Here is a 60,948-nt window from a genome sequence, read left to right as displayed (position 1 = left end):
CCAAGATCCTGTGGGACTTCCAGATACAGACGGACAAAATGGTAATGGCGAACCAACCGGACATTGTGGTGGTGGACAAAGAGCAGAGGAAAGCCGTTGTCGTCGACATAACAATACCAAGCGACTTCAACATCAGGAAAAAGGAACACGAGAAAGAGAGATAAGAGAAATACCAGGGGCTCAGAGAAGAGCTGGAGAAAACCTGGAGGGTGAAGGCATCAGTGGTGCCCATAGTCGTTGGGGCACTCGGGGCAGTGGCCCCCAAACTGGAGGAGTGGCTCCAGCAGATCCCAGGAAATACATCAGACATCTCGGTCCAGAAAAGTGCAGTTCTAGAAACAGCAAAGATACTGCGCAGAACCCTCAAGCTCCCAGGCCTCTGGTAACACAATGTAACTCCAAATCAGTCAAATTTCTGGGATATCAGACTGTCCAGTAAGGAAGCCACGCTTATTGTGAGTCAATTTCACTTGGTGTTGTGGAAATTAAACAGACAACAGTTGGAAATGAGAGGCAATTAGCAAGATCACTCCAAAAGAGGAATGGTTTTGCAGGTGGTGACCACAGACCATTTCCCTGTCTTCATCCTTTGTACCGTATTTTTGGAACACTTTTGCATTTGTCCAGTGTTCTCACCACTAGAGGTATCATGAGGAGGCATCTACAACCCACAGAAGTTGTTCAGGGAGTGATGCTCATCCAAAATGGCACGTCCACTCGTGCTGTGGCAAGAAGGTTTGCTGTGTCTCCCAGCGCAGTGTCCAGAGCATGGAGGAGATACCAGGAGACAGGCCAGTACACCAGGAGACCTGGGGGGGGGGCCGACCGAGGTCAACAACCCAGCAGCAGGACCGCTATCTGCTCATTTGTGCACGGAGAAACAGGAGAAGCACTGCCCGAGCCCTACAAAATGACCTCCAGAGGGCCACAAATGTGCATGTTGGTCCTCAAACGGTCAGACTCCATGAGGGTGGTATGAGGGCCCGACGTCCACAAGTTGGGCCGGTGCTTACTGCCCAACACCGTGCAGCCCGATTGGCATTTGCCCGAGAACACAGCGATTGGCAGATTGGCCAATGGTGCCCTGTGCTCTTCACGGATGAGAGCAGGTTCACCCTGAGCACATGTGACAGACGTGACAGAGTCTGGAGACGCCCTGGAGAACGTTCTGCTGCTGCAACATCATCCAGCATGACCGGTTTGGTGGTGGGTCAGTGATGGTCTGGGGAGGCATTTCATTGGAGGGCTGCACAGCCCTCCATGTGCGAGCCAGAGGTTCCCTGACTGGCATTGGGGACCGGGATGAGATCCTCAGACCTATTGTAAGACCATATGCTGGTGCTGTGGGCCCTGGGTTCCTTCTGATGCCTGATAATGCCAGGCCACATGTGGCAAGAGTGTGTCAGCTGTTCCTGCATGATGAAGGTATTGATGTTATGGACTGGCCTGCCCGTTCCCCAGACTTAAATCCAATAGAGCACATCTGGGACATCATGTCTCGGTCCATCCATCAACGCCACGTCGCACCACAGACTGTCTAGGAGCTGACTGATGCTCTAATCCAGGTCTGGGAGGAGATCCCTCAGGAGGACATCCGTGGTCTCATCAGGAGCATGCCCAGGCGTTGTAGGGAGTGCATTCAGGCACGTGGAGGCCACACACACTACTGAGGATGATACAGACTCGTTTGGAGGAATTTCTACAGAATTTGGATCAACCAGTGACCTGATTTGTCACTTTGTTTTTGACTATAATTTTGGATCCAGACCTCCAGGGGCTGAGAATTTGATTTCCATTTATCATTCTTATGTTATTTTGTTCTCAACACATTGCCCTACACTATGAATAAAGATTTTCATCCAAAAAATCGAATTGATTGACATCTAGGATGTGTTTTTTGAGTGTGCCCTAAGTTTTTGTGAGCAGTGTATATACACAGTATATGAAAATGATGTGAAATGAATCATAAATTTAAAAATGTGAACATTGTGCCCTACCTATACAGCAACATGACAGGAACAAACCATCCTCCCTGTGCACATACTGTTCTGCAGTGTCCAGTACACCAAAAGACCTTTGAATGGGATTAAAACACACAGCCAATTTTAACTTTGGAGCCTTTGCAATGTAATGAAGTAGAAAGATATATTTATCTTTTACAGTAAATGTAGTAGTAAGCAGTAGAAGAAAGTTCTAAACAATGATACAAATCATGTAAATCAAGTAAAGTACAAATTCCCAAACAGTCTACTTAAATACAGTACTTAAGCAAATCTGCATTGTTACTTTGATACTCACTTTTTCCAACCTCCAAAAACAAATCATCTGATTCTTTTCTCTATAGGCTCACTGTAGGCCATCAACAAACTCCTATATGTGTCATTGTCAATATGTCTGTGACTGAATGTGTGTAAATGTGTAGATTCACCACAACATGACTCACGACTCGGAGCCACAACAGAGGGCGAGCGGTAAAAAAACGAGACACGGTTTTGAAAAGGAAGCAGCGCTGAAAGAGCAAACACACACATACACAAGCACATCACAGCCGCACACAGCGCCTCCCCTCCTCTATTCACTTAGATTTGCATTACCCTGACAGCATTTGACTTCTAACACACAGTTCATATTATTTCTCAAAACAATAACAAACCAGTTTCACAGACACTTAAAGATCAAGCATACATTTACATGGCATTGCACAACATTCCAGAGAGTCCATCCATTAAAACGAAGGTGAACAGGAATACTATGGTAGAACTGACCTGTTACTGTCAAAATGCAGATGTTATTATTATTAGGGTTATTATCTCTACTATGACTGGGTTTATCCACAAATGAACTGAGGTGAAATCATTTTTATCATCGCATTAACAGGTGGTGACAAAATTCAATCAAAGGCTCAATTATTGTCAGTTGAAAGAACTTGTATTAACTCGTATACTATTATGGCAGGATCACAAACAATAAGCGATAATAATTTGAGCGCTTGAAGCATTGTTGAGATTGGCCACAGATTCTTTGTGTCCAACTTAACCTCTCTCTCGAGTTCTCGACTGATGTGCAACGAGTTCAAATGTACTGCTCTTATCTGTCCAGCAGATGGCCCCATTTACTCATCAATTAAACTGCATAGAATCAGGAACTTGGGATTTGGATTTTTTTTTTTACAGTCAAAGTTGTAGATATATTAATGCGTTAGACCAGCAGATCAATTTGAATGGATTGAAATCCTTTATTTATGTATTATTATGTTTTATTTTTAATTTATGATATTTTATAATGAAATGCATGGGGCGTAAAACCATCCATCAAATGTTATTCCTGGTTATCTTAAGTAAATGGAGCTTGCCATGAGTTTTGCAAGGTCTTTGTGGTTAGCCTTCAGTACACTCATAGCTACAGCTGAGGAGTGGGGTAATTGGCTGTTAGAAGGCTCTTATTAGGGGAGAGAAAGTCTGACCCTGTGCAATCCATGGTGCTAAGTGCCTATTAACCCCTATGTGCGTGACAGCTACAGTGCGCATTCGAAACACTACGTGGCGATGGTACACTTTGTGCATGTAATTAAACTTCATGTACCTAATTATTCTCTATTTGTGAGGCTTTTACTGAGTCGCTTCTTACAGTCACATCTTATTTACAAACAGCTGCGGAGAGACTTCAAGTGTATTTTTTGTTTATAGGAAAATTCTAAGTAATAATTACAGTTTTACATCAGTGAAGTGTCATATGTATGGAACAAAGGGGGGGGGGGGGGGGGGGGGGTGACAAAATAGGAAAATGTAGGATTCCATATTCAGTGAATAGAACAATGATAACTTATGGCCCATTGATTCATTATTAAATTCATGGTCGCAGTGACAGGTTTACCACTTCTAAAAATAAAAAACAAAACAAAAAATCTAGTTAAAACTTAATCTAATTGTGTTAACAAGTGAAATTGGTAAATCAATAAAATAAAAAGTCATATGTACTTTACGCAAACCACAAGCACTATATGTGCAAATAAATAGACTCTACAATGCTGCAATGGAAACACTAGGATGGACTAACCATGTCTAGTCTGTTACTTATACATAATTGATGTCATATCTTCCAGAGCAATTATAGTTGTATAGAATGATTGCTCGGGGCACTACACTTCAACTATGGCCTTTAAGTGTCCAGTATTGTGAATAACAATACATAGTTATCCCCCACAGAGAAAGCAGAGTGTCCTATTAAGAGCCTTTTAAAGCTCCGGGGGGAATGTAATGGGGTTCTCAAAGGAGTCGGACTCAGCTCTTTACCCCACGTCAGGATATCCAGACAACTAAATCTAAAGCATGTGATTCTCATGCCTTTTATGGTTATTGCAATGATAAAATGACCTCATTTTACCCAGACAGGCAATGCCAGTTCCTTAGAATTCAGTCACAGTGTGGGTTTAATCCAATGTGTCATCTGCTTTTTTCCCCAGTTTATTGAGTTTGTATAAAGGGTGACAAATTGTTCAGGGAAAGACTAATCACGGCTCTTCTCTTTCACAATACACACACATATAATGCATCATGGTCATGAAGAAACTGCAAAAAGTCAGAAAGTGTGAGGAGAATGTTTAAAGGAAAGCATTTGTCATAGGAATGGTGCACAGCGGTCGAATACTAAAGACAGTAGTTTCATTTACACTTATCCAAAGTCTTGATGCATTGTCGAAAAGGATTTATGAAACATCTTTGTATCTAGCATCTAAAATGCAGAGCACTGGCTGTAAACTATTGGAGGAGAGTCTACAGTAGAAAAGTTTAACAACATGAACTATTATTCTTCATATATCCACATTTTTTAATGATGTGCACAATATGTATAATGACTTGATATTCATATAATGACTATCATACAGGCTACTACTTATTTTATTGAACATAAACATTTTAAACAAAGGTCTAGACTGCAATGTTGTAATTTCGGTGCTATCAAAACTAAATAATTTCTGTTGCATGATAGTATTTACCCTGCTATAGACTGTCGAGTCTGCTGCTGCTGTTGACCCCCGTGTCCCTCTGACTTGGTACGGGCCAAAATAATGCCGTAGTCCACTATCCCTCTCTATCCCTCTCCCCTGCTGCACTGCCCCCAACACTACTCCAGCCAAGGGAGAGAGAGCCACAACAACAGAGCGCACGACGTGTCAGTGTGTGTGTGTATGTGTGTGAGTGCATGTGTGCAAGACGCCAGGCAGCCGAGATGACAGTGTGAAGCAAACCTCGAAAGAACTGCATAAAAACACACTGGGGACGAGTGGAGGAGAACACTTCGCAGCCAAAAAGATCACAGAAGATATCCCGAAGATGAATGGCTTATGTATATGCATGAATGCTTTACAAGTCTAAATGGCCATCCACTGCAGGCACCACCAGCATCCCATCCTGATGCTTTGACCAGGACAGGACAGAGGAGACCACAACAAGAAGCTGCTTTAAAAAAACATAGTACAAGGATCATGTCGTCTACGGGATCAGCCAACCACAACAAGCGCTTGGCGTGTAAGTAACAAAGTAGCTCACATGGGATGCGGTCTATAGCATGGAAGTGATAAATTGCACTGCATTTTAGCACAGGCAGTCAAATAGCGCGTTGAAAGTAGTCACCGCTGGGGAATCGGCGTACGATTTACAAGAAAATGACATTATTTCGCCTGATTTAACTTTTATATAACAAACTGAGTCATGTCTGTCTGCATGCAATCCAGTGTAAATCCGGCAGTTACATAATAGCTTGGCTGATGTTGAAAGCTGCTCCCTAAGTGGATTAATTAACCTAAAACTGTAAGAAAAAATTACCCACATTAGACAGAATTCCCTTGTCATTCATGAAATTGCACCGGGCAGCCTAGACCCTTTACTGAATCAGCACTGATAAGGCGCAACAAAGCGGAAGCAAGTAATCACATTGGAGGGATAAGTACTAGTTCTTAGCCAATGCAAGGTCTTTACATAGAAACTGTTAAGACGAGCAAAGTGCTACCTGCTAACTGTGTTTTCCTCCTCAGGACATCGCACACTGCAAACAAAATGTGTTCTAAGTACGAAACTGAATTATACTAGTATGTGCTGTGCTTTGATGAAATAAGGAGCAGAGCTGAGGTCATTCCTGCATTTAGCCCTGAGTGCAGAGGCCCTAACAGTTTGGAAATGGGAATCATGGGCTGGGAATACGCTAATCTCATCACGTAAAGGGGGTGGACGGCTCAGGTTTATATCATATAGATATTTTAGCACTGCCTTGATGCACAACGAGAGGACACCACCAGCCTAAAGTCTAAACCAGGACCAACACATACACAACAAAATTGATAAAACTCTCTCTAAAATAAACTGGAATTGCCGGAGTACTACCTGAGTATCACAGTCGAGAAGCACTGTAATAGCCAACTATGGATCTCTCAATCAAATTTTGACTATAAAAGGCACTCTAAATTAGAAAAAGCCAGCGACAAACCTCTAGAAAATTAAAACAAAGCTAGAGTTATAAAAGCTCCACCCATCCCGGATCCAATTACATCAGTCACAGTTAATTTTACCTTGGGGTTACTTCATTTGTGCTTTATAAATTAATATAAGTTTGCAATTTGTCTGATTTATAAGTGATTTACACCCAGTCCTGATTTGATCTTGATACGGGCCTAGTTGTACTTGGAAGGCCACATCATTTATGAGGCTATACTTAGTGCGTAAAGTTTGAGAATCACCAGAAGCGATCTATAGAATATTGTAAAAAATGTATAGATCTTACTACAAAAGATAAGAACCAAAAACTAACCAGGAGATTAGGAATAACCAGCAGATTATTACAGGGACTCTATAATAACCTAGAGTCCAGTGTTATTTTTGCGATGCTTGTCTCTACAGTACAGTGAGACGGGTGGGGGGGTGTCTGTAGTGTTGCAGTGATCTTACTCATAAATGATTTACACTTGATGGACTGTTGTGGCGACGCGGGCCAGGGGAGCGGCGGGCCCGTATAGCCTCTGTAAATAATACTGGCCGGGGCTTCCACATGATGAGCTGTAAACCGCTGAGAGGGTGCCAATCCCGAGGGGAATTACGATTTTGCTGTGAGGAGAAGAAAGACAGATGAGTTGTCAGGCGCAAGCGGGCCGTGCAAAACAACTGCTTCACCAGCGCCTTTTTTTTTTTTTTAAACCCCACAGCTACTCACTTTCCCTACAAAACGGAAAGACGATCATGGGACTTCTGTGCACTGACCACAAGAGGATTGAACATGACGCCATGTGACTGTTCAGCTCAATAGAGGCATTTTTTTTCTCCCAATCTACTAAAGCGGTTCCCAGCCAGAGCCCTTGATGTATGACTGCAGCACTGCTATAACACAGGGGAGGTTATCATAGACGTAGGCAAGTCTAATGGTGCATGCACTCCGCTGAATTATTATGTCACGGAAGGGGATATTGACAAGGTAGGGGAGAGATGGTGTGAGGTCTAGAGGCGAGAGGGTGATTTGTGGTGTAAAGATGGCTGTAAACATTAGCAGTGTGCGGCTTAAAGAGTGGAGGAGGGATAGAGTCAGGTGCAATAACAACCCAGTCATGTGCTGTTCAGGTGTTAGTCCTGAGCCACGCCGCCACAGTGGGCCCACTACCTTTGATCCTCTGAAAAGGTGCAGCGCCTCCTGGGTTTGTCCCTGTTTAAGAGCGTGGTGTCCTGCACTGATCAACTCCTTTACCTCCTGTGCAGCTCCCTCCGCTCCACAACAGTCTTTCACCATCTTCCGGGAAGAGCTTTATCTGTTACCACCTCATTTGTCCCTTCCTTGTTTCCTATAGCGCTGTGACGCCTCCACTGTACTACAGCTATAGGGGGTTCTTGGTGCATATTCAGTGTTTCAGAAGAAGACATTTGTAGGTCTCAAATTAGCTCATAAGCTAGCTATTCACTTTAAAAAAAAACTGCTTTCTTCAGGACCATTATGAACTCTTTGCAGTAAACAATCCGCCGAACACCACAAAACACGGCAGAGACACAGAAAAGTATCCAGTAAAACAATGTGGAGCACAGAAAAGACAAATGCAGTACATAGCGACATTTACACGTTGCCATGACGCCTAGTCCTGTATAGTACAGGCCTTTACAAATGACGCATTTGTAGAAAGTGTAGCAGATGAAAGCAGTGATTGCAGTGAGATGCTGCACTTCTACTCCAAGACAGAGCAGTCCAAATACAAGGCTTTAAAGTGGCATGTATTGGGTGGTATTTTTTTGAGCTCCCGGGTGCTTGCATGGACATTCAAAAGCTCAAAATAGTGTAAATGCACACAGAATAAGGCTTAGCGGAGAAAAAATGGTCAAAATTGCAAGCAACACAGCTCCTTAGTGTGAGGTGTGAGGGCTATGGAAGGTTGCATAAGACAGTGAGGGAAACTGATTAGATCGGAAACGTTAAGCTGAGGTGAAAATTGGAAATTGTTTTCATTACATAACAGGGTAAAATGTTACAAAATGTGATAGATGTTATTTAGAAACAAAACTATGGATTGGTAGACCTTGGAAAAGACACAATTAGAGAATCTGTTTTTGGTTTGATTTTAAGTGACCTTTTATGAGCAAGGACCGTGTGTGCTTATAATAAGTTTAAATGTTCTGATTAGGGTCAAATGTGCGCAGTGATCCATTAAATGTCGACTCGGCTGGAGCTTTTTGCAGTTAGAAGTGCTGTTGTCACTGTGTTACACAAGTGTACCAGACAGGACTCAAAATACATCGGGGCATTTTAAATCCTCTACTCGCTGAGGTTGTAACGAGGATTTAGTTTTGACAAGTTATATGTTTTGATGTATTGTTTTGACACACGTTGTTTGGTATGCAATAGAATACATTCACCTCACGGTAATTTTATAATAAAAATAATTACAATAATAATAGCTTGAACTTGCACAATAGTTCAGTTAAGCGAGTTGATACAAGGTTTTCAAAATGCTATATTATAGTCATTATTCATTCACTCCACACTTGGTTACTGCCTGGGGGACTGAAGCAGGGATCACTCAGACACTACATTCACACAGGAAAAGAGGGTGAAATGTCTTGCCCAAGGTCTAAACCACTGGCCTTCCGAATATAAGGCAACCCACTCCACCATCTGTATTACCACCACCATTGTATTCTATCCTGTCGGCCCATTTGAGCAACAGAATAGAAAACACCCATTTTAAAGAGAGAATAACAAATTACTTGTTTTGTTACCTTTTTGTGGAAATCGCAGATGCAAAGTAGGTAAACTGCATCTCTGGCAAAGCCTGGGGAGAAAAAGCAAAAAATGTCTCTAAACCTTAAATGGTAGTTGAGAAAATAATGCTGCAGTGTAAGTTAAGAACTGTTCCAACCTCAGTGTCATGGATTCGAGTCCCCGACAATTTGCTGAACGTCTTTCCTTGCTCCTCTTCCCCTTTCACCTTGATCTGTTCTGTCTGGTAGAGCTCCAGGGCCAAATCCTAGAAAAAAACAACCAACAAAATGTTACTTAAGCTAAGTGATTCTTTATAAACTACAAGTAGAAAGGCTACAGGTAGATATTACTGTCTGCTGACTCCAATATTCATCTTGTCTCACAGCAAAAAAGACCCAGGTTTGATTCTGTGTGGGGTTTGCATGTTATCCCTGTGTCTGTGTCGGTTTCCCATAGCACAAAAAGCATTGACAGTAGGTTCCCCTCTGCCGCAAATCTCAATGCAACTTTCCTGATTTCAGGTGGTCAAAAGGTAACCTAGTCCCAGTTCAATTTACACTGTGCAAGCCAAACAATGACTAAATATGTGCCAGCAGTGAAGACATAGAGTACAGTGTGTATAAGTATTCTGTATGCAATAAGTATTCTGTAAGTATTCTGTATTCTGTATGACTAAGTGCGTGGGTAGAATGAGTCCAGTGGCCCTTCTGAAGAGAGTTTGACTTTTAGAGAACAAAGCAGAGAAATGGAGTTAAACAAAGATGGAGAAAGAGAGGCCTGAGGCGGCAGACAGAAATGTTTATTTAAGCGCGGTGTTTTTTTCTTTTCTTTCAAAGACTCTTTGAAAGTGCCTGCAGTCTTCTATGTTTACAAGATTTGGTTCACAATTTATTTGTTTTTCATTTCTTGGGTGCAACTGTGGCCCATACCACTACATGGTTCACACGAGAAAAAATGTATCAATATAAAACCTACTCACCGTGTTAAATTGGCGACCCAATATGGTTAACCTCGAAGAACCCTGTTGGGGGAGTTCCTTGGTGATTAATATTTCACTTTGTGTAAAGCAGAAGACAGTAAAAAATAAAGAGAATATAGAAAACATTATGGCACACTGATTTAGGGGCACAAGGTTATGAAAATTGTAATTGAGACTGGCAGCACTGCATAGTTTCAAGACTCTAAGGTATACTACTTTTTTATTTTTTACATTTACATTTAAAAAATTTAAAATACAAAATGCAGCAATTAAAAAAACAACTTGATATGTAAAACATGGCAGAGACGAGAAGCAAGGAAATCGTGTGAAATATGTGCTGGACTGGATTATGTTTGTTTAAGGCACTTCAGCACAAATGCAAGACAAATTTCCCTATCCGATCCTAATTACTAAAATATTACATTTATTATGCAGCATAATGAAGAAAAACTCTGGCCCTCAGGCGATTGCTCGGTTCACCAGCCAAATGCTGATGAGAAAAATATGAATTCAGATTTAAAACATGGTTTTCAGTTGTACAAACCCATATTTGAAAATAAGAATAGCAGAAACATGACCATAATGTTTTAAGTCAACCCCACACAGAGCAGTGACATGAGCGAGTGTGTCAGCTCAGAACACCCAGTGGCAGCGGCAGCGGGAGAGGCACAGTTACACAACCACAGAGGTTTGCTGGAGGTGAGCACAAGGACGATGCTCACTTCTCATGCACTATAGGCTTCATCTACATTGTAATGGTAATAAAACACAAATGTCTGGTATAGACTTTAAACCAAGCTAATAATAAATTCATATCATATAATTTGGATGAAAAGCATTAAATAGGCCCTGTTTCAAAACATTGGCACATGGGCTTTGGACTGGTCTAGATTATAAAAACTGTATCATCTGCCACATAGAAACCCACAAAGCACAAACAGAACAGAACAAATTATTTATTCTTTACAGATATCTCTATATGGCAGAGGTAAGCTATGTAAAAAGTCAAGAAAGCAAACATGGTACCATAATAATAATGCAACTATATGGCTTTACCAGCATTTGGGATGTTAATGTAAAGCTCTGACTTGCTATCCAGATATTTATTTTGCTTCCTAAAAATGTACAGTCTTTACACTGTCATCTGTGTGATGTATCTAAACATAGAAATGTGCTTTTGTTTTTATATGACAATTGTTAGATCTCACATTCAGTAACACAAATTGTTAACTTTGAGTACTACTTGATGTTGGTTCTGCTTCAGATGCAATCATACACACAACCACTAGAGGGTAGAACAGCAAAGAAAATCCAAGGAAAACCAGTCTAAAGAGAAAAATCGTGAACCTTGGATAACATCAATTTAAAACAATTACATCTGATAAATAACGCCTAAGTAATGATGAATTACACATGCTGATTTTGGGACAGAAACTTGGCCTTGAAAACATGAGCTGGAACACTCAGGCTGGTAACGGTGAATACAGCACAGGCCCCTGCAGCAAATCGTGAAGGGACCTGTTCTAAAGAAATGTGGTGTCATGGGAATCCTTGAGAGCGTTTCCCGCTGACAGTTTGAACATCAATATCTCTAGATCCATTCTGGTGAATCACAATGTCACTCCTTGCTTGTTCCGTTTGGTCTTACAGCAGAAACTGACAACTCACAACGTCACCTGGACAACAACTCGCGGCAACAGCTGAAGCTCAAAGACAGACAGCGCTTCTTTGAGGAGGTCTACCAGCACGATGTGGACAACTACCTGCCGTCCACTCATCTGCAGATCGACTGTAGAAAACGTAAGGAAAATATCACAGTTCCCTCCTGTAAATTGGCACACAAAAAACAACCTCAAGACACCTACAGCTCTCCAGCCGTGAGTCATGGGGATTTTCGGGGCCACCGGAGCCATCCTCATGACAGTGAATTGACTTAATTACTTTTTGACACATAAAACAAAAATCTGGACCAAGAAAGGGGGGAATAAGTTGTGTTACAATGTGAAAACAGCCCTGCAATTTAGTCACATATGATAAATACTGAAGCACAAACATTCACTAACCCAGAACTTAAACTAAACTGCACGTCTCTAGAAAACAATCATGTAATAGCTCATGCCATTAAAATCCATTTTTATAAGAAAATGTCATTCACGGGTAGGAAGTGCAAAGTGCAGTTATAGCAGTTCAGTAGTTTGTTGACTATGATTTCTTGTGCGTCTCAGTGGAGCAGTGCGGCTGTAACTAACAATACAATTTATAATTACACGCTGGAATATTCTGGAATATACTCTTCCTTGATCAATGGTTTTTTTTTTAAATGCTGAAAAAATAAGGAGAAAAATAGGAAAGCATGATCTAAATGAAGAGAAAGCAAGAGCATATTTTATTTGACTCTAAGGGGGTGTATTGTGGTATACACGTTCATCAGAATACTTTGACTTCATAAAAAACTGTTATTTCTCAAGATATTTTCAATATTATTGTCATTTTTTAACCTCTTACCAAGTGCATTTTCGGCTTTACCCAAATCTAAAAGCTTCTCGACTGGAGTTTACAGCCTATAGGCCAATGTAACGCCTCATTTGAAAGCTAAGACCTACATAAGCGTTTTGTTTCTTTTTTGTCGCTTTTTCCATCTCTTTTGTCCATTGCTTTATTTTGTCCTGTATTCATCACATTAGTGTCGCTCTTGTGCCACTTTTTTGTTTTCATTGTCGTTTTCATCGCTATTATGGTGTGTTTTTCATGAAGCTTTTGCAATTCCAAACTGTAGAAAATGTGCTCAGTTCAGGTTTGGGGTTAAGAAGTTAAACAAGAAAAACTTAAATCGTTTCTTCTTGGCCCATATTTCTGTAGCCAGAGGAGTGCACTTCAGTGACTTACATGGCATGTCACCCCTGGCGCAGTGATTCATATGTGACTGTGTCTGTAGCGCCCATGGGCAGCATCTCGTCCATGGAGGTGAACGTAGACGTCCTGGAGCAGATGGACCTGATGGACATTTCGGATCAAGAGGCTTTAGACGTGTTCCTCAACTCCAGCTCTGGACCAGAGGAGGAACCATTGACGCCGTCACTTCCAGGTTCGTCTGATCAGGCTCTCAGTCATCCAGGTCATACTAGACTCAATCCAGGCCAATTTTTGCACTATATTTTATTTATTTTATGCAGTACTAAGTAACTTGTGTACCTTAATAAATCCTTTCCGTAGGCCCTCTGGGGGTAATACAAGTATTAATGTGATGATTAGAGGGTCTTTCATCTCCCCTGGTGTCTCTAGCCAGAAAACCGCAACTTTGCTGCCACCGGATCGGAGTCACCAATACACACCAATGGAATCATGAAGAAGAAGCTAACAGGCTAACGGGCAAAGCTAACTGCGGGCTAGCACCTAAAGCTTGCACAGCTTAAACAATATTTACAGCCAAGTTTGAGTAAAAAAAAAATCTCCATTGTGCAACTGGATGTACAATATGCTATAACATGCTACGATACCTGTAGTGGCGCTCATGGCCTCAGGGGCATGCGTTGCTTAGTACTGCTTTAAGTTTTTGAACACGAACCTGTCCCCAATCACTTCTTCTTCTTAAAGCTAGTGCACACCTAGTATAGAAATGCTATTCACTCAAACAGTTATAGTTCTTGTCGGTTAAAAATTTAAGATTTAAAGGTTTAAACCATGATTAATATGTGGACCAAATCCTGTAATGAACAATGATCAAAGGAGAAAGCCTTTGTGACTTTTCTGTGAAGAGATTTATTCCAAAACTCCCGTGCCACACCCATTGCGTTACAATCAAGTGCTGTGGAATCATTGACTGACGATCAGTATGCAGGCATTTTACTACTGCATTTTACAACAGTATTTTACTAGTTAATTACTACTTCATTTTACTACTGACTAACTGTCCAACTGCCAAAACATGAACTGCAAGTGGTATACAAAAATCGCAAGCCTTTGAAGCAGTGCTATAAAATATATAGGTTGGGTTGTCTAAACTCTTAACACCCACCTTAACCAAGTGCATTTTCTCCGGGTCAGCTTTACCCCAATCTCAAAGGTGTAACATCTAATTTCCAAGCTAAGACCAACAAAACTCATCTTCCTCGCATTGTTGCTGCGTTGTCGTCAGTTTTGCGTTTTCATCACATATTATGTCACTTTTTTTGTTATGTTTTTATCACTTTTTCACCTTTCCTTTTCGTCACTCCTTTGTTGCAAACTAGAATTCGATTCAGGTGGGGGTTAAGGGGTTAAGGAAGCAGCAATTTTAGATTTCATCAATTTTGATAAGAGATCATTTTAATTTATGCCTTAGTAATGCATTTAAGTTAAGCTTAGACATGGTTTACACCCAGTTTAGTCCAATTCAGGTGTGATCTTGATCTTGGCCTGATAGTACAAATATTTTATGATGAGGTACTTAGTTTCACAACCACTGCAGTAGAACATTAGGTGGGGAATTTAAAGCCGCATTATATGAGGTAGCAGAATTTAAACTAAGTAACTCGTCGCTTTAATCGTTTATATGCATGAATTATTTAAACAATTTGGGCCCGTACAGTTTACAGATGGCTGTCTGCTCTTGCCTTATAATGAGATACTTAGATGTTTTTCAAAAACTAGTGAAACCTAAAGGAGTTCTCACGCATCAGTGAATCACACCAGTTTGGTATGCGACATTTCAACTCTTATCAGCCAATGTTTTTAAAACTTGACACACCCATTTCTGTGGTGCTTCTATGATATTTTTTAAGGCCGTGTTTAATTAAAAATATAGTACTCTTGAGATATTACTTTGCTTCCACACAGAAGCAGAGGAGGAAGAGGAGGAAGACGAAGAGGCTGAGGTGGTGTACAGAGAGGGAGTCCCACTAAGGCGCCAGAGTGAGGCCCAGAGCAGGTCTAAAATCCGGATAATGTCCACGTCGTCTGGGTCCAGCGACACAAGCGGGGCAGACGCAGACACGCCAGTCATCCAATCAGACGATGAGGAGGTGCACGCGGACACACTGCTGCTGACCACTGTGCCCCAAACCAGGGACGAAGAGAGTGAGGAGGAGGAGGAGGGGCAGAGAAGCACTCCTGTCTGACGGAAGTTTATGAATATGATCCTGTTATTTGTATTATGCAAATCCCAGCATGAAACTGGCTGTGACACTTCAATATTCTATCATTTTAACCGAAAAAACGATATATCTATATTTTATTATGTCAATGACTGGTCGAGCCAGTTGTGAAGGTTGTGTTTATGAACCATCGTTTGAACTTATATCAAGTTCATGAGTCATGGTATTCTGTGCAAACATGCTCTGGCAAAGTGCTTGTCACTTAACTGCCGGAGGGCATAGCCACTCCTTTTTGTGTCTTTATAGCACAGTGCCAAATTGAAAGGCCAGGTTGAGCCATTTGGATGGTCATAAACTTTAATGGTTTCCTAAATTAACTATTGAAACACATTACAGAAACAAAATTTGTTGTCACGCACACCATAAAAAACAACAACTTTATATCAAAAAGCATCAACTGCAAATGTTTCGTTTTTCAACACCTGCTGGTAAAACAAATATGAAAAAGTAAATATTTCAACAGTAAATTCAATATTTACGGCAGATAATGCAATTCCTCTATCCAAATTTGTCATTCGGTAAGAAAGGGGTACACAGTAAGATATGTCCTCCTCTTATATCCACTCCAAAGAGTCTCAAAAAGAACATTGTGTTTGTATAGCAGCAGCTGTATGCACTGAGGTTGCTGAAGGTTACACTTTTGTATGACGCCTGAGAAGAAAAACACGAAGAGCTTGTCTCAACAAAATAAAAGCTGGTTGTGAGTGACTGTAAATGTGCTAAATAAATAAAGATTCTAAGTTTTGACTTAAAGGAAAAGGTAAACCAAGCAGTGGGTCTAACACGGCTGTAAAGACAACTGGGAATGATATTTTTTTAGCAAGACATCACTCACTGGCATTGTGTATTTGAACTTTGCAGGCGACCTATAGCCAAAAGGTGTCTCCGTAAAGCGACACACAAAATACTGCAGTTGACCTTTGCATAAATCCGACCAAATCCCCAATAAGCCATATGGCCTTGTGACTGCGAGATATGCCTGAGGGAATGTTGAACGTCACAGCAGTCAAACTATATAGCATTTTTTTGAGACTGAATTATGTCTGGCTTGGAACAGCAGTCATTGCAAAACCTGACAGGTACATGCAGTATGTACACATATCACGTTCCATGTTTAGGAGAAGACATTTTGTGACACCTGTCTGTTGTGTGCATGAGGCTTGTCAATGGAAGTGTGTGTGCGCGCGTGTGTCTGTAAAGCATGCAAAACCCTATGAACTCACCCCTGGATTACAAAGGTATTGTGCTGTTCTGTGCTGAATGTCAATGTGTACCTGTTGGACTTCTTTATGTCAAAGTGAAATGAAAAGTGAAATAATGAAGGATTATCTTAAATGCTGTAATTAATATAATAAATATCAGTTTGGAGGTTTGGCTTTGGGAGTTATATTAATACTGTTAATACACTGGACATGCTGCAACAGGGACGGTTTTCAATGACCTTCTAGTGATGCTTAAATAAAATAGTCAAAATCTCTTTTTGTTCAATTCTGTTTTTTAAACTGGTCAAAGATTATCTCAAAAAGTGAGACAAGCAATGGGATGTGGTGGGATATGGGGTAGTACAACAGTAGTACAAAAGCAGGGCTCAAGATTGCACCCATTTTGGGCAAAATTACGACCAATATTATCATGGGAGTGACTAAATATTTGCCACTGGTGCACCTTCCCTTTACCTTCAAGGATTTACATTTACATTACAACCCTTCTCCATCGTAAAACTACTAAGAATATTGTTAAAGACACTAGACGTGGCCATTTTATGCTCACTACTGCCATCTTAGGTCTTACGCGTAACTGCAGCTTCTATATTAAACTTGTGCATGACGGCAATTTGGACAGTGCAGGATTTTAGAGGCAGTTCGGGTGAATAGGTCTGGGCTCATTCTCCACAATATATAATAGGACATGGGTGAAACATGTAGGGGGAGGAAAATACTTAGCTTCAACTTTTTAAAACTCTGTATAGTTCCTTTAGTCCTTTAGTTATGAATAATGATGTTTATAGAAGATGAATTGAAGTGCATAATTTGACAATCGGCACTGCTTTTAGGGTATTTTCGAGGCAAAGTGAGCAACCAAACCAAAATGTTAATTTAGAGTCCTGCAAGACCTCACCAACTCTTATTACTGTAAACACTGATCAGAATCAGAAACGCCAAGCAGAAATTACTCAGATGAGCATTTTAAGACCTCGACAGTTAAGAAAAGAGACTCGCTCCTCTCACTGCTGCTGCGTTCTCCTCCACAGTCAACATAGTTATAAGTCTTGGCTGTAAATCCTGTTTGTATTGAACTTAAAGACAATTCTAAAGCAGTGCACCTGAATTATGTCCTGGTGTGCCTAAATGAAGATACTTAGGCCTACCGGAACATCCAAAAAAAAAAGTTTGTCTGGAGACCTGAGAAGCATTGTATTTTCTACTTTAACTCCAAAGCATACACAACATATTATAACCCAGATAGTTAGGACAAGTAATATTGAACAATTATGCAAGTAGACTGAATATATTGTAGGGGAATCATTTCTTAGATTGTATCAAGATTCAAGTACACTGTATCATTGTGAAATCTTCTCTCTTTGAAACCTAGATTTCACTGTGATTGGTCAAATGGATGTGTCACTCACTCAGAGCTACTATAATTGTGTTTGCACATGTTCAGGCTTCTTGCTCGAGCAGTTTCACACGTGCAGAATTTGAGCGGCTTGAAGGGTTGCATTGATGTGTGACAGTGTGAGATATTTGCATATTAGACGGCTGCAAACAAGCCCAGTCTACATCTCTCTTCACAGAAATTATGATTCACATTTGAAGTGAACTATTTAGTGTAATTAACCACTATGTCTGGAGCAAAAACAACGAGATGTTCTTATTAAGGAAAAACTTGCTTATCTTTACATCAGAATACTCACATATCTACATAGGGTTTGGGCACAGTGTGTTATAGACCTGTGAGAATACGCCTTTCTTTTTCATTCGGGGTAATAAATTTAATTGACAGGTTTGATCAGAGGAGGCCCGAGGCACAAAGGAGAGGCTCTCTGCGGAAACAAGTTGGTATAGCCAACTGTTTTGTAGTATTGCCCATACATTGTCAAACTGCAAGCACAAGCACGCTAACAAAGCTCCACTCAATATTTCACTTCTCTATTGATCAAATCAGGGTTGCTTTACGCATTGTGGTTTGAGAGTGTACGCAAAACTCACAGCAGCACTCCAGCAGTAGTAACATCTCACGTGAGGCTCCTCGTGAGATCAATTACACTACAGCATACCATACTACCCAGCATGCTCGCAGGGTTAAGGTTTTCCCTTCAAAGGTATGTATTGAAAACATTCAACCCACAGCTGTGCTATGTGCTTTGTGTTGTAATACATAATGCAACTTTATCACAATGATGATATGCTGAAACTGATTGGGGTAAATATCTAAAGCAAAGTCGAGAGAGTTTTAATTGGCATCGCACTGCACCAAAGCACTATTATCTGCTTCACATCACTAAAAACGGTACAGTAAACTAGAACTCTTAGTGGTGGTCATTACTACTTTTGAACCAATAAGATTACTTTTGGCGTCTTTTCAATGTCAATACTGATCATATGTATGGCAATAAACATAAAATTTGGTGGCACAGTGGTACAGAGGCTAGTACTTGTGCCTCACAGCTAGAGCCCTAGTTTACCACTACAGAGTATGGCATGAATGAATAATGGCTTACAGTGTAGCGCTTTGAGAAACTTGGTAACACAGGCTTGTAAAGCACAATACAAGTATAAGCCATTATTACTATTAATAATACAAGTTATTTAATAACAATGTGTAAATAAAAATGATATAACCTTAAGTATTATGGTAATATTTAAATGACATAAAATACGTACAGTATTTTAAAGGCATTATACCTGATTCTATTTCTAGAAAACAAATTTGTTTTGTTGTCCTTTAGTGTATTGTAAACTCAAACAGTGGGAACAACACTGTGCATCTAGTTAGAAAACATTTTTTATCAAGTTTATGAACTTTTGGACTATTGGACTATTTTTCTAGCATTTTTGTGAAAGTGACCCTGCAAGTGTGAAATGTGCCTGTAAATTGTCCCTATGACGAATTTTGATGCTACAAATATGTTAAAGTCAGGAATGACTATGGACCACCACTAACATTTTAATTTAGTGGCTTCCTCTTTTGTTGTTTGTAATTTAAAGACAAACCCACTATACTGTAGATATGTAGATTTAATGTATGGCTAAGGTCACTGGAATTGCTTTTAAATTGCTGCCTTGCCTTTATTTTACATATGCGAGCATGGATGGATCCTGTGATGATACCCTAATGAGTAATGATGTGTTGATATATCTTTATTACTGATCTGCTGATCACTCAATACTTTTTGTGTCAAAGTGTGATACTGATGTTGAAACACAGTTCAGAAGCTCGCAAATGAGACATTTTGTGAACCAGATAAGGTGTAATTTATACATTCAGAAAATAACTTTAGGCTGATGAGCATTAAGTGAAAAGAAACTGGACTGGCCTTAATATTTTGCTAACCTTCCTTCTTGCAGCGGGTGATCTGCAACTAAAATGATTTGAAAAACATTTTTAAGATCCGAATTATGCTGCGTGATGCTGTAAAACGTGACTGTCCAATTGTACACCATTCTTATATAATACGTAGTTCTTCCACTCTGCATGTGAAAACCTTATTCTACCATTTTTCTATGCTGTAGACCAGCCAAATGGAGGCAAGTGATCATAAATAAGACATGGTAACCTGACACACAGCGCTTGCAGAGCTGTTTACCTGCATTCTGTCATATGAACACTTTACAACACATTTTCTATCTCCCTTTGAGCCTATTCACAATTGAGGTATCAGATCACACACATATGTGCACATGGGAACAAAACGTTCTTTGTCTCATCATGTGACCAACCAGTAACCTGCAGGCGTTGTGGGCTGTCTCTGTGCAGTCATTCCAGGTAGAGCTAACGTCCTGTGAAACACACCCACAGTGGATTCAAGCAACATGAGGATCGCTGCGCTGCTTCTGCTGGTAGGGTCCCCTTACAACTCATATTGAAAATGCTTTGTTGTACATTTGCGGGTTATTATGCTTTAACGTGTGGCACCAGGAAAGCATGCAGAGAAGAAGAAGATGATCTTTATTTATATAGCGCCTTTCACAGACATAGTCACAAAGCGCTTTACATCTCGGTGGTAGTAAACTACGTTTGTAGCTTCAGTTTCCCCTGGGGGAGACTGTCAGAAGCGCTCTCGCGACTACACACGTCTGCGCCAACGGACCCTCTGACAACCACCATACATTCACTCACACACATCATTCATCCTGGCCTATTGTGCATGTTTTTAGTGGTAGGGGAAACCGGAGTGCCGGAGGAAACCTACCCAGACACGGGGAGAACATGCAAACTCCACACAGAAACTCCCCCCCATCCAGGTGGGGATCGAACCCAGACCTTCTAGCTGTGAAGCGAGAGCACTAACCGCTGCGCTACCTTGCCGAGAACAAACTTTCTCTAAGGACAAACTTTGTATGCGTTTGAAAGCCTTCGGCTCGCAACTGAGCTGGCTGAACGAGTTCCTGTTGGCTTTTATTCTAGAACGTATGCGGGAATTAAAACCAAAGGATGCAGCATGTGATATAAGTATAGGAGGGGCAAGCATTTTGAAAGAAATCTGCAATGTTCAGAAATAATAATTAGGTCAACAAACTTGCCATGGTGTTGAAATTCTTTCAACGGATGCCTGTCGGTCGCATCCGTTATATTTAGATATTTTAGCACAAAAAAATTTCACCTAACTATGCTGGCAGAGAGGACATTTAACTTTGTTCAGGTCGAAACATTTTCAATGACAGGTAAAAAAAAAAAAGCCTATCATAAACTTCAGACCTGCCCTCCACATTAGTGCTAAACTACAGGATCTTTAGAAAGGCTCGAGTCACAAGGACACAACCTTTTTAGATTATGGTGAAAAAAAAAAAAGGGGAGATAAGTATAACAAAATATGATGAAAAAGTTAATTAGTTTTACATTGTTCTTTTCACTGTAGCAAAGCTCAGCACAATAGACCGCAAGTATTTCTAAACCCAGCATCACTATATTAACAATACTAGCAATACTATTTAATCCTAAAATAGAATTAATTTTGTATCGTTTCATTGATTTGTTTTTGTCTAGGCTGCGTCGGCAGCGCTGGCATGTGTGGACACAGGGTTGAGGCGCAGCAAACGGGTAAATACAAATGCGATACTGAAAATACTGAGATACAAAATGAAGTTAGAACACTAAACATGCAAATGTCAACAGGAAGAGCTTCTCGTGAGAGCCAAAAGACGATGGGTTTTATCTACAATCGAAATCACAGAAGAAGACAAAGGCCCATTTCCTATAGAAATATCCCAGGTAAATGGTACCGTAGTTAGTCCTTTCACAGCCCATATAGGAAAAAAGGACATGTGCAAAAATGTGTGATTGAACATGGTGACCTAGAATACATTTTTATTTCCTAAAGGATATATAGTGTGGGACCACTTGTGTAGCTATACACTAAAACTACAACTAGTTCAAAATTGAGGGTTGACAAAAACAAACATAACTATTATTAATCATCATCACTGAACAAAAAAAAAACTAAAATTGTGACAAAGAGAAGACATTTAGCGTTTGCCAAGAACACAGTAGGCTTCATTACATTTTGCCAATTTCTGATTCCTCTAATAGCCTCATTTCTTACTGTTTTTGTACAAATAGATGTACAATGACAAGCAGGGGACTGTCAACAACCACAGGTTTGAGATCAGTGGCGCTGGAGTGACAGAGGAGCCACTGGGGGTGTTCTCCATTGACGAAAACAATGGAAAGGTCTTCGCTCATAAACCTGTCGACAGAGAAGTAAAAAGCTGCTTCCATGTAAGTTCCACTCATATAAAACTACTTTGACAACCTTCCTTAAACTTAAAATTTCAACGGGCCATTTGCAGATCAAGTTTGACATTTTGAACAAGGACACTGGACAGAAAATTGACAAGGAACTCTCCTTTGATGTGGAAATCAAGGATATAAATGATAATGCACCTACATTTTTAAGGACAATGATAGTGGAGAAGATCCCAGAAAGTGCTCCAGAAGGTATACAGTATGGTCTACGTAGTGCTGACTTGAGAGCACTGAAACACTAAGACGCTTCTCCACATTTCAGGTTACATACCGGTGCGCCTAAATTCAGTGGATCCCGATCAACCGAAATCCATAAACTCATCAATGTCAATCAGCATGGAGTCGCAAAACCCCAAAGAGCCCAAGTTTGAAGTGGAACAGACTGACGAGAGAACGGCTCAGCTGAAATACAGCGGGTGCCTTGACTTTGACGTAAGCCTTTGTGGTGGATTGGGTTAGGGTGGCTAAATTGGAGAAATCTTTAAAGCTCTAACCTGTTTGAAATGCATTTTTCAGAAAGTAAAAAGGTATGATATCATTGCAAAGGTGTCCGATCACGGAAAACCGCCCCTTTCTTCCTCTGCACAAATAACCCTTTTCATCATGGACAAAAACACTCATCTACCGACCTTTAAGAAAAATCAGGTAGGCTATATCAAGTGCATACGCCCCATATAATTCAAATATTGGCAAAAAAAACATGTATATTTGTGTATTTTCAGTATTATGCAGAAGTCGATGAAATGGTCCTCAAAAAGGGGCTTGTAAGGGTCCAAGTTGACGATAAGGACACGCCTGGTTCTCCTGGGTGGCAGGCTGAATATTATTTTGTCAGCGGAAATGACGATGGGGTCTACGAAATTGAAACGGATCCCAAAACAAATGAGGGCATCCTTTCAATTGTAAAGGTGACGAATATAAAATAGTTTGCAACAGAAAAGTATGATATCCGGCACTCATTGTTAGTTCTTAATTAAGGGACAAAGATAAATTTGTTAAAATAAAACATGTTCTACAAATTTTACCATTACAGTTAAATGCAAATTCATTTTCAGAATTATGACTAAACGTTAAGATATAATAAGATACGGCGCCTGCATCTTTACAGAACTGGCCCGGGAAGACCACATAGAAATATTTTTCAATGTAACACTTCCTGTTTTTCAGCGTAAGGACCTTGAACGAACAGCTAACATCTCGGTAACAATAGGAGTGAAGAATAAGGAGGAATTGTTTCACTGTAAGCATATACCTGGCCCAGTTCCCAAACCCAACACAGCCGAAATCATCATTAAAACCATTGATTTGAATGATCCGCCCAAATTTGAGAAAGATAGAGCTAATGTGTACCAAAAGGAAGAGGAGCAACCGGGACGAGTCCTGTATATACCTACAGTTACTGACGTTGACTCAGAAGTTTCCAAAATAAAGTGAGTTGGCATAAAAATATTAATTAATTAGTCAATATTTTTGGCTGGATTTGGTCTTACAAATTGCTTCAAAATGTTATCAGGTTTGTTCTATTGGATGATCCTGCGGAGTGGATGCAAATAGATCCAAATACAGGAGCAGTAAGTACCAATAAGAAGATGGACCGAGAGTCGCCCTTTGTTGATGACAATAATGTGTATAAAGTCCTTGTTGGCGCGTATGACGACGGTAAAGAGGCCTAAATGCATTACTTTGTCACAGCCAAAATTGACACACCAATGACCATATCTGTTGTTTTTATGTAGGAGAGCCTCCAGCCACGGGAACTGGCACGCTCTTAGTTCACCTCAAGGATATCAACGACCACAAGCCCATACTGCTCAACAACAGTGCGATATTCTGCCACAATATGGAAAGAGTTCCCGTGAGGGTCCAAGATCTGGATGCCAACCCCTTCAGTGGACCCTTTGCCTTTTCATTTGATCCGAAAGACAAAAAACTAAAAGACTACTGGAAACTGGATCCCAATTTTGGTATGCGCTTCTGTCTTAGCCAGATCAATCATGTTAAAGGAAAAATGTAAAAATCTTGTTTTGGCATCATCAGGTGAGGAAAGTGGACTAATGATGAATGTACCTCTTGCTTTTGGCAATTACTCGGTGCCACTAATAATTATGGACCAACAAAACGAGATTAACAGAGAGACATTCTCTGTAGTGGTGTGCGAGTGTGGAAAAACAGGGGCCTGCCTCACACAGCCACTGTCAGTGAACGTTGGGGGAGCAGTCATTGGACTAATAATTGGATCTCTTCTACTGTTTTTACGTAAGTAAAGAGTACATAAGCCACAATACTGTATCGTAATATCCCTGAGGTTTTATTTTTAACACAGCTAAAAAAAAAGGAAAATAATGCTTTTTTTTTTTAAATAATAGGTGACTTTATGCGCAAAAGTCCTATATTAGTCATGTCTTATCAAATAGACATCCAATTTAGTCTTGTTTTTGTCCTAATAGCTTTTATTTTAAAATATAGTTTTTTATTAAATATTTCAACATTGTTTTCAAGAAAGCTATCAAATATAGATTTTTTTTGCTCACAACTTTCAGCCTTATTTCTCATCTGACTCTATAATGACTTTTCTTTCAGTACTGCTCTTAGGCTTTTTTTGCCATTGTGGAAAGACATTCCAGCCAATCCCTGAGCCCACTATTGATGAGGGACATCAGACTCTCATTATGTACAATCAAGAAGGAGGCAGCTCCGAGTGCAAGGTGAGTAAAGAAACTCTGCAGCACCACATATGCAAATCACAAAAACGAGAGCGTCACCAATTCACACAAGACTTCATGACTTCCTGCTCTGTTCCAGGCTGAACCCGCCATGTTTTTGACGACAACAACAACTACTATGACAACAAACAACATCACTGCAGTAGATGGTCAGAAGATGACTCAGGTATCTGTGCCCCTCTACAGTCCACGGTCAAATACATGAAACTGCTGTCAAAATCAACAGTGCAAGTCCTCTGTGCAAGATCTCTTCATGCAAAAATACCCATTGAAGACGTCGGCACAGCTTACTTTGATACAAACCTGTGCTGTAAATACTAAGGAGTGCTTGAGAAGGACTGATACGTGAGTCAGTTGTTTGGAATTTGATGTTGACAACCAGAAGGCGTCGGTATATTAGATCTTGATATAAGGCGAAAGTGTATTTATGTGCAAACACAATTGTAGCTATGTACACACACGTAACAGACATCAATGTAAAAAATAAACTGAAACTAACTAAAAATGTATTTCCTTAGACAACATTACGTTAAAAGTCAAACTGCTTGCGTTATTGCCAGTTGAATTGCCAGTTAAACATTTACATTTCTTCTGATTGTCCGTATCAAGCCCATGATATCAACACTTACAAGAGAAGAGACTGAGATGTACAACAAAGTAAGTCATTAACATTAAAGAGAAAAAAAATAAAACATGCACTTTTGCTTGATTATGGCTTTTGTGTTTGCATAGACCAACTACGAAGAAGGTTACAGCACGTTTGACTATCACTCAGGAAGCAGGAGAGGCAATGGGATGTACAACAACCAGGTGAGTGAATGCCATGTTTTAACTAAATCAATATCACATTTTTTATCTGGAATGATCCATTAAGTACATTGAGAATCAAAGAACACCTTTTATTTTTAGGACACATGGACCAATAATATGGGCACGTACCTGGTAAGTCAAACTGCTGATAGCGAAGCACTGCCAATAGGGCCGATATGTTGGTCTGTTTTGATTCATTTTAAGCCTAACGAGTATGGAATTATTAAAAACAGTGTACTTGTACGAATCCGCAAAAGTATTAAGAGCCACAAGAATTTTTAGGCCTCCACTATGGACATAATAAAATCGATATGTTGGGCGACCAATTAGGGGTCTCTCTCTAATATGAAGACAATATGAGGCTGATTTCTCATCCTTGTAAACAGGGCTCATCACGGCACAGCCGCTACAGTCTACAGGTCAATCAGCACATCACAGACCACCTACACAGGGTAAGACAAAGCACTTCAAATGTTTTGGATCACAAAAGACTTATTTGATGTGCTCATTGTTTCTCCCAACAGAAACTGCAGGTGCTGACTGGAGGCCAAGCTGAAGAGGTAGATTACCATCCCCATGAGTACGCCTATGAAGGGGAGGGCAGCATAAGCCGTGATCTGGACCAGCTTTCACTGGCCAATTTGGATTTGGAGTTTCTGAATCACTTGGGACCAAAGTTCAAGATGTTGGGAGGAATCTGTCAAGAAGCCATTGAGGAAAAGAACATTCAGTTTTAAGAACTTGAGTGACATGAGCTCTTTGGGATTCCCGAATAAGGAGACAAATATTTGTCTGACAAATATCTCCATAAAGCCGAACTTAGCACTGAGCCTAAGGCACACTAGCACAAACCCATGAAATGGGTCTTTAGGTCGAGCTGCGCTTGCGTGTTTCATGAAGATTAACTTGTACTGCACTAAACTGCCGGGAATTTTAATGTGTAAATAGTGAGCGGGTCTAAAACTAATACAATCTGTTCATCGGTGCATCAGCTGTATAGGAGCTTTGGATTTATGTATTTTACATGATAGCCAGTATTATTTAGATGCTTCGCTAAAGCCTAACAAGCCTCACAAGTGTGTGCATGCAAAAACCCGGGAAATGTATTGGCAGCAATTTATGCTTGAGTCATCCTTCTTGAGTTATTAGTTAGATTGATGCTTTATGACAGCGAAGAGAAAGATTTTTATATTGAGCAAATAGCAAAACAGCTGGTCAAATGTAATTTATTAATTTCAAGGTGTGTTTCAGATTTTGTAAATTTGTGAGCTGGATAGTTGTGCATAGATGGAGTTTCATTTGTAATTTTCTGTAATATAACATGGAAAACCAGGCATCTCTGTTCTTGTGTGAAATACACTACATTTGGAAAAGTCAGCACCAAAAATGTGGGAATGTTTTTTAAAAGTGAAAAGCAATTAGCAAGATCAACATCTATAGCATGAGGAGGACGAGGTTTTCACAAAAAATACAAAAGGAAAAAAACATGAATAATGAAGTCAACTGCTTTAAAATCGTGTCAGTAAAAAGGTTAGGAGGGTGTGACCAGGCGCAAGTGAACAAAAGTTTTGAATATCATTAGCAGACGTACATACTGCTATTAAATACTGCTAGCTCAATTCTCACGAACCTCACTCGTCAATCCTGTTTTATTTGTATAAGCGGCAGGCTAAAGCTGGCTGAAATTCAAAACTCAAAGTGTGAACGCAGCTGGGTTCAAATTGGGATACAGTATAGTTGTACCTGTTGTGTCCATTCTGCATTTCCCTCAACACAAGCAGCCTCTTGAGAGTTCAATTCTAAAGACAAAAAGTAAAGGGTTAAATATTGTAGTGTAGTGTAAAGTACTAATGTCAATTGTAATGACAAACCATTATTTGTAAATGTATTGAACATCAATCCAAGTAAAAATGAGACCATGGCATAAAAAGCTGTATTGTATTTTCTTGTCTATTTTTGATTGAAAATCATTAAGTAACAAATACATTAATTTTGTAAAAAGTGCGCCCTCTGCTGGCTTCTTCATAAATTAAAAAAGGCCAGGATGAGTGAGTGCGGATGAGTGAGTGTGGATGATGGACAACGGATGGAAATTCGCCCATGGCTACAATCCAGTGTGGCTTGTTTGCATGCATGTGCATGTGTGTTCATTAACACACACTGTCCCGAGCAAATAAAGAAATAAAAGTAAGAAAGACTTATACATGCATTAGCCATTTCATTATTAATAAAGATTAAGAGTAATTTAGCATTATCAGTAGAGGAAAAAAAATTCCAAACTGTGAAAAAGAATGCCATTGATCAATAGTAGTAGAAGAAAGTAGTAGAACATTGACCTCTACCTTTTTACATAAACGTAGTGTCAATCTCTTTGGTCCTCAATCATTCAGGAGTAGTCACTTTTAGAGTTTATAATGATTTCTGATAAGTTTATAATTCCGAATGATCTGAAGAAAGTAACACATTATAACCTTCCTATGTGTTCCTACACATTAATGAGAGTATCTAAAGTATTCCTGTACACAAACATAACTAGTACATTACTGTACTACTTATTTTAAGAAAGCAGAAGATTAGGTGTTTTGATGACATTTATTTAAAGATATTTTATTCATCTAACAATAAATAGCTGAACTACCTCATCAGTGTCTTTTAAGTTTTTCATCTTCACATCCATCTCCGAGTGGATGTCCATCGTGAAGCTCCCTGAGGTGCAGAATGAGCTCCTCTGTGTTCTGACCAGTGAGTGCCGACACAGGAATAACCCTTTGCTTCACAAGGCCTCGCAATGTCTTGAGCTTCTCTGTGGAATCAGGGAGGTCCATCTTGTTGGCTATGATTGCATGAGGCCGACCTGACAGACCTGCCTCATACTGGTCAAGTTCATATCGCAGGTGTTCCAGCTGAGTCCAAGGCTCCGGAGACGATATGTCCAGGACAAAGAGGAGACAACGGCAGCGCTCGATGTGTCTGAGGAAAGAAAGACCCAGGCCCCGGTTCAAGTGTGCTCCACGGATGATGCCAGGGATATCAGCAACTGTAACGCACATTTTTCAAGTTTTAGAATAATTCATTGTTTTTTATCGTTATTTGCCCTCATACCTGCAACTTGCTCATGATCCCTGTAGTTGACGATTCCCACATGTGGACGGAGAGTGGTGAAAGGGTAGGCAGCAACAGCCGGCTTTGCATTGGAGATTGCTTTTAACAAAGATGATTTACCAGCATTAGGAAATCCAACCTGCCAACCGAGAGAAAATTGGAACATGTGGTCTGCAGAATGATCAATGCTGTAGTGTAAATATAACCATTTCACTCACTAATCCGGCATGTGCCATTGTGCGTAGCTCCAGCTGGAGGACCCTCTGCTCACCCATCTCTCCAGGAGTAGCCGTCATAGGGGCACGATTCTCATTGGACAGAAAAAACCTATTCCCTTTCCCCCCAATGCCTCCAAATGCAGCCACATACTCCTGGCCATGGTCTGAAAGGTCTACTATTGTTTCACCCTCTTCTTTCACGATGGTGCCAAGAGGTACCTTTGAGAATACACAGAATTCAAAATAAAACAGAAACATGCAGTAACAGTGCATTTTTATTTACTCACGCTAATATGAGTAGGACTGCCATTGCGACCGTAACAGTTCTTGCTCGCCCCCGATTGACCATTTTGGCCGTTGTAAACAGAAACGACTTGTGCTAGTGATTTCACAAACTTGTCAGCTGAAAAACAGCAGAAACAAGACCAACTTATTATTAAAACTGCCACTGAAACATCAAGCAGCTCTACTGCGGGGACTCTCGGACTGTAACAATCACTCGGATAGCTTTGTGGCTGGAATAATACATAACAAATTTAGTAATTGGTAATCATTATTATAATAACAGTTTTATAATGTAGTCAGTGTGATGAATATAATTTGTTATGTGGAATTATTTTTAAAATCATATCACCATTTCACCTTCAAACTTTAAATGGATCAAATTTTATATTTACTATATTTTTTTCCAAGGCCAATAAAAAAAAGATTGTGTGCTCGACGATACAAAAAGATATTGCTAGCGCACTAAAACAGTCATGAGCTACAGTCCTGCTTGACATTTACCCTTGATGATGATACTGCCTCCATCTCCTCCATTTCCTCCGTCAGGGCCGCCCCATTCTTTCCGGGGCTCGCTGTGGAAGGAGCTGGCGCCTTTCCCACCAGAGCCAGCGACAAATTTCACGCGCCGGTGGTCTACAAAGTACCGAGTCTGTGAAAACAATAAATTGTAAGTTAACTTTACAATGAGGATAAAAACTCAATAAAGATCAATTAAAAAAACAACTGGACTCACAACTACTAGGCAATGAGGATAATGTAACTGTGGGATAAGATAATACAATATCCAAGTTGAGTGTCCCCAAAGTGTCCCCTAAAGCTTCAGATTTCCTCCTCTTGTGATGACAATACCTACAATAATATTAATAGTTTTTCTCTTTCTCTTTGTCCCTGTTGTAACATATGATGTCAAAATACAGTGTTTGCTCTAAGGGTTCTGTTAACTCAAGCATTGAATCAACAATGTCAATGCATATCATAACTATTAAAAGGCTGATTAACAAAATGTATATCTTACAGTATAGAGTTCGGGAACTGTGAATTAAGCACTATGGGATTAGCAGCAATTGTAAACAAATGGAGATTTTAAAAGTTCAAATACCGGAGTTACTGTTCACATTAAAACACTTTGACACCACAGTGTGTTAGATGGATTTACCAGCAGTAACACAGCAGCAAACAGATTTTTCCCACGACTATCTTCTCCACTTTTTATACTGTTTAAAGCTAATGTTAGTCAATGGAAATGTATGCTAACAGCTGCAAAGATGGCAGATCTCCATGGTAACTGTGGAATTTCCCGAACTCCATAGAAACAATTCATTTTCTTTTTGAATATAAAATTAGAGCATTAAGCCATGACATTCACATAGGATGAAGGCTACTCACAAGTTTCTTTTCTGACAGCTCTCTCTTCTTCTTGTTGGGCTCAGTCCTGGCTTTGGCACACAGACAGCGGTTCGTGCTAAACTCCCTGGCTCGGCTGGACGATGTGCTTCTTCTGCCATAAGCAAAGCACACCAGGGGCTGGTTTATCCTCGCAGATGAAAGGTCAGGGTTTAGACGATCAATAAACGACAACCACCGACGGAATGTCACTCTGGCGAACATCATCGGAGCAGTCCTGTCATAACATTAGTAGCGACTTGGTGGAGAAGCGGTAAACTCACTTCGTTCAGACTGGAGGCGTACACTTTAAGTAAGTTTTATATTTAAAAGAACTATATTAAAACAACATACATTTAGAATAATGTTAATACTTCGTTTTCTACTGCTTTTCACTTCGTTCGCGGCGTGCGTGCCCTACGGATACCGAGAAGGACATGTCGTGCTTGTTTATGACTTTGGTGGTTTAAGCACGGTACTGCCACCTAGCGTTCAGGAGTATTGTTGAACTTTACTATAAAATATAAATAAATCGAGAAATATTCCTTTGAAAACCTTTGCTGTGTAGATCACTGACTTAAATTCAAGAAAATACATTTAAATGTAAAAAGATCCAGGCAGCATAATATTATTTAATATTTTTATTTTTATTTAGAAATAGGCTTTTTTGTTCTAAAAGGAAAACAATATCAACCAATTAGTCTGTTTTTTAATATATATTTTGTATTTAATACATCTAAAAAGGCTATGAACAAATAAAGAAAAATCAACAGAAAGAAGAAGAGGAAAAACAAACAGAAACAAAAAACAAACAAAAACAAACACAGACAGTACCCCACACCCAGTCCATTTACAATATGTATGTAGACATTTACAAAGCTATAGAGAAGACATATATACCAAAGGGTTAAAGTAAAACATTATGACTATAAATAGATCAATATAAAAAAAAGCAAAACAATAACAATATGTACAATACATGTATATACACATACATACACACATATACACATATATATATTCACACGTAAACACACACACATATATATACCAGCATACATACACATATGCACACTCTTACCTATACAATTCAATGTAGTAGAATGACATATATAATAATGACTTTCAAGTCTTTCTGTTACTACCATCTGCAAACAATATAACAATATTTACAGATAGTAATATCAATATTGACAAGGATAATTCCATTTACACAAAAGAAAAAAGAGAACTCTACATATATACATATAACACTCAAGATAAATTCATATAATGGATCCCATGTTTCAAGAATCTGATTCATTATTATCAAACCTAAAAGCTGTTTTTTGCATTTGCATAAATGCATTCTTCTTCGTTGATGATACATTACTAAGTTGATATAGATCTCCAAGGATGCAGGTTTGCGGAGTCATTGGAATATCAATGTGAAGTTATAACATGGCTTCGTTTGTCGTTTTTGTCCACAACTCCTTTATCCTTGGACATTCCCATAATGAATAATGAACAAAGGTTCCCTTTAGCTGCCTGACATTTTATGCACAAATTGATATCTAACCAATTATTCTGTTAAAATAATAATAATGTTATGTTTCTACTTTGAAGTACTTTTCCTTATAAATCTATCAAGGAAAGTTTATTCAGTGATGTATGTAAGAGATTATTGTGTAGATTATTGGAATATCTCTTTGGTTAAGGACTGACTGGAACAAAATTTAGTTTTACCTCAACAAGCTAAGGACCCAGGGAACACATATGCTTAACCTAAGGGCCGTTTTCCTTAAGCAAATTGGTTAGATATTTTATTTAACCATACACTTGACTGAATTAGGCTACTACTATTACTACTGCTGCTGCTGCTACTACTACTACTACTACTAAGGCTATCCAAGTACAGCCTGTTTGAGCCCATTTCTTCAATAAAATGCACAAACCAGAGGTGGTCAGAGGTTTATTTTTATAAAACGAGCACGGTATAAAGAAATCTAAAAAGATCAGGCAACAAACACTGACATAACAACAGACATAAAACAGGGACATTCATAATTGTCATTTTCAATGGGACCTATCAGACCCACATTTGTCCCACACATTCACACACAGTCACCATCCACATCTGTAAGATAAGACCACAATTCAGCATGGAGATCACAAAACACTGAATAAACAGTAAGATGTTTGGCCAATTGATTAACTGTATACAACCTGTGATTGTCTATTTTCCTGATAAACATGGATCTGCAAATGTGATTTTGCCCCTCTGAGGTAAACTGAGGTACTGCAGGTTTTCGCTGCAAAGGTGGTACTTCAGAATCATGCAAATCACAGTCCTTTTCCGTATATATTTACAGCAAGTATTGTAACGTTCAAATAATCTAGTAGTTTGTATCCTTACTAAATAAGAAAATTTTTTATCACAGATTTTTCTCTTCAAGATGTATTGCACTTGTTGATAACATATCGGGTGTGGAGTTCATGTTCCTGTGTTACTTTGGCTTTCTGAGAATCAAATACTCCAAATAAAACCCAACACATACAGTATATGCTTAGCTAACAAAAAATGGCAAAGACCTATACAAACATACACTGTCACTGGAAAATAAAGTGCAAACAAAGTTACTTTAACTACTGAATGGCATCCAGAGTTGTGTAACAACAAGCCCCTGCAGATAAAGGACATAACAAATACAACTATGATGGATGGTTACATAAGTGAGTAACGTTTTAGTTGCTACTTTAGTTATACCTGTACATAGAGTAAAATATAAAGTTGGACCACAAGGTCAAAAGATATCACAGTCTAACGGATCATTACTTTTCGAGGATAACTGTTATCGGGTGGAAGTTTTTATAATCCTATGTAATGCATTTTTCAAGTTGTTTGACCTTCAACAATGATTTGATGCGTCCAGATAAGATCCACAGTTATGCCCAAGTCACCAGTTTTTCTGTTCACCAGCCAACACATTTTATTGCTGATAGTTTCCGTATTGACCCTGTAATACAAAAACATGAAGAGTTAAAGCTTGTTGCTACTCACAAAATAAATATTGACATCATTAATACTAGCAGTCCAACTGATAAAAGTATATTCGAGGCCAATGCTGAAGCTTTTTTTTTTTTTTAATCCAAAGCACCATGTTAACCCAAATAATTACATAAAATCACTAACTGTCAGATAATACACTGCACAATTGATCTATTGTCATAAAGACCAATTTAAGCATCCACTACAGACTACAGCAATGTTTCGCGACAAAACAGTTGAACAAGCCTAATTTATCAAAATTAAGCTTAAAGGTGCATCATGGAACTTTTTATCTGGGAAAAAACTTTTTCATGAGTGCGTATTTGACCTTTCAGTGACTCAGCCCCTGTATGAGTGGTTAGCATGATGCCGATTGAGCAAGGAACGCGTTTCTCTTTGGTCCTCATGGCCGGGAGCTGACATTAATGAAATACCACCCCCTCGTGGACAAAAGACACTTTGTAAGACAGATTCCAATGGAGTCTTTGCACTTCCCAAACACTGCTTAAATGCTCCAGATACTTTATTGTTTTCTAAAAATTGCTATGATCCAGCGGTGACAATGCTGAGCAAGGAATCATATTTTTAACCACGCTGGGTTTTGTGCTGTCGAATTAAAATGTTTAAACCTGAGACTTTGATTGAGCAGACTAACGGACTCTGCTTCTCCTTTTTATTTCTATGGTAGAGGCCACTGTGATGGGTATTAAAGGTGCCATGCTAACAACTCATACAGGGGCTGGGTCACTGAAAGGTCAAATACACACAAATAAAATGTAAAAAAAAATCACATAAAAGGTTCCATAATGCACCTTTAAGTACAAGCAGAAGTGTTTAATTAGAAAATAGTATCCCATTGAATTAATATTTCATATCAGGCAAAGGTAATTGGTGACTGCTACTATATTCTAATAATGCATTAATACCTGTTCATATGAGTATGGTCTTTGTGCTTGTCCTCCCCCCGGGGATGAGCGGTACGACCCATACTGCTGACCCTGACCCTGCTGATACTGAGAGTATTGGGAGGAACCACCTTGGCTGGGTCCTGTAACACAAGAGGAAAGACTGAGTTATTGTGTTCTTCTGTTTTGTACACAACAGTTTAGGTGTGTGTCTCTAACCATAGCCTTGTGGTGGTCCGCCGTAGCCTTGTTGTGAGGAGTATGGCTGTTGGCCAAAGGGCTGCTGACCAGAGCCTTGCTGATACTGGCTCTGCTGCTGACTATACTGAGAGTTACCTTGTAATATGAAGAAAAAGTAATGTACAATAATGTGTGATGAACCATAAAAGGCACAGTCTCTTGACTAAAGCATACCTTCATAATAATGCTGTGAGGATTCATCAAAAGACCTCTCGTAACCTTGCTCTCCATATGAGGTCTGTTGATAGGAGTATTCTCCATGACCTGTGAAGATACATATGGGGCCTTAAAGAGTTACAAAACATATACTGATTTTAGGAGACATTAAGGAACCCTCTTAGTAGATTGGCATTATGCAATCTAAAACCTGAAGTTTCAGCACACCAAAGGGGACAGTATGGACACAGACAAACTTGGAGAAAACATGCTTCTGATCAAAGTTCAATACTTTCTTTTGTATCTTGTGCAAAATGGATGGGCGTCACAGTGATATTTACTCTCACAAAGTGAAGCAGCAGTGTCTAATGGGCTTGTGTGTTTGAGAGCTAACAGGACATGACGTTTATGGCTGTGCACGATTACCATCTGGGTAATACTGCTGGTTTATGAGCTCGCTGGAGTTCTGAGTGTGTCCATACTGCTCTCCGTAGAACTCGTCTTGTCCCATGTACTGCTGTGCAGATCCTGCAACACAGGCGAAACCGTGACTGTCAATCAGCTGTTTAAAACAACTGCTGAATAGGAGTCACAATTTGGCAACTTCAGAATGTTGTGATGTTTTGCATGAAAAAATCTGCTTCATCGTATCTTTAGTGATAATAAAATGTAGTGTGTTTCTTATTGAGAATGTTAAAATGCCCCATAGTTAACAGGGGAATCTAACATGTACTTTAAGACGGTGTGCAGAAACTCCAGGTCAAGTTGATTATTGCATTGTAAGTTGTATCCCATGCCTTGTACAAGACTCTAAAATGGAAAAGCAAGATTAAAAAAAATAGTTTTCATCTTAAAGTGGCAAGCAAAGTCCAAACATGACAGCATAACATGCACTTCTGTAGCAGCCACCTCAACACATACATCAATTTGCTACATATGAAGAACCTGATCAGATAAACACATATTCTGATTGCCCAGTCATGCAGAAATGATGTGAGGTGAATGAAGCCTTTTATCCGCTCTGTGTTGCCCTAGAAACAGCCTTTCTTTCTTTGAATACGTCGACATTGTTCAAAGATATCTTGATGGGGTGGAGCTATTCTTAGGCACATGCTGACAGAGCAGACTGCATGATGTACTGAGGGAGATGGCTACACACGTTTTCCTGTAACACCCTAATTTTGCATGCTGTTACAGTAATGGAGAATCAGCAATTTTGTCAAAGTATAAAACACTATTGACATCTATAGCAAGCTTCAAGCAGAGCCAAACTGACAGTGGGTCAAGCTCTTACCTGGTTGTGATGTGCGGTAGGATCCCATTGACCTCTGGGACATCATATTGTTGCCTTGAGTGCCCTGGCCCATCATACCCATGGCCGGCTGTCCCTGAAAATGCTGCCCCCCCGTCTGGCCTGAGGAGTAGTGAGGAGTGCCTGACTGAGGGTGCATCATGGAGACTGGAAAGCAGGTTAGTGGTAAAGATATCTCATAATTAAAATGCCAAGTAACAGCATGGGGACAAAAGACTTAAAAAGAACACACTAATTAAATTGTCTAATTGAGGGAAGTAGGGAAGGTCACACCGGAACAAGCAACAGGGATTCAGGGAAAAGACGGATGAGCTCCACGGCAGTGTAAAATCGCTTAAAAGGTATCTTAAAGATAAGACAGCATACACAGCCAATGCACATGAGGGTTTGGAAAGCTAGACTTAACATCTCAGGGTCACATGAAAGATCATAAAAGTATAGAAGAGGGGAAAAAAAATCACGAGTCATAAAGGAACTGATGAACTGAATGTGTTCCGGTTATAGCTTCACAGTACAAAGGCAATTAGGCAGCTATGTACATGTGCTGCACAAGTGACAAAGTACAGTGGGTTCAGAAAGTTGTCAGACCTCTTTCGTGGCAGTCAGACACTAAAAACGTGTCAGTAACAGTTAACAATTCTACACTGATTACTACACAATAATGCAATTGAATAAACTCAATCAACTCAATAGAATAAACTCAATCAACTCAAAAACAATAGTATCTTCAGGGAGTGGTGAGCCTCTGCCTATGTTTCAGGTAAAGTCCCCGTTTGGCCAACCGCTTGGCTCACCTTGGTTTGACTGCATGTTGAGGTTGCTGCAGGAGGAAGAGGAGGATGCAGAGGAAGCTGAGGAGCCATAGCCAGGAGCAGTGCCCTGCATCATGCTGCTTTGGGGAGGGGGACCAACATGGCTGTATGTGCTGTGGGGTGTGAGGGGCGCCTGGCCAGACTGCTGCATGAAAGTGTGGCTGGGGCCTGATGGATAAATGTCCCAAAGTCAACAAGAGAACCACATTCAGTTCATCTTTACTGCAAACTTGTAGCACAGCCAGGAGCATAGCAAATGGAGCAGATCATAATGCAGTGGGGCTCTCATTATTCTTGTAGCATTCTCTTGAACATATCTTCCAAATAATGTTGATATATGGTAATATGGGCACACATGCAGTTAAAACATGGGGCAGCAATGTGTACTGACTCTACTTACCGTTACTCTGCATCATTGACGTAGGTGGCTGTCCAGACGTCATGTTGTCATTGATGTTACCTGAAGAGTGTCCTCCGCTCTGGCCCATTCCCATATTGTGAGAAGGAGGCTATATGATTATTGTGAAAACAATAGTTAGTGCAGGTGCAGCAATTGAAAGGCTATACCATTTATAATATCGATAGAACTAGTATCATGCTCACAGCAGGTAGAAGTGACTGCATGTTCTGATTTGAATCCGCTATTGTGGCCAAGTAAACAAGGTTTCTGTGCAGGATTTGCTGATATCTGTGAAAACAACCCCAGATGTTTATCTGCAGGTAGAGTTAATTTCAGGTATATTTGGAGAAGAGGCACTTACTGTGTGCATTCAGCTGTTTTGCCTTTACTTTGGTAGTCCATTATACACTGTATGAGGTGATTGTTATCATCCAGCATCTATAAATGGAGAGGAAAATAAAATAATAATACGCACAATTGTGTGTAATCTTGGCAACATGAGATTTGTTTTGCCTGGCAATTCTATGTGATCTTATGTTTCTATTCAGTCAGTTGGCCAATGTGAATTGGAGAGGAGGGTATCCTTTAAGGACAGGTGCGTCATACCAAAACAAACGCACACGGTTCACTCGAGGATAAAGCATCAGCAGTCGCCCTTTCCAGTCATAGGCCGGAATGGACATTGAACATGCATCTTGTAAAATGTTTGATGTTCATTATAAACACACCCGTGTAGCATGCATAATGTCATTATCTGTGGAATGGTTCCATTTTTTATTTTTTTATTTTTTATTTTTACACAGGATAATATAGGTTTACTATAACCTGTTTTTCATACAAATAGTATTTTCAAGGGATTTCTGCTTTTGGAACGTGTTTAGTTTTTTGAGAGATCCACCATTTAAGGTCATTTGAACGTTACGTGTCAGCCGTGCAGCTTTACAAGTTTTGCACATTCAAGCTTCTATAAAAACGGGATGATGTCCCTACTCCAATGCACGCACAATAATATTTCACAAGCGCTTTGGATGCACTGGGAGCGCTGCACACTCCCAGCGCAGACAAGCGAACATTTCATCCAATACCGCGCGACGCATCGCCTCCCCGGAGCTCTTATAGCTTACCTTTTGAATAGTCTGGGGTGTCACCTCCCCTTTGGTCCTGAGACGGGAAGATGAAAACGCAACCGACATTTTGTCACATGGAAAAAGAAAGCAGTTCTTTTATTCTAATATTTATCCCGAGCGCAGCCCTTTGGTTGCACTGTGTGTCCATTCCCATCAAATGAGGGGGGGTTAGCTTTAGACCTTTAATGTCTACACGAACGCAAAAGGAATTTCATAGTTTCAAACTCGTCATCATGACAAAGTTTCTATACTTGGAATCGTTTTTTGATTGTTCAAAGGAAGACGCGCCTTTTGATTTCGCTAAAGACACAGGGGAGAAACCCTCTCCCTTCGCTTTGGTATGGTCCAAACGCTGAGTCTCGCGCTCTCCTTGTGAAGACGGGAAGCCTCTGAATCCTGAGAGATCAGACTGCATTCCTAGCTGTCACTGTGCAAAAACGGTCTTCACATGTAGGCTACTGTGAAAAACAAAAACACTTCCATTAATTTGTTCTCTATTGGGGGAAGAAAAAAAAAAAAAAACAACTTTATCTTAAAAGGAGCTATCCTTGATTTTTAAATTTTCTGTTATTGAAATAAGATTTGTTTTGTCCTTTAGTATATGGTAAAAGACATTTATCCAAAAAAAATAAAGTGGTTTTAAAGCCTTTTAAAACAGTCAAAATGTCAGGCTTGTAGGCATTTTTTTTTTTACAGTGAAGTGACAGTTTTCCTCTCTGAAAGTTGTGAAACCTGGTTTAAACTCAGTCCCTGTGAGGTTGTAAGTGCATTAGGAAAGTTTTAGATGAGTTTGGACCAGAAAATAGCAATTTGAAATTTGAGTGACCCCGTTTCTTTGTACAATCAGGTATAGCTCCTTTAAGGCTCATTCAAATATGACACATCTGCATTTTCAAAACTTTAATGATACACTTTACACATACACATGAAAATACCACAACACACAAGCTTGTACAAGTGAACAACTTTTTTTTAAAATAACTTTTTACATTGATGTTCAAATTTCCATAGACGATGAATGTAGACAAATTCTAAGATGGAGATATTGAGGAGGACATGGAACCTCCTTTTAGTACACAAAGACTCCTGGTCTAGTTCTCTGTCCCCTTCCTCGGGAGTAGCCCCCTCTGAAGCCTGGGCTTCTTAGAGGCCTCCCTGGAGCACCAAATGTTTCTAAATTGCGCTGGCGTTCCTCTGCCCACGACAATCTGAATACACAAACAATAAAATTTAGCTCTATAATGCATAATGTTAATATACTGCTATAATGGGAATACCTAATCTTATCAGAGGGAATATTGTCATAGAAAGATTTGGCCTTGTTGTAGAAACGATTTGGCCCAAAAGGATCATCTTCAAATGGAGAGTCAGATGGCTCTTTTCGCATAAAACCATCACATTAATCAGAATGACAGGGTTAGCATAATATGTAAAGCCAACAGGTATCTATATCCAATTTGAAATGATCAACCTTTACATAGTCTCTACCTTGCATATCAGCGTTCTTGATAAACTGTGCGTTTGAATAATCAAAATCGAAGTCCGTATCAAACCTCAATGGGGCTTCAGTGCGATTATCCCGGCCTCTCCAAGAACCTGAAAACATCTTTGCGTAAGGCTTCAATTTGGGATAATTCCTGTGTGTGTGACTACCTTGTCGCCTTCTGGGTGGGATGTTCGCAATATTTTTCCGGGAATCATAGTTCTGCCGCGCTGGGGGGTACCTCGGGCCTCCTCTCGCTTCCAACACAAAAGCAATGTCATTTATAGAATTCACATTAGTCCGGCAATTCACTTGCATACTTGTCAGAGATGGTCCGTGGTGCGGAGGGTCTCTCTCAGCCGCCGGTCTGGCCGGTTGCCTGACTTGGGGCTGTCGAATTAAGGCTCTTGCTGGGGCCTCAGTTCCCTCCCACTCCACATGTGATGGAGGTACAACCCGTCTGGATCTTTCAATGCCAATAGTTTGCACAGCCTTTTCCACAGTTGGTCGCTTTATGGGTATACCTAACGAAATAAAAGTATTCTAATTCATTAACCAAGACGATCGTACATAACAGAATATATTAATCCGTTTAAAGAGATCTGGGCAGACTTACCAACACCCAAAGCAGTGGCATAATCCTCAATGTGCCGTGGCTGAGAAGGAAACTGATGGTACACAGGCACTTGAACTGCTCCAAGGTGTAACGTAGAGTGGGCTTCTGCTGCAACAGCACCTGAGGACTACACCAAATGTTAGCTCTGCATGAATATGGTTTATTTTTTGTTATCTTTTAACTTATATTTACATACCAGTAGAATGGCGGGATCTGGAGCCAGTCCCTGTGGTGAAGGTGGTGCGTCACAAAGGCCGATGTCTTTAATGTCACTTCCCCTGAAGGTAATGTACTCGTAGACGTCATTTCTTGGCGGTGTGGGTCTGTCTGCAGGCCGATTTTCAGTTCCATAACACTTCACTGGAATAAAGAAGTGAGTGGTTTAGTTCAGCAATACATAAAATAAAATAAATAAATAATAATAATAATAAAATAAAATAATGAACAAATAAAAATAAAACCCTCTAAGTCAACAATAAAAATTAACTGAGATCTCTCTTTAGTCTAGTCTCGTATGCTATGTCTAAACTTTCAATCCGTCACCACATTTGGTTTGGTCATTTTGTGGTTGAGTTGTGTGCACTTACCTTTCGCCAGCACCACAGTGGAGTTCACTTTGTCAATGGTGTACAACATGCCTACGTATCTATTTTGAGCCTTTGAAATTAGCGCTGTTTTGCAGCCAAGGTATGGTTTAGCCGAGTTCATTTTCCCTTTTTTTTTAATTTTTCAATGGCAGCACAGCACTTAAACCTTCTCCAGAGCCAGAAAGTCACGTTGTGCAGTTTCACTAATTTTGAAAACGTGCACACCTGGCAGGCAACGTCACCAATTGTCAATTTGTAATGTTTAATACCAAATATCCAGCAGGGGGCGTGGAAGCACCACAGTGCTGCTGAATAGTGACCACTGCAAATGTTTTCATATTCTGGCATTCTAAATAGTTTTGTGATTAAACTTATTTGAAATGTATATGCTTTTTTTCTGTTTAATTAACAGCCATAACCCATAATGCCACAGCTCTTGATCCTGACCAGCAGCAGTTGAAGATAGTTTTGTGACTCTTCCCCAGATTTGAGACACGCTTGACCATACACCTTGAGGATTACTGTATTTCTGTTCAGACATGTTCTTTTGTCATATGAGGAAACCCTATTGTGTGATGGAAAAGCAACAGTTTATGGATGTAGACATGTTTGTTGAGTTGAAATAAACCTATTTTATTTTTTTTCATTTAATGCAGACTCAAAAAATATGCGATATACTTCTGTATATCGCATATTGGACTGCATACTGGACTGCAGGGGACAACTTTGTCACTTGGTGCGAGAGGAACTTGCTCAGTACAGCAAAGACTAAAGAACTGGTGGTGGACCTGAGCAGGACAAACACCTGGTGTAATTGGACAGTTAAATAGACTGGAGTAAGAACATGGAGTTGGGATAGAGTCAAAGCCAAGATGCTTTTTATAATCAGGCATCAGATAGAACTTAATCCCTTCTCTTTCTCACATGCATCATTGGCCCCTGACAGTTTATCTACCAGAGAAATACGTTGTTTTGTCGTAGAAATAAAAGACAAGAAAAAAAACAAAAAACTATCACACACAGCGGCTCTTAAAAGGCTTCCTCAAACTCCCCTGCAATGACCTGTCATTCAGTAGAGCAGCAAAGGTAAAAATCAGCTCTGCCTTTTGCAGCCAACGCTCAGTTTGAGGTCTTTGTGATGAACTGAACGCCAAAGAAACATCAAAGTTTTCAAACCAATGTTGTATGAGGAGGTGAAGCAAATGTTTCAAACTCAATTGTTGCTGTGCAGTTTGCTTTAAAGATAATTTTCCTCAATTAAACAGTGGATGTCTCCATCCTTCATCACTGATGCAGAAATAAAGTGTTTTACATTATGTCAATCCGATTGTCTTTATATAGTGGATATTTCGTCATCAATTGACCAAACTCATTCGAAATACCATGCAATAATGTGTTCATTGTATAAGAAAAAATGATTATTGACAATGCAGTGAACCTTTGGCATGGTCAACTAGACTAAAATTGACATTGTGCTAGTATAAAGTTTAGACTTTGAGCAAATCTTAGAGTTTCTCCCAATCTAAAATAATACTCACTACAGTGGTTCCCAACCTTTTTGTCTTGCAGACCCCTTGGACCTTTCAGTGGTAGTCCGTGTACCTCCTACCTCAAGGGTGTTGCAGTGTATTTAGAAAGGAGTCTTTTAAAAGCGCTATTTGTAAGTAAAAAGACAATGTTGTGTTCAAAAGAGAGTGGTTCTTTGGAATGTTATGGCCAATAAAAATAGGACAACATGTAATTGTTTGGGTGGTATTAGTTTAAGCACACACTGTTTACCCAATCTTGTGATAATAAATAATGATCAGCCCATATTTTATGACCAATTTAGGCAGAAATGTACTGTAAGAAATTCCAAAGGGTTCATATACTTTTTCCTCCCACTGTAAACTTAAAATTCACCCAAAATATATTTTTTTACGGCAAAAATTAGCTTTTCGTATCAAAGTATGATGATCAGTTTCCCTTTTTTCCCCCCAATCTGAAATAGTTCCAAGTACCCCCCGCTAGGTCCTCGAGTACCCAGGCCCAGCTTAATGTACTCATAGGCCCCGGGGCTTAAACAGAATTGTAGTCATGCCGCAAGTGATTGACATGAAAATCAACCAATCACCTTTTCTTTATTTTCCCTTAATTCTTATAAGCCCTTGACTATGGTAGGCCCCTGGGCTCCAGCCCCTGCAAGCTTATTGGTTGAGGTGGCTCTGCGAGTACCCCAGGAGTCCCCGTACCCCTGGTTGGGAAACACTGCTCTATACCATCTTCCAATCCCTTGTAAAATATTAAATGCATTGAAATGGTGCTCGAATGCAGGTTTTCGGAAGAACTGAAATAATAGTTGGCATTTGTTGTTAATGAGCAATTGAGAATATGAAATGCGGAACATCCTTTAATCATCGTGTCATAAAGACATCACTGTCGCTGTAAATCCGTCAGTCATTAATCATGACGAAGAGCAGGGGAATGAGTGGGTGGGTCTCATGCTTCAAATCACACATCTCCATCCATCACTGATACACTCGGACACAACTTAGACACTGGAGGCAATCTGATATGCTTGTACATGCACTTTTCCCAGTATTTATATAAATACTTTATGCTTTTACTTCACTCTGTACTTTCTTCTACTAAGTTTTTTGACTGGATTACAAGTTATTTTGGTTTCAATGTATTGATTTTGTTATGTCCTCTTATTTGAAGCAGGACGATGCAGCTGAGGGTGACGGCAACTTCACTATTCTTCTCAAATTTAAAACATATTTAATTCTTTCAGTAGTTTTCAAAATCTGTGTGGAATACCTTTAATTTTTTTAAACTTTAAGTATACTTGAAAATGTATACATGTACACCTTTACCTTTACTACTTTTTTTTTTCCATCTGATATCTTTCCTGTTATTTTAGTATTTTTTTGTTTCCTGTATCTGTACCTTCATTCAATAAGAAAAGAGAAAGAAAAGAAAATCTGACTATTTATTGATAGAGACCAAAGAGGTGACCGAGATGAATAATTCCCACTAGGGGGCACCGTTGTACTGCCTAATAACACACTGCTTTTCTAACAACAGACAAACAGCTCAACTTAATACAGTAGTAAATGAGCGAAGCGTCGAATCATTAAAAAACAAAAAAAAAGATTAATTACTAGAATTGTAGTTTGCAAACCGATATAAGACGACTAAAGTTGTGACATCTGCAACAGAGCAACTCTTTGCCTTTCACTGCCTGCCCAGTTGACTGTTTAAAAGTCAAAGCATGGGCCGACTGCTAAATCCTCTGTGATATGAATTGTCAGGCTATATTTGCTTACATTACACTGGGACACCAGACTCAATTCCGTTGTCTTGTTTGATTTTGCATAATGAGAATCTGCTCACAAAATGATGCCTGAGTGACGGCAGCACAGGCAAACCACTACTTACTTATAGAGCCGAGAAGTCTATAGATGTGAATGAAATTAGCTAAATTCGCATGGCAGATTGAAAATCCCTTTACCTCAGCGCTGGTGATTTCTGTTTGATTTTTTACCTTAATTGTTGCGCTAACCACTGTGCCACCGACTAGTGAACAGGCCCAAGTGCAGTTTAAATGAAGGTCAAACTTGATCCTATGGTAGCTTCCCTGAGCCTTGTTTACCTCAAAGTTCGCAGAAGAGCTGCCATGGTCTCTAAATATTCATAACATTCCAGCTTGGTAACTTTCTCAGACTTTTACATAGTTAGCCAGTGGATACAGACTGGCCTGGACTAGTACCTCTTGTAGCAGCTGGAGTCAATTGCTTCATTTCAATTTGCATAGTTCCTGCTGCTGCTTCTGCTTGCACTTTCATGGCTTTTGCACAGCAGACTATTACTTGTTTTAGTTGCTTTTGCACAACTTTTGGCACATCAAAACTTATGCTCTCCCAATTGTGCAGTGTGTGTTACTTTGGTGTTAAGTTTTACATCGCTGTTTCTCTTCTTGAAGAAAACCGTGTTCATTTATCCAAATTTATGACCATGCTGCAGATAGCTCTCGCGGTAGAGTCCTGCCTCACAGCAACAATGTCCAAGGTTTCTTTCAAGGACAGAATGGGATCTTTCTTTGCATCCATAAATACTGCATTAATTGTAGCCATTAAAGATGAGACTCATTTGAAAAAGACAAATTGCACACATCAGGCTCAACATCTGGAGGAGAAAAGCAATCATTTGCCTACCCCACCCGTCCGAATGAATGCCAGTGGTGTTCCACTTTGTGATGGACATTGCGTGTCTTTGATGTTGTCTGGGAAATGTTTGTGTGCAGAAGGTCAGAGCAGAAGGAGTGGTCTTTGGCCTTACAACTGTCAGTGTCTCAGTGTCTGGACCCTGCTCCCATCGACACCACATCCCCTCTGCCCCCGGGGGCACCCTGGAGCCCTGTGTAAACAACAAACAAACAGCTAACAGTGACATGTCTCTGTGAGCTCTCAATGATCATTTATACTCTTTTCACTGAAAATACTTTTCAGCCATTTTGCCTAACCCTATAGCTTTAAGTGCAAAATGTTTGCTTCTACAATACAGGCAACTTGAATTAAGAAGACATTACATTAATGACTTTTTAAGCTTTATATGTGTTCCCTTGCCAAAACCAGTAATAGTTTGCTTCATTCAGGCAGTTGAGTATTCCTGTTCACTCAGTCAGCTTCATCTTGGATAAGAGATGAATTGAACACTTCAACTTCAGAGTAGAGATGACAGCTCCTGTACGACTGAGAGCTTACACAAACCTGTTCACTTTGTTCAGATGGATCATGAAACTGTCCTCCACATTTTTGAAGCCCATAATTCACCACACTCAAAGTGTGTTTGTCACCGTTCCACTGTCTCTGTATCTTTTCTGTTTCAAATTTAAAAACGTAAAATTTCAGTGCTGAGGCATGAATGTTTAAAGCCTCAGTTGTGCAGGATATTACTTCTGTGTTGTAAGACATATAATTATAGTTCTAGTTAGAGCTCTTTAAGCACACTAAAACAGTGTCAGTACCTGGGTGGAGTTCAGTCAATCATTTCTGTAACAGAAAATTACAAACGTTTTTAAAGTTTTTTTCTATGTGGTATGGCAACTAAAACAAATCGGCATGTCTTTTAACAAATAGTCACAAAAATCATACAAGTCTAAGTAAATATACCACAGACAGATGGCTTTACAAACATGCATCCAGTTCCAGAATCAGAAATACCACTTTTGTTTTTCAGATTCAGGCTTTGGTGCAAAAACAGCCACAGCCCGATCATAACAGGTGGTACCAGTCGGATCTGGAAGGTTGTGTTTAAGATCATAATGAGAAACAGTGAATCTTTTTAAAGTCGACAGAGGGTGTACTTTTCACCCGCCGATGCTCTATGTGCAGGAGGAGCACAGTTTGCCTCCAGGAGGTAAGTTATTACAAAGCGTCTCAGCAGTCTCACAGACAGCTTGCAAAACAAAATGGAAAATCACAAAAGTTGTTGAGAAGAATTTACAAACTTAATTTGAAAGATGCTTGAAGCAGCCCTTTATTGGGAATAACACATTTTGCTTTGAATACATGTTGAATTAAAATATTTACTGTTTTGCTGTGAAATGTGTATATGTATGATCAGTGTGTGCAAGATTTGACCACAAAATTCAGATTACAGATTACAAGAAAATGCTGTTTGACCTTAGAGGAAAATGCTTTGTGGATTAGGTTTTATAATTAAAATATACAGTCTTTAAATTAGTGCTTTGTTTCAGTAACAGTGTCCTGAGGAAAAACTACACCGACAATCTGGAACAGTCTTCATGAAGATCTGACTTCTGTTCAAATCCAGGCTGAAAACTGTTCTTTTTAGCTGTGCATATGACACCTAAAAGTGTTTTATCTGCATTCTTTGCTAATTTAATTGATTAATTAAACATTAATTAATTAATTAATTCATTCATTCATTCATTCATTCATTCATTCATTCATTCATTCATTCATTCATTCATTCATTCTTATTGGTGTTTATGGATTGATTTGATCTGCCTTCTTGTAATTTCCTGTAACTGTGAAGCACTTTGTATTGCCTTGTGTATGAATTGAGCTCTACAAGTAAACTTGCCTTGATGTTGAGGTTGTGATTTGAAGCTGAGGAAAGTGGTGTAAGCAAGTTTTAAACTTGGCAGTTTCCAACAGAATCCAACAGAAATAAAACAACTTGGCAAAAGTTTCACTCAAGTCCCAAACATAACCCCTTCAATACAGCAACCCCACTAACGTCTCTCTTTTGCTAAATAATCTTCCGTGAGATCTCTCTAACAGTTTTAACCTCACCTTCATTCACGCTAATTATTCAAAATCCCACTTTTGTAGATCCAACTTAATTTGGAAAATGTGTTATCCCCAAAAACAACAACATTTTTGACAATATGCCCGATTCCCCAAATCATTTAGCGATTCAACAAGATTGTGCCTTAACCAGCAAAACTAGTGCGGGTTATTTCTGACATGATTGACTGGTCAGAGTGGCTTACAGGCTCATAATTGCTGAACTGACAATTGTGCAGTAACTTGGCAGCAAGGCAGGAGGCCCGTGCTCAAATCACATTTTCTCTAAAAGGTCAGAGTGGGCCTGTGCTGTAGAGGAAATCTCATGGCACTAAATCAATCCTAACAATAACATTAGGCCTTGTGAGTGATCACCTCCCCCTGCGCTGCATTCCCCCTGTTTATTGGACAACATTAGTCTGTCTGTCTTCTGCGCAGCGGCACAGCTCTGGTAAACACGTCAGTCTATGGACGTATGAGGCCAATATAGTCATAAGTTAAATGACAAGGCACTCCCAACCATCACTCAAAATAATTATGTCAGTAATTAATAGTCTATTTGTCTTGTGTGAAATTAATTTGCTTCTAAAGCGCTGTGCCATTGTCTTCCACCAGTGTTTTCTGTGGCATAACCATACTTTTGATAATGAATACAGATTTCATTTCTCAGATGCTCTAGGAAAAAGGGGGGAGAGAAGAGCCGAGGTCCCCCAGGGCTGAGTAACAACCTCTGCCAGCATCCTTCGTGCATAATTGAACAAATTAGCTATGAACAGCTGTTACCTGTTAAAATGACCTGCTTTCATTTTATAGCCGCGGACAAGAGGTCTGATAGCATCTGCATGCTACAGCTGTCAGCCATTCTGATTAGCTGGCCCATCCCTGTCTCCACTATATCACGACAAACATAATTACCTCTACATCTTTTTTTATGGATTCAACAAATCGCTGAGCACACAGTGCGAGCCAAGTGTCCATCAGTTTGCCCATGGTCCACACGGTCCAGCACTAGGTCCACTCAGGTGAACTGACTTTGGTTTAACAGAGGAGAACAGGAGCAGGATACAAAAGGACTATGAGTAATAGTAGTAGTAATAATGAATGATATTATTTAGGCGTTGCACAAATATACTAGTTTCCTTAACACTTATATTTTCTGCTTGAATTAAATCAAAAGCCAGAGATGCTTTGAGGAAACTGTGGGACCTGTAGACGGAGTTCACCCTGAACAGTTATAGCCAAGAAGATATTTCAATACAAAGACTATAATGTTTACGGTTTGGTTTTACCGTATTCGTAACATTCATTTTCTGCACAAACTGCATCCATTATTGTGACTTTATAAACACATAAAGCATGAGTTGATGCAGGCGACAATTGTTTGAATCTTTTTATTGACATTTATTATCAAAGTAACTACACCTACATGTTGTAAATCGAAGTAAGTAAGGATTAAACAAACGGTTATAATGCACTTCGCGGAGTAACACCACTCCGCTGCGCGTCGTGGTGTTCATGACTCCGCGTCGTGCATTATAACCGTCTAATGCACGGCTCCAAGTTGTTTAATCCGCTTATACCATGGTCCCACAAACGTAACATTTATTATAAATGTTTTTTTCATTTACTAAACTCACTAAATATGCCAGACTACCGGAACTATTTTATGTGGGTTATTAGCCGGTCACTGAAGGCTCGTCTCAGAGCGAGTCATTCTCCGCAGCTATTACGAGGATCTCAGTCAGACGCAACGAAACAACATCAGCACACGCTGCATCGCCAGAATCACAACACAACAGGACTAACCCGGCACTTTTCCGTGGAAGTAAACACCGATATGCGGCACTCGTGGGCAGGAGTTATTTCACTTTTGCGCTGTTTAACCTGAAGCTAGCTAGCTAGCTCAACGAGCTCAACTGTTTATGGAAACAGCTGCGGTGGAGTCGCTCACACCTGGGCCCCCCCAACTGAAACTTTTATGTTTGACTTTACTAATCCAGCCAAATATGCTTAAATGCTGGGATCATTTTATGTACGCCTGAAAATTATGAATAGTGCCTTAACCGTTTTCAATAGAAATGGAAAGCTTATATTTTATTAACAGTAGCTAACCTAGCTGCTCACTCTCCTCTACTTCCCATTTATCAAATGTTTTGTTTTGGCCAAAAACGTTGAAATAAAACAAAATCCATCATACGTTCCTGTCAGTCACTAATTACGCATTTATCTAATTCAGCTGTGTCATGCGTTGCTATGGCGATGCCCACAGCGGAGTGATATCCCAGTGATTTAACTACCGGACTAAGTGTGCGGTTATACGAAAATAATGCACGCTTGTTAGCCCCCACCAGCCAATCAGAATCGAATATTCACCCAGACCATGGTATAACAATCGCTTAACATGGGGTAAATAATACAACAGGGACAAAATATCGGATAGCAACACTTTTTGCTGCAATACCAAGTATCAAAACTTTTTCAAAGTATCGCAGTAATTTACTTGTGTTTGGAGGCATTTTTAATACACACTCCTTTCTTTTCCAGTAACAGACAGAAATGTGTTACATTTTGTACAAATGCACTTTTCAGTCTTGACACTTCAATAAATGTCAAATCGCATTTGGTTCATAAACTTAAGACACATAACTTTGTTTATACACATTTTTGTGTAAACATATTAATTATCACGATTACTGTATTGCAATATGTATCGGATCAGCACCCAAGTATCGTGATACGTATCGGATTGTGACAAATGGTGGTGGTCCCAGTCCTAGTAAATATAAAGCACTGTATCTGCTTCTTAACATAACATATTAGCCACTCATGACCATGGAAGTCATCGTACATGTGATGACATTTATGAAATGAACACCCTGACTTCATTTTCATTTTTTGTTTGACCTCTTTCACTAAAAGAGGAACACTTTCGATGATGCATGCTGTTACTAATCAAGCAGACAGCTGAAAAAAGTCGGGCCAGGGGCAACTAATGGCTACTTTAAAAGCACCAATGTGTTCATAAGGTGGTGGTTAAGTGCCTCTAAAAGATTACTTAGAGCCAAAAGTGTGCTGCCTGATTGACTTTCGGAGACTGAACTGATGCGGTAATTGAGGCAACAGGATGGAGGTGATGAATAGCTCTAAAAGTTCCAATTTCAATGGGTTTTTCATATGCTTTATTTAATCCATATTTGTTATTTTACCAGATCAAAAAGTCATTTATATAAAGAATGATACTGTCTGGCCATAAGCGCCACTGCAGGTGCCGTAGCATGTTGCATTTGTTTTACTCATTAATTGTCCGTGGGAGTAAATACTACGTTGACAGAAAAGACAAAGGGAGAGAGGGATATTGTACCCAATCACACAATGGAGATGATTTTTTTTCTCTCAAACTTGGCTGTAAACACTGTTAAAGTGGTGCTAGCCCGCAGTTAGCTTTGCCCGTTAGCCTGTTAGCTTCTTCTTTGTGATTCCATTAGTGTGTATTGCTCCCCCGACCCGGTGCAGGGAAGTTGCATGGGTATTTTTCCGGACAGAGACACCAGGGGGAGATGAAAGACCCCCCAATCATCCCATTGACACTTGTATTACCCCCAGAGGCACTACGAAAACCATTTATTAAGGTAAACAAATTACTTAGCTGCTCCTGAACAAAAAATCCCAATCTATTGAAAATGTATCTTTAAGAAGAACAGTTTGACATTATCTAACACAATAGAGGAGTCAGAATAAAAGGCTTTCTCTGAAGGATGCAAATTCTTTTCAATTCCAGTGACTCATTCCTGTTATAAATAAGCACATTACCAAAGCAAGCTGTGGTTTATGGCGGTTTTATTGTCCAGAATAAATAAATATTTCATTGCGAAGACTTGATGTTTCACTGCTGTGCATCAGTGAAACCAAGAGGCACTGCTTATGCATGGCAAGACAAAATGTACAGATAATTGTTTCTACATGCATCTGAAAGGGAGTGTTTGGGGCTAAGGTGACAAGTATTGGTAGGAGCCAACAGCAGGGTGGTTCTAGCCGATGTGGGTCCAGATGTATCAGACTGGTCCAGGGTACAGAAATGTCATCGGTACAGAGAGAGGCAGGACTCTCATGATCAGGAATGGTGCACTTGGGTGCTCTTTTGGAACATACTTTGCTTCTGTAAAAAGTTTCCAGGAAATAATTTTGAGAATGCAGCTCTTAATGACTATTTTTACTTATGGTGTAAGTCCGTGCTGCTCTTATCATGCACTTGCGTGTGTAGAACTTTCTTTGGCTCATTCTCATTAGTGGCGAAGACCTTTGTGCCATTTTGACATGCAACTCCCACCTCCACAAACTGCGGCACATCAGCAACTGTTCTAAATACCTTAAAGTCAAGCTTGTATCATTACTGTTTGCCCGGGGCCCATAATGACATTGCCGAGTTCTGTCAGAAAAAGAGAAATCTTTCTAGTTCTATATGCACTCTTCAGAACCTGACCTTTTGCTACTGAGGCTCTTGCTAACAGCGCCGGGGGGATGCGGTTTGATCTGTTATAACAAGATGTCCATTTGTACAAAATATACATTCTAATTGGACCGCAAACTTCATGCTATATTTCCTATGATTAGACAATTGGAAAATACAAACAAGTGATGAATAAAATAAGCCGACGCTAAATGAGGACTCAATTAGCAGATTCGACTGTAAGGCGGGAGTGTAAAACTCCTGAGATTATATGAGAATAGTTGGAAGAGGAGCTGATACAATAGGGACATGAAATCCAATGAAACAACACAAAGTTTTTCTATCTTGGGTTTGACACTGCGCCGGTTCCACTCCTCCAAGGGACTTGTGGCTAGTTTTATTTTAGAGTTGACAACAAAGCAACGCTCTCCTGCCAAAACAGCTCCCGTTTCAATTGAGACGTAATTGAACGTGTTGTTTTGTTTGATTGTATAAATTAGCACAATGGAATATGTCGAAGAAATAATTTTGTAAAGTTTTGTCTCGGAGCCAGCTCTACGTAAGACAAGTTATGGTGGCATTCATCTTGTAGTGGTAATGTGCCAACCCCTTGGACTTGAACCAGAAATCTTGTAAGAAGAAAATGTAATTCATGTAATTCCTTATGCTGTGTCTTAAAATAAAACCTAATGTTGGAGCTGTCCATGTTTTAGCTTAAGTGAAAAATGTAAGGCCATACTGCTTTACTTTTAGAAATGGAATATAATGCCAGCACTTATTTCATCACAGAAAAAAATAAATAAATCAGCGCTGTGAATTGGCTCGTTTCTCTTCCGATATACACCGCACAAGTAGCATTACCAGTGCTTGGCTGAGTATGGCAGCTAAGTTGCCTTTAACCTGGAAAGTTCTACTACAGTGTGGCTTTAAGTGAGACATCTTAGGTGTGACAATGAAAAGAAATGCCACAGAGTTCTTAAAGAAGAACCAAATCCTTTCCGTAGTCCATCTGGGGGTAAGACAAGTGTTAACGGGATGATTGGGGGGTCTTTCATCTCCCCCTGTTGTCTCTGTCCAGAAAACCACCCTTGCAACTTCCCTGCACTGGGTCAGAGGCGCAATACGTGAGGGATAATGTATAGAACGCTGGTCATTATCGGGAAAATAAATACCAACAGGGCGAACCGGTAACCCGATAATGACCAGCGTTCTATACATTATCCCGCATAGTATTATACGGCCATTTGCCAACTGAACACACACAAAACAAGCTTCATACACTTTTATGAAGGCCGATAGGTTTATTTAATGATATCCGCTGAAAGTAGTTCCCAAAGGTTTGCGCGATGCATGGCAACGTTTGTTGTGATTCCAGGCAGTGTGGCTAGGCTAGTAGCAGCAAGTAGGCCTACAGAGTTTGGGAAATTCCACGGCTACCATAGAGATCCGCCATCTCAGTAACTGCTGGTAAATACATGTACATCTCACACACTGTGGTGTTCAAGTGTTTTAATGTGAACAATAACTCGAGTATTTTAACTTTAAAAATCTCTGCTAGTTTACAATAGCTGCTAATCCCATAATGGTTAGCGACATGACATCATATTCCCGAACTCTATAGCTACTTATTGCTAGCCTCGCTACTTAGATGAAGGTGCAGTTGGAGAGGAGGAATGGTGGTGAATCTTGGTAAGTTGAAAGTCAGACTCCAGTTAACTTCACAAGCAACTTATCTTGCAGGGACGGGGACAGAGATCCTCTACTACTACGTGCGGAGTGATATGAAAGACCTGCATTACAAGCACAAACTCCATCATTATTTTTCCAGAGGTCCTCTATCAGAAAATAATGACCAGTAGAACGTTGGAAAATCCCATTCAAGTCAATGGAGCGTTCTACTTGCATCGTGAAGAGCCGTATAATAAACACTAATAGAAACACGAAGAAGAAGCTAACAGGCTAACGGGCAAAGCTAACCGCGGGCTAGCGCCACTTAAGCAGTATTTACAGCCACACTTGAGTAAAAAAAAAAATCTCCATTGTGTCATTGAGTTGTGGCACAATGAACAATATTCCTCTCTCCCTCTTTTCTGTCAGCGTAGTCTTTGCTCTCATGGACCATAAAACGCAACACGCTACGACACCTGCAGTGGTGCTTATGGCCTCTAGGGGCATGAGTGACTTAATTCTGCTTTAAAACTGATTGGATCAACTATGGAACACCTACCTGTTTGGTTGAGCGCTGACTTACATGATTGAAATAACAAACTATCAGTATGAAAACAAATAACATCACAGCATTTTCCGGTAAGTAGAAACTTGTTGTAGGCTTTCTGTTATTAGTAAACCGACACACTGGTAATGCAGCATTCGATCCTAACGTATGCGGACAGCTAGCAAGTAGGCTAGTCCGGGAGACTTTCAGAGCCTGATAGCGTGCTCAATGTATTTTCTGTATAGCCATTATTAGGCACCAAACATTGCAAATTATGAACGATCCAGATGTTTTCAGCTGTTGTCAACTCATCGACCACATACAGTGCATCCGGAAAGCATTCACACTATACACTTTTCCTACATTTTGTTATGTTACAGCCTTATTCCAAAGTTGATTCTTTTTTTCCCTCCTCAATCTACACTAAACTCTGCAATACAAGTGCACATAAGTATTCTCACCGTTTGCTCTACGACTCAGAGACAGGTACAGATCTGGGGAAGGTACAGAAAAAAAAACTGTTGCAGCATAGAAGGTCCGGAAGAGCACATTGACATCCATTATTCGTAGATGGAAGACGTTCAGAACTACCAGGACTCTTCCCATGGGAGAAGGGCCTTGGTCAGGGAGGTGACCAGGAACCCCATGGTCTCTGATACTCTCCGGGCTTCCCTATTCATTTGTATGGGGATGCACCATTCAATTTAAATCAGGTCCGGATGTTCGCATTTGTAGGAACAGGCTTTCTGTGATTTCTACGGTTGGTCCAACTTTCTACATGATTATACTTGGCTTCAAATGACTGAAATGTATTATGTATCAAAATCCCTTATGTTTCTATCAAATGAACTCTTCAAAACCTGGCCTGATAAAGAAAAAAGATGGGCGCTGTTCTGAGAAAGTCTGCTTCGAATTTCTGAATACAAACTGCATTTGTCTTTTTACCCCACATTACATTGGTTGATGCACTAGACTCCCTATACATTTTGCCCATAAATCCCTTTCAGAGCAGGAGAGATCCCTTTGCACCCTGTGTGTCATGTCTGTGCACAGGTATAAAGCTTTGGCAGATGGTGGGATCATGTTGACAGCGTGAGCATGCGAGTGATGTATCTCACCAGTGGAGCGTAACACGATTTGGACGTTAGAAAGGAATCTAAATCAGATTTTGGTCGGTTCTATGGGCCCAGAGCTCCACTCCTCTATCTCTGTCCCCTCAACCCGGGCCGTAATGTGGTCAACTGGATCTGCTCCCCGTGTGAGGTGGGCTTTTGCTGACCCACCAGGGAACATTAGCTGCAGCAATCTCAGCTTTTATGTGTCTGCAAAATGGCTCCCCATCATCGCATCATGCTACCTGCCTCCAACATCTAAACTGCTCTGCTTTGGAAAGCCTCTGAACCCAATATTGGTGATTTGAAAGTTTCTGTATTGTTTCCCTGGGTAGATTTCACGGCTGTGTGAGCTTATTTCTCACCCACTCTGGTTCTATAGAGAATGGATTAGATCAGGGGTTCAGCGCAAGGGCATTGGGTAATCTACATACAATACCCTCGCCACGGCTGCAGAGTAAATCAATGTAAGACAATAAAGTCAATTCTGTAACACATTTTGTTTATTCTTGGGGAAAGTAGAGGCATTACTTGAAACCTCCCCCAGTCTTTGCCCAAAAATGCAGTCCTGGCCATGCACTATAGGCAAACTTTCACCCAACACCAAATAAAGTGAAAGCAAATGAAGAATAGGAGCACTTTATATTGATGTATATGTTTTATTTCCGAAAGATCTTAATTATAGCACAAAGGGTACTGGTCCAGATGTTTAGTGTTAGTAACAGTACAATGGCTTATTTAACACAGCAAAGGCAAATGGAGACGGCATGTTACAGAACTAAATGTCTGCTGCTGATGTGGGGCAAAAAAGTATTTAGTCAGCCACCAATTGTGCAAGTTCTCCCACTTAAAATAATGACAGAGGTCTGTAATTTTCATCATAGGTACACTTCAACTGTGAGAGACAGAATGTGAAAAAAAAATCCAGGAATTCACATTGTAGGATTTTTAAAGAATTTATTTGTAAATTATGGTGGAAAATAAGTATTCGGTCACTTCAAACAAGGAAGATCTCTGGCTCTCACAGACCTGTAACTTCTTCTTTAAGAAGCTCTTCTGTCCTCCACTCGTTACCTGTACTAATGGCACCTGTTTGAACTGGTTATCTGTATAAAAGACACCTGTCCACAGCCTCAAACAGTCAGACTCCAAACTCCACTATGGCCAAGACCAAAGAGCTGTCGAAGGACACCAGGAAAAGAATTGTAGACCTGCACCAGACTGGGAAGAGTGAATCTACAATAGGCAAGCAGCTTGGTGTGAAAAAATCAACTGTGGGAGCAATTATCAGAAAATGGAAGACATACAAGACCACTGATAATCTCCCTCGATCTGGGGCTCCACGCAAGATCTCATCCCGTTGGGTCACAATGATCATGAGAACGGTGAGCAACAATCCCAGAACCACACGGGGGGACCTGGTGAATGACCTGCAGAGAGCTGGGACCAAAGTAACAAAGGGTACCATCAGTAACACACTACAACGACAGGGAATCAAATCCCGCAGTGCCAGACGTGTCCCCCTGCTTAAGCCAGTGCATGTCCAGGCCCGTCTGAAGTTTGCCAGAGAGCACATGGATGATACAGCAGAGGATTGGAAGAATGTCATGTGGTCAGATGAAACCAAAGTAGAACTTTTTGGTATAAACTGTTTTTCTGCTAAGGAGACAGGACGACTGATCCGTGTTAAGGAAAGAATGAATGGGGCCATGTATCGTGAGATTTTGAGCCAAAACCTCCTTCCATCAGTGAGAGCTTTGAAGATGAAACGTGGCTGGGTCTTCCAGCATGACAATGATCCCAAACACACCGCCCGGGCAACGAAGGAGTGGCTCCGTAAGAAGCATTTGAAAGTCCTGGAGTGGCCTAGCCAGTCTCCAGACCTCAACCCCATAGAAAATCTGTGGAGGGAGTTGAATGTCCGTGTTGCTCGGCGACAGCCCCAAAACATCACTGCTCTCGAGAAGATCTGCATGGAGGAATGGGCCAAAATACCAGCTACTGTGTGTGCAAACCTGGTACAGACCTATAGTAATCGTTTGACCTCTGTTATTGCCAACAAAGGTTATATTACAAAGTATTGAGTTGAATTTTTGTTATTGACCAAATACTTATTTTCCACCATAATTTACAAATAAATTCTTTAAAAATCCTACAATGTGAATTCCTGGATTTTTTTTTTTCACATTCTGTCTCTCACAGTTGAAGTGTACCTATGATGAAAATTACAAACCGCTGTCATAGTTTTAAGTTGGAGAACTTGCACAATTGGTGGCTGACTAAATACTTTTTTGCCCCACTGTAGCAGAAAGTGCAGGGCACAGCAGCAACATTGAAACGACCTTAAAATTGAAAGTAAGGTCATGCTACGGTATGTTCTCTTGTTCATTTATTATCATAACAGGGGTTTATGTTTTGAGATAGTTTTGAACATATAGTTTCCATAATTACATTCCAATCCCTCACTGGGTTCTTCCTCAGAGTGGTCAAGCGATGTTGCACAACAGTGCAGTGTCATCTGTTGTCTGACTTCAGGGCGTTAGTTGTGTGAAAGCAAAAGGGTTCCTTCATCCCCATTCATGGTCCTTTGGGGCTTTCCAATGATTAGAGATGGCAGATTAAAGTTGTGTTCCCTGTAGGAAAACATTCAAACATTCAACAACAAACAAACATTCAAAGTCAAATTAGTTGACTGGACATACATTTCACCTGGTCAGTCTGAGGAAGAATGCAAGTGACCAGTCAAAAATCTTCTAAATGTAAAAATAAATAATCAGAAGATGTGTACATCCTTGACAATGTCCTGTCAACGCACAATAACTAGGAGCAAATATTGGTGCACAGCAGCAAAACACAACAAGAAAAAGCATAAAAGACTGAGCAAGACTGAAGTGTGACAAGAACCGGCCGTGACCTTTCTGGCACTTCTTTGCTTATATCGTGAGCACATTGAATTATAAAGGAAATGATAATGTAATCAAGTGATTGAGTGAAATGAAACATATGTTCAATCATGGTTGCTAAGGTGATATCTATGTAACTGATGAAGAGAGAGAGTTTATGTCGTAATATAATATTACTTGGCGTGCTGTACACACCACATTGACTTTAACTTTTGTTTTGATGCTTCAAGGTCCTCTCCCTGTGACTGTAAAGTTGTATAACTCCCACATAAGTCCTGCCAATGAAGAAAGACTGTCCACTCCACAGGCTCTTGAGCAGAAAGCCATTGAAGCCACTGAAGCTTCGGTGAATGGGAACCTGTGTGGGAGTAATGAGTGTGTTGACAGAGCTCCAACTAATCAAGGCTTCATAATCGATGAAAACAAATGACATACAGTGTATTACTGACAATACGAGTTAGTCTTTGGAATGAGCAATTCCAGTGTTACAAAGCAATTAAGGGAAATTACTTTAGAAAGGATGCAAGGGTGTATTAAAGTATTTCTGTGTCAAATATTGGTCAAAATATACGACTTTAAGTCAAATGGGGAAAAAAAAATTGGAAACCATGACCTTGGCTATTATGTCCATTTAGCGAAAGTTTCCTGAGTTTGTACAAAGTACAGTGATGCCAGATACTCTAAGTTCATAACGTAACGTGCCAGACAAAGGCACACGAAAACACAGTCTTATACTTTACATAACTCAGGGCGACATTAATCAATGATTGTATTAAAATAAGAGCAAAAATAAACGCTTAGCAATATACAAGCGTATAGCAGGCAGTAATGGTTGACCTGGAATTGAAGCTCTAAAACAAGTTGTAGGACAAGCTCAATCCTTGTTATAAACCAAAATAATGATGTTACTTGCAGTAATCTAATTTGACTTCCGCTGTCAATATCTCCTGATGAGATCGGGGTCCGCTGGAGTTTTCTTTAGTTTGAAGTGTGTCTTTTTTTCCGATTGCATGTTGGTGTGCATGTGTGCCAGAGTGTTACAGAGGAGCTCCCTCTGTCAGCCGCTGCATTGATGCGCTCTGACAGGTCAATCAATAGCGAGGAGATGTAGTCTGCCTCTACTTCATCGGCTTGCTGTGCTAAAAGAGAACAAGTAAAGGGTCACTGCTCCTGGCGTCTCACGTAGCCACCATTACCAGTGCCGAATGCTAAATGCGTCACTTCGCTCAGATTTTTTTGTAAAAGGGGACACAAAGGTGAGTAAGACTTGAACTGAAATATCATAGAGAATGTGGACCTTGAAATGTTCACAAACAAAATGGTGGCATAAGCAAAGGGAGAATGTTGTAAACCTTCAGAACGAATATCAATATGTTTTTCACTTTTCACAAACCAAAAATTGACAGAGCCTAATAAAAAAACATTAGTTATTATCAACGTTTAGTTTGGTTAATTATTTGCATGCAAGAACTGTTTTCATGTTATTCATAGGAAGGCTGCCACTGCCGATGCCACTGTGTTTTTAAAATTCCAGGCATCTTTACTGAACTCAGTTGGATCATTTCAGCACACAAACAGCCTCCACTACGAATAACAGTATCAGCAGCCAGCTTCTTCCACCTCACTCATATTGCCTCTCTCCTTTCTTCCCTGTCGTCCGGTCGTTTTAACGGCTCAGACAGTAGCGCCGATAAACTTTTTCTCCGCATTAACATTAACATTTATATCAAAATTGCGTAATTGCGGCATTATGAAGCGGCTGTTGAGCATATCCAAGCGCCTCCACATACCATACTGTATCATTGTCTAACGCACAGTCTGAGAGCGGAGGCCTTCTAAATGCACTCAATTTGCCGCCAGTTTCCTAGCAACAGAGGCCCGCTGCATGGTTCGTGAAACCCATTAACGTTGCATTACATCTAAGTGACCATACAGCATTTCCGTGTGTGCCAATAAATGTACAATGTAAGTGAAATCAAATTACTGACAAATGAACAGCACTTTTGACAGCAGAAACGGTGAGCTGCGGGTTCAGTGGTGGACAAGGGCAGTTTTGAGCAGATCAGGAGTGAAATTCAACAGGCATAACGAGATTAATATAGTTATTTAAAAGAAATTATAATTTAGACTTGTCTCTCTCTCTTTTAAAAAAAAAATAAAGAAAAGAAAAGAAAATACAGGCAATAATAGTCAGGGTACATTTCCCCAAAGGTTTACCTCAGCTCAAGTTTTTAGAATTTGATTTTTTTCCCTCTGTTGTTGTAGATTCTTTTCAAGTTCAACTTTTACATTTTTCAAATTGTGAAATGGAAATTTCACAGTATGAGTAAACAAATCTTCAGCCTAGAGATCCCAAATGTAGACATAACTGGTTGAGTACAACAATATTGTATGTTTAATGATTGCAGTAGAGCTCCAAGGTATACTGTTTTCTCTGTTGTCTCCGTATAGGGACATTTTTGAGACTTGATGTCTCATCTCTT

General features: G+C 40.0%; 5 protein-coding genes across 7 annotated transcripts; 2 read left to right on the top strand and 3 right to left on the bottom strand.

Annotated features, from left to right (window-relative positions):
* The first annotated feature begins 5,076 nt into the window (after positions 1-5,076).
* LOC306964782 (dysbindin-like) lies at positions 5,077-15,689 on the top strand. Its single transcript, XM_079558935.1, has 4 exons — positions 5,077-5,528; positions 11,858-12,007; positions 13,143-13,292; positions 15,023-15,689. Exons 1-4 carry the CDS (start codon positions 5,345-5,347, stop codon positions 15,301-15,303), a joined length of 765 nt encoding a protein of 254 aa, XP_079415061.1. The 5' UTR covers positions 5,077-5,344; the 3' UTR covers positions 15,304-15,689.
* A 4,524-nt stretch (positions 15,690-20,213) lies between these two features.
* On the top strand, positions 20,214-27,621 carry cdh26.1 (cadherin 26, tandem duplicate 1). Its single transcript, XM_079558931.1, has 19 exons — positions 20,214-20,399; positions 21,547-21,600; positions 21,676-21,771; positions 22,120-22,278; positions 22,350-22,497; positions 22,568-22,737; positions 22,822-22,950; positions 23,028-23,213; positions 23,473-23,735; positions 23,819-23,964; positions 24,042-24,269; positions 24,343-24,561; positions 24,886-25,010; positions 25,108-25,194; positions 25,638-25,685; positions 25,761-25,838; positions 25,938-25,970; positions 26,225-26,290; positions 26,363-27,621. Exons 1-19 carry the CDS (start codon positions 20,373-20,375, stop codon positions 26,573-26,575), a joined length of 2,475 nt encoding a protein of 824 aa, XP_079415057.1. The 5' UTR covers positions 20,214-20,372; the 3' UTR covers positions 26,576-27,621.
* On the bottom strand, positions 27,582-31,254 carry mtg2 (mitochondrial ribosome-associated GTPase 2). Of its 2 annotated transcripts, XM_079558932.1 has the most exons (7): positions 30,830-31,254; positions 29,945-30,092; positions 29,446-29,561; positions 29,159-29,377; positions 28,941-29,079; positions 28,477-28,875; positions 27,582-27,637 (listed from the first exon to the last, which is right to left on the bottom strand). In XM_079558932.1, the coding sequence occupies exons 1-6, from the start codon at positions 31,052-31,054 to the stop codon at positions 28,481-28,483; spliced, it is 1,242 nt and encodes a 413-aa protein (XP_079415058.1). In that variant the 5' UTR covers positions 31,055-31,254; the 3' UTR covers positions 27,582-27,637; positions 28,477-28,480. The 2 variants fall into 2 exon arrangements, with proteins under 2 accessions (XP_079415058.1, XP_079415059.1); XM_079558933.1 differs by lacking the exon at positions 27,582-27,637 and having other exon boundaries at positions 28,358-28,875.
* A 2,532-nt stretch (positions 31,255-33,786) lies between these two features.
* Positions 33,787-39,097, bottom strand: LOC306964826 (calcium-responsive transactivator-like). 2 transcript variants are annotated; one of them, XM_079558982.1, is made up of 11 exons: positions 38,804-39,097; positions 38,041-38,117; positions 37,883-37,967; positions 37,680-37,788; positions 37,262-37,447; positions 36,450-36,614; positions 35,582-35,683; positions 35,174-35,263; positions 34,979-35,095; positions 34,781-34,902; positions 33,787-33,822 (listed from the first exon to the last, which is right to left on the bottom strand). In XM_079558982.1, the coding sequence occupies exons 1-11, from the start codon at positions 38,870-38,872 to the stop codon at positions 33,796-33,798; spliced, it is 1,149 nt and encodes a 382-aa protein (XP_079415108.1). In that variant the 5' UTR covers positions 38,873-39,097; the 3' UTR covers positions 33,787-33,795. The 2 variants fall into 2 exon arrangements, with proteins under 2 accessions (XP_079415108.1, XP_079415109.1); XM_079558983.1 differs by lacking the exon at positions 35,582-35,683 and having other exon boundaries at positions 38,804-39,093.
* Positions 39,098-39,875: 778 nt separating this feature from the next.
* Positions 39,876-41,653, bottom strand: lsm14b (LSM family member 14B; the record flags this gene model as incomplete). The annotated part of the gene is made up of 6 exons (XM_079558281.1): positions 41,493-41,653; positions 41,102-41,265; positions 40,906-40,957; positions 40,460-40,546; positions 40,295-40,402; positions 39,876-40,183 (listed from the first exon to the last, which is right to left on the bottom strand). The coding sequence occupies exons 1-6, from the start codon at positions 41,611-41,613 to the stop codon at positions 39,876-39,878; spliced, it is 840 nt and encodes a 279-aa protein (XP_079414407.1). The 5' UTR covers positions 41,614-41,653.
* Between the last annotated feature and the right edge of the window lie 19,295 nt (positions 41,654-60,948).

This window comes from Gobius niger, assembly GCF_951799975.1.
Source record: "Gobius niger genome assembly, chromosome: 6".
Classification (NCBI taxonomy): domain Eukaryota; kingdom Metazoa; phylum Chordata; class Actinopteri; order Gobiiformes; family Gobiidae; genus Gobius; species Gobius niger.
This window is presented reverse-complemented; position numbering and strand designations above follow the sequence as displayed.

What these genes read in the sequence shown, in the direction of transcription:
- mtg2 (XM_079558932.1), bottom strand. Translation starts at nt 31,054, where the DNA reads ATGATGTTCGCCAGAGTGACATTCCGTCGGTGGTTGTCGTTTATTGAT. An exon ending in AGGCAGTATCATCATCAAGG is followed by an intron (nt 29,562 to 29,944) that starts GTAAATGTCAAG and finishes GCTGTTTTTCAG; the next exon opens with CTGACAAGTTTGTGAAATCA. An exon ending in GCAGTCCTACTCATATTAGC is followed by an intron (nt 29,378 to 29,445) that starts GTGAGTAAATAA and finishes GTATTCTCAAAG; the next exon opens with GTACCTCTTGGCACCATCGT.
- LOC306964826 (XM_079558982.1), bottom strand. Translation starts at nt 38,872, where the DNA reads ATGTCGGTTGCGTTTTCATCTTCCCGTCTCAGGACCAAAGGGGAGGTG. An exon ending in CACCCCAGACTATTCAAAAG is followed by an intron (nt 38,118 to 38,803) that starts GTAAGCTATAAG and finishes CTCCATTTATAG; the next exon opens with ATGCTGGATGATAACAATCA. An exon ending in TGCAGTCACTTCTACCTGCT is followed by an intron (nt 37,789 to 37,882) that starts GTGAGCATGATA and finishes ATAATCATATAG; the next exon opens with CCTCCTTCTCACAATATGGG.
- cdh26.1 (XM_079558931.1), top strand. Translation starts at nt 20,373, where the DNA reads ATGAGGATCGCTGCGCTGCTTCTGCTG. An exon ending in TCAGAAGTTTCCAAAATAAA is followed by an intron (nt 23,736 to 23,818) that starts GTGAGTTGGCAT and finishes AAATGTTATCAG; the next exon opens with GTTTGTTCTATTGGATGATC. An exon ending in ATCTCTTCTACTGTTTTTAC is followed by an intron (nt 24,562 to 24,885) that starts GTAAGTAAAGAG and finishes CTTTTCTTTCAG; the next exon opens with TACTGCTCTTAGGCTTTTTT.
- LOC306964782 (XM_079558935.1), top strand. Translation starts at nt 5,345, where the DNA reads ATGTATATGCATGAATGCTTTACAAGTCTAAATGGCCATCCACTGCAG. An exon ending in CCACAACAAGCGCTTGGCGT is followed by an intron (nt 5,529 to 11,857) that starts GTAAGTAACAAA and finishes TTGGTCTTACAG; the next exon opens with CAGAAACTGACAACTCACAA. An exon ending in ATTGACGCCGTCACTTCCAG is followed by an intron (nt 13,293 to 15,022) that starts GTTCGTCTGATC and finishes GCTTCCACACAG; the next exon opens with AAGCAGAGGAGGAAGAGGAG.